The sequence below is a fragment of the Ornithodoros turicata genome, chromosome 4 (assembly GCF_037126465.1).
Source record: "Ornithodoros turicata isolate Travis chromosome 4, ASM3712646v1, whole genome shotgun sequence".
Taxonomy (NCBI): domain Eukaryota; kingdom Metazoa; phylum Arthropoda; class Arachnida; order Ixodida; family Argasidae; genus Ornithodoros; species Ornithodoros turicata.
The window spans coordinates 16,316,987-16,389,075 of NC_088204.1; the positions used below are offsets into that span (position 1 = coordinate 16,316,987).

Below are 72,089 nucleotides of genomic sequence, written 5' to 3' on the forward strand. Positions count from 1 at the left end.
ATGGTGGTGGTATTAACGTGGATTACATTGAGCGATGATATGCCGCAGTCGCACGAGTGTGTGTGTGTGTGTGTGTGTGTTTTGCTGTGTGTCTGAATACGAGGTTGGGGCGGCATTATGGATGACTTCAGCGAAAGATGGCGGTTACGTATCGTATATAGGACTTGCCTCGAGAGATGATTCAATGTCGGTATCTGTTTTTTTATTTGGTCACATTATAACAATTGTGAACCCTGTTGCTTTCACTAGGTGCCTGCTGAAAGGAAATATATACACGCCCTTCAGAAAAGAGAAATTGCGCCTGCGACTCAACGTCCCGTTCGCAGCAGCATTCCTTCAAAAGATAGGTGTCGTTGGATCGCCGAACTGTTCAATTCGCGGAACTGTGGAACACGGAGCACGTGCAAGTGACCTGCCCACGCTTCGACTCTATATATATAGTCGACGAACACTGAAGGACGCCCTTGCTAAACTTGACCTTTTATAGTGGTGAGAAGGTACTGAGGAGCTGGGCAAAGCAGCACGAACAACCTGAGCTGTGTGCCCTGGCGAACTATCTGAAGGACATACGTGCTGAAATAATCTTTTAAATCATACAACCTTTACACATCAAGCGTCATGGAACAGCTTGTCGCACCAGTGCGATGTACGTTCCATTTTTTTTTTCTTTCTATTTCTTATTCTAAGAGAAAGTGGCTGTTCCGTGTGTGCCTTAGTTGTGGATCGTATACAGCTTGTTAGGTGAGAAAGGCTTACGTTCCGGTGTTAAATTTACATCACAATTGAAACAGGCGGCTCTTATCCACGCTATCCATAGACATTGTAAAAGCTGGCCATGCTCGTGGTACCGTGCATTGCCCTGTTCACCGGATTGTAATGTAAAAATAATAGGGAGAAAGGTCAGCGATACGACGATTTACAAAAATAGCGAAACAAGGAGTAAGGTACCTGTGACGTGAAAGATCCCGGATACATTCCACATATTAGCGTGACATGACATAAAGTTCAGGGGTTACGTTGATTCAGATAATGCTGCCTGAGGCTGTAGAGAACGCTGTGCTAGCCCTATATCGCGTACGAGCGTGTATTTATTTATTTATTTCATAGTACCCCAAGGGCCCTAACGGACATTATATGGGGGTGGGGGTACAACTTATACATTAATTAAGAAAGGTTGCTACATAGATATTATACAGTATATTAAAGCACGTTTGAATAGTTTAATTATACAGTGTTTACAATAAACAATACAATAACACAATACGTACAGTAAAAATATATACCATAATAAACAAAGCCATAGACATACTCAGGGTTTACACACATACACATTCCATTTTACATTTACATGCATTACATGCATTTTTACATGGGACGATTAAAAACTTATTGTTTTGCCAGTTAAGAAAGCCCTGTATTGCGAAAACGTGCACTATATGTCGCTGGATGTTATTCCGACGAGTTAGCTAGATACCGAGCTCATTCACGCGATGTGCATGCATGTGCATGTGCGCACGTGCATGTGTGTCTGTGTGCTTGGTCGTGCTGTTCGTTGCCTTCGATAACGGCGCTCACAGAATGCAATACTTTATTTTCCATAATTTTTATCAAGCACAACTTGAATTCGCTGACTACACGTCGCGCATTCTGTTTTCAGAAGTTGGTTCTGCATGCTAGTAGTGCTTGCCGAATCCACTGATTACGCCGCACGATAGAGCCTAAAAGCATCGTTGTAGCTGTGTTGCTGGAACACGGGTTTTTGGCCGATGACGTCCTTTTTGAAATAACGTGAGCAGTGACAAAATAAAGGGCACGGCGACCGTTAAAGAAATTGTTCAAATTGCGTCGACATATGACGTAATGTGCAAATGGCGCAGAAATATGACGTTATATGCAACCGTCATATGATATGACGATCAGGAAGAAATATGCCAAATTATGAAATTATATGATACACGAAACATTGTAAAATTGTGTCGTTGTGATTGGTAATGTGTAGAGAAACGTCAGGATAGGCATCCATTAGAACACATTTAAAAGATACGCATTTCTCACGAACTCCCGGTGCTATACACATTTCAGTTGAGCGTGACGAGTCACAAGGGTGCCTACGCACAGAAACATCCCTTGTACACGCTGAAGGGCGTAAAAGAAACCACCGTATGCAGTGTGGCCACATTGAAATGAAGTAGTTATACGAGGGGCGTTCAAGTCAAACCGGGACTTTCTGTCTCCTGAGTGTACAAATGGCTCCCGCTACTTCTTTTTCATCATTTTCACACGCGACAGGCCTCCGCGTTCACCACGTAGTGGTCCAAAGTTTGTGCAAAACAGAAGACACGTGCTAGACAAGATGGCCGACAACGAGGTGAGCGCGCACATCGAACAGCGAATTCTCATGAAGTTTCTCGTGAATGAAGGCGTAAAGTCACCTGAAATTCACAGAAGACTTCAGGCTCAGTATGGCCACGATACACTTAGCCGCAGCAAAGTGTTTGAGTGGTGCAAACGGTTCCGAGACGGTCGTACATCAGTGCAGGACGATCCCGGCCGGGGCGGCTCAGAGCCCAGTGTCAGAGTTCCTGAGAACATCCAACTTGTGGAGCGCCTGATCCTCAAGGACCGACGGATAACATGTCTCGGACTGGCTCGAAAGACGGACCTTTCTATGGGAACGTTGAACACTATCATTCATGAACACCTCCAGTTTCGGAAAGCCGGGCTTCATCACCAAAGGAGTCCTCCTCCAACAGGACAATGCACGCCCGCATACCGCACATCTCACGACACGCACCTTACAGGAACTTGGCTTGGAGTTGCTGCCACATCCCCCTTACAGTCCAGACCTCGGCCCCAGCGATTTCCATCTCTTCGGGCCACTTCAGCCGCCATTTCAGCTGCGACGACGAGGTCACACGAATGCGGTCCGATCATGGCTGCTACGCCTCGGTAAGGATTTCTACGCTGCTGGCATCCAAGCCCTCGTGAAACGCTGGGACAGTGCATTAGTGCCAGCTGGAGATTACGTTGAAAAATAAAACTAATTTCTCGCCTGTAAGTTCATTTTACTTTTGCGAAAAATGAAAAGTCCCGGTTTGACTTGAACGCCCCTCGTACGTAGTTGCAAATTTTCGCAAGAGCCTCATACTTTATAATGCTCTTTCTTGGATTGGTACCTAGTACTTCGTTCCACACGCGTACACCGTTTTCGAGATACTGGCCTGACGCTGCGACGCCGGCGTTCCACGAAGAATTCCGCTCGCGTGTTCACCACACAGCCGATGCTATAAACACGCTTTTAAATCGTCAACCAAAGTTTCCGAACACACTGTTACGCGTGCCTTGCCTGTCATCCAGACACGCGCTGCACACAACGCAAACAAAATACTCTGACAGAGATTGGAATGTCGTCTCTCATGGTGCGTGACCAAGTAATTGCATTCTGGCGAGCGGACGAACACGCGCCCGACTGCAACGTCAAGATTAAGCGAACGGTGTCGTGACAAGAACACACTTCTTTCTATCTCCATGTGTGCGTCCATTTTGTCAACGGGACGCGATCACGCTTGTGCCATGCGAACGGTGTGTTTGCAATTCTGCGGCAGAAATGCGAGTCATCGCTCATGCGCCTGTGGTCAGTTATTCATGCTCTCTAAAGCTCCGCTCTTGAGAGCCTCGATGACAGCACGCAAGTGGTATGGTCGTGCATCGTTTAAAGATACCTTGTTTTGCGAGAGTTGTTCATGACGGAGAATCTAGTCGATATATGCAGATGACCAAAGGAGCAGGTCCTCCACCGCGTGCAGGGAGATAGGAATGAATGCGCGATCGGAAAGCTAGTTTGACGATGCTGAAGAAAGGAGGCAATTTCCCATGGCCTGTCGATGACTGGGTGGCCTTTTATGGTTTTGAAAGAGACGACGTTGTGACGAGACGAGAATGATCGAAGTAGGAGGATGTTACAACAGGGTGGTTTAATTTGGAGTTTAATTTAAAAAATTATCACCTCTTTGCTCGCTCAGAGGAGTGAAAAATTCTGGACCAGTGGTCGTGACGGAAACTAACTGTTCTGAGACTGCATGGAATACACAAACTGACAGGCACAACGCAAGTCTCATGGTATACATAGAAAGACATGAAAGCCGAACATGTTGCACCTGACCGGTACTCAAGAGGTGCGGGACAGTGCCATTGTCTGGCTTTTCCGATGCCATTTCCCGACACTTTCGGCCACGTATTCGGCAAGGAAGCGTTGGACAAGCAGAGTATCGCGCTGGCTGGCGAAATGCTATGATTAAACCTTGGTTAAACATTACAGTTGTAATGTTTACTTCTTTCTATGTCCTTGTCTGCTTGCTGCACCATCATGTTCTTGAAGCACTACAGTTTTTATTTTGTGTTAGCACCGGAGCGACTATGGATGTAAGGGGCGTTCAGACGTGGAAGGACTTTTAGAAAGCGGTAGGAGGCAGGAGGGTTAGTATGGACAAGTTCCAGGAAGAACTGTGTCGAAGTGTGTCCGTAAGGAAGCCCAGGAGAATCTGCTGGCATCTTCGACTGGCAGCCACCGATCGCTCTAGAGAGCTCTGACGCACCCGCTCGAGCTTCCGCTGGCCAAAACGGAACACTCTGACAACAGCTTCGGCAGTTGTTTCTTTCTTTCTTCCACCTTCTTTCTTCCTCCAGCTCGGAGAGCTCTGGCTGAGAGCATTCATTGGTACCGCCAGTCGAAGATACCATCAGTCGGCACAGCGGGATTCGATCCCACCACCTCCTAGTCTTTAACACCACTTTGAGACTTCTGGCGAGGATTTCAGAACATGCGGCTTGTTGAGTTCAGATTATGCCGCGCAGTGATGCTCACCTACGTTCAAATGTACATTATTAACCGCGCCTTTGTTTACATGTCAAGTAGAGAGAGAGAGAGGAAAGGAGGGACAAGAAAACCGATTGAGTAATCAAATGTCGGACTATAAGAGGTGACGGTTTCGTGAATAGTCCCATCCGTAACATCCCTCAGGAACCCCACGATAAATCTGGCTATATATCGGAGTGTACTTCTTTCTTTTCACGACGCATATTTACAAGCACAGCGGGAGTCTGCCGTTCCCGAGGCGAAATATCCAGGGCTCTTCGGCGACTTTTTATTTTCACAAACAGACATAAGACACATGCATGGCGTTATCGTCTCGATCTAGCCGCTGCGATATCTGAGAGCCCGACGGCGATATCGAGCGCGTCTGAAAAATCGTCCGAGTCACGCTGCGCTGTGAGTCGTGCGTTTCAGCTTATCTGCGTCGGATGCGTCGCCAGGTGTGGGACAAATAAAAGAAAAAGAAAAGAAACGAGAAGAAGAAGAATAAAAGGAAGAGTGAAAGGGTAATGTTGTGCTGCGGGCGCCGATTAGATGGTGCGGGCCTTCCATGAGGACGCGCACTTAAAGAGCAGGCGGTGTTAAGTAGCCAATTATCGGGTTTTGGTATCGGAAGACGACACCTTACCGGCAGTGCACAGACGTGCCAGATACGTGCACAGACTCGAGGCAGACGGTAAGACTGGGACGTTTTTGCAGCGCCATTTAAGAGTCTCGTCTAATTTTGATGCTCCCTGATGCGGGAACAGCATACACCTGGATCTCACGCGATCTGTAGCGTGCTTCGAGATCTGTGGTAGTGAGTAGGCGGCTGTGTCTCTAGCAGCAGTACGAATAATCGTACATTATTATTATTATTATTATTATTATTATTATTAATCGTACAGAACGGTGGTTACCTAAGCAGAACAATGTACTGAAAGTTCAGGTATATCGGGGGGGGGGGGGGGGGGGGGGGGTCAGGTCTCTTGCGCTTCTTTACTTCGCGAAGCTGCTGAAGAAGAAAACATAGCAACACCTAGATAGCATCAGGCCTGCGCCCCACGTGACACAGCGTCATACACGAAGGCCTGCTCTGGATGCTGCTATGACGTCAATGAGAGAGCGAACGAGAGAAAAGCTCGAAGCAGCTCGCAAAGCTCACGCAGGCCTCCCTCCGAGAGTTGGGCATTGCGCAGGATCTACTATCTAGGAGGTGTTGCTTCACTTCTATTAAACGCATAGGAAATACAGTATGCGAATCACATAGCTCCGGACCGCGGCGCCGCCACGAAAGACATTCGTTGAAAGGGTCGTTTAATTTACGATCTGCGCACCGACAAGATCGCCAATTGCTGCGTTCAAAAAGGGTGAAGAAACTGGCGTTAGACGACTTTTAGCTGCAGGCTATACGGAATGCAGGATCCCCACAGTGCCCACCACATCACCTTGTCCATGCTCGGCAGCGTAAGTGCTCGTATAGACAGAATGCACGTAGCGCGTTCGACTTCGCTGTGATTAAGAAGAAATATTAATCTTTGTGGCAGACTCAAAAACACCGACTTTCCTCGGACTGTAATTTTCGCGCGGCGGTCAGCGCCAAGTTATGTACCTTGTATATATGAAAAGATAAGGCTGCTCGTTCCGTCAGATCGGCGGTGAGGTTGTTAAGCTGAATATCGTTATTTGTGTAAGGGCTCGCATGCCTTTTTAATTATGCGTGATTATGCTGCGCATCTTTTGAGAGACAGATACATGTTTCATTCATTACGATGATATACATTAGTCCTTTGTAAATTACAGCTATAGATTGGTAGTTTTTTTTTATACGTGTATGCTGCCACATGCTGGGACTTAACAAAAACGAAAAAAAAAAAAAAAAGCGGCGGTGCACATTAATGACGCATTTTACTTCTATCTGATTTTAAAATCAAATGCAGTCCAGTCAATGTTATTTGTATCTTCAAGCTGTGAGAATGAAAACCTGGCTGAACCTGGCTGCATATATGGTCCACGAAAAGAAAAAGAAACGAAATAGGGAGCTAAATTGAACGAGACTGTAATACTTATTCGGTGCAGCCACTTCGCTTTGACCTACACGTTGCGAGCCAGCAAAGCCAAATAGCGACGGAAGGCCTCTGTCCCCTTAACAATATCTTTTCTTAACCGGCCGTTTCGCGATCGTCGGCGTCTATTCGATATTTCTTTCCCGCCCGCCCAAGTAAAACAATGGGACGCCATGATTTGTCAAGTCACGAGTTCACAGCCATTGTATGCGACACAGTCCAGGAATTTCACGCCGCCGTTGACGATAATAAACCTTGAGCAGCAGTCGCATGTATCGGAATCCTTGCACCACATTTCTTCTCGATCAGTAGTGAATTCGCAGTCAATGACAAACTCGCAATTTTCCGGGTAAGCCTAAAGAGTATTTTTCCGCATCACACGCGAATAGCACCAGGTAACGTGGAGCCAGCGCTGGCGACCGTCTCACACTTGCTATAGTGGATCGCTGTGAATCTGCAATTCAGATTACGAAAATACGCTGGCGGTGAAGTAGCGCAGGCATCAAGGCCGTCTCCAAGCGTGCCACATACTGTAACCGTATCATCCAGGTGTATTGAAAGAGTGGTTACAAAAAAAAAGAAAAAAAAGAAAGAAAAACGGAAAGGAAAGAAAAACGAAAGTTCGAAAATGGAGTGCACTTGTATTACTCCGCATGCCGTCCCCACGCCAAAATCTTGGCATCTTTTTCTCATTTCTGCGGTCGTTCCCCCATCCTCCCCTTCTGTTGGTGTTTTGTTGAACAAGTGCGATCCTGCCTATAGCTTTCCGGAGCTTCAGTAACGATTTGAGTACTTATCCGAAAGTAAGAAGCTCCAGATGAATTGTTTACGTCGTCTGCCCATCCATATTGATGTCGGTACTTCATTAAACGTTAACACTGTCAGAGTGTATGCACATGGTTGATAACGTGGCTTCCGAAGTACTATAGCAATCGCATCCATCAACGGAAAAGATTCCGGGTTACACAATAGAGAGTTTTAATGCATCGTACGCTATCGCGTTTGCGTACGTAAGGGATAGCGTGGTGGTTCTGCGCAATACGCGAAGTTCTCTTTATGTTTTGCGCGTGCGTAGAACGACCAACGACACCTCTTACGCACGCAAAGGCGATATCGTACGTAAGGGATAGCGTTGTCGTTCTGCGCACTGCGCGAAGCTCTCTTCGTGTTTTGCACGCAAGCAGAACCGCCAACACTATCCTTTACGTACGCAAAGTCGATAGCATAGATTGCACTAAAACTCTGTCTTGATTCGGTTAGGTGCGATACCTTTATTATTACTATTGCTACGTTCACTTCGTTAAACAGGCCCCAACAGAATTAACACAATCTCCTACGGATGTCCGAAATAGATTCCAACGTCCACGTCCGGAAATGGATGTCCGATGGACATCTTTGGGAACTACATGGATGGACGTCCCTAGCCATATATCCGTATGATGTCTCGTAATGGCCGTTTCAAGAATTCTCCGAATAGGGTCCCTGACGGGATGTTACATCGAATATTTATAGCGAGAGATAGAGAGAGAGAGAGAAACGCGGCATGGTATATCGGCAGCGTGAGTCCGACTTTCGATGAACCAACTGAATGCCCAAACCAAAAGCTGTAGAAACACAAACGTTATCCTCGTAGTGAGTTAATATGCCAACCAGTTCCTCAGGTCAGTGTTATTTGTATACACAATCGCATTAAACTTAAACACCTCATCCTTCATTTTGACTCACCGGCAAACAGGACTCTCGAACTTGTGGAAGCTTGCGAGATAAGCAATATATATAGTATCTGTTTTCTTTTCGGAAAAATATGCCACTTCCTTTCTAAGCGATCTTCACGGTCTTAATGGTCTTAAGAGGTTTTTTATACGTGTCTCTATTTGTGCTTTTTAGAACTTCGCGCTCACTGTCCGTAATGGAAATACCAGAAACAAACAAAGAGAAGCAACAGAAAAAGAAAGATGCAGTGGCCGAGTTTGAAACAAAATCGCAGGAAGAAATGCTTGCACGCCGAATAAGAATCTACACACTTAGCAGCAGCTCGACAATGAACACTGTCAATAATAACGAGGCAATACAGCTCTGAGCACGTACACAAGTAAGTTCGTGCAACATCCAAACATCTCCGTGTAACTCCCTGTGAGGACAAACAACGGATATTTGTGGGAAGTCCGAACCGTGGCCACTCGGAGATGTGGCGGACGTCCGTCGGAAAAATCTCTGTCTCCCAGTGATATCCGAATTTCCGTGCAAGGATAGCCCCAGGAACACCGCGGGAGGTTTCGTTCCGTTGGGGGGGGGGGGGGATGAAACAGCAACACCACATTACACGCATGATGACGATGAGCAGAGTTGAGCGAAGTGAACATTGACAGACTCCGTATGCGCACGGTACACGCGTCCGCAACCGCAGGACCCGCTACTTGAAATATAGTTATACCCAGAACCGCGCAGATCTAGCGTATCCGCATCCGCTGTAATTGCATTTGTAGGAACGAAAACGTTACGTGGCGGACGTTTTTACTTCTTTAAACAAAGTTATTGTTGTTGTTCTTACTTCTGAGCACTCAAACTATACTCAGCAGGAACTCTTCGTCAATCAAGGCCTCCAAGCAGGGCCTATCAGTGAGTTTTAGTACGTCGTACGTTGTCGCCTTTGCGAATACGTAAGGGTTAGCGCTGGTGGTCCTACGCACGCACAGACAAAGAGAGGTTTGCGCAGTGCGCAGATCCACCACGCTATTCTTTACGTGCGCAAAGGCGATAGCGTACGTGAGGGATAGCCTGATAGTTCTGCGCACTCCGCGAAGTTGTCTGTTTTGCGCGTGCGCAAAACAGCCAACGCCTATCCTTTACGTAGGCGAAGACTATAGCGTACGATGCACCAAAACTAACTATTGGGTCGCATCCGGTGACAAAACCCAGCATCCTGAAGAGAGATATTCCGTGGTATCCGGAAAGCGAGCGCTGGATCAACTTTTGCAATCATAAATGTGGATCGAATGTCAGTTGCACCACTGGCGCGAGGCACATGGTAGGGATGAAAGATGATTAATATAACGTCCCAATCTTTCATCGCTCATGTATTGAGTCGATTCCGTACATTTGGTTACGACAGCAGAGTGTAATGTAAACATATAGTAAACTTTCGGGAATGCGCATTTCGCATAGCGTGCTTTGGCCGTGGAACACTGATTAGTTAGCATCATCAGGACCGTGGATATTGTAGGGTGGAGGAGATAGAACGTATAGATTGAATGGGAGATGGTAAGGATGCGTCCTGGGATGGCTTCATAGGGGACGTGTTTGGGTTTACCTTTGAGCGTCAGTGGGAAAACCAACGAGAAACACTCAAGACAACCCAACGAATACCGAGGTTCGTACTCGAGGTCACCTCAGTGTGTCGACGCGGTGGGAGAGTGTCGTAACCACGAAGTAACAAGAACAGGTACATTCTAAGAAGAAAAGAGTAGGTTGGAGATAAATTATAGTTTCTAGTTCCCTATAGATCGCAGTTACTCCCCAGTTTAGTATTCAGACCCTGATACTTATTCTCCAGGACTGAGACTAGTCTCTAAACTTGGCGTAGACTTCATGCTTTTGTATTTAGTGTCAAAGGGGTCTGATGGCTGTGGCAATGCATCTGGTCCCCAAAGGGACTAAACTCACGCCTCCCCCTTTTAAGCGTGTCTGATCACGTCGTCAGTACCTCTATTCGAAATATGTTGATCCCTGCAGGACAAGTGAACTTTTGATTCAAAAGGACGCACACCATATCTCTTTCTTCTTTGTTACAAACACGAAAGACCATATATTCCCTCGTCAAACGCTGCGGCTTCTTTCGTTGGACGGGTTACACATGTCTCACGACTCTCAAATATGCTGTCGCAAGCAGAAGCCAAGAACTGAAACACGACGAACGCTCATATCGTGTCAAAGCACGCAGGCGGCTAAATGAAATTATAGACGCATTAGGCAGCATCAATAACAATTAACGCGAGTTCAAAATAGCCAATGTCACGCCGGTATTATTAATATCACTCGTGAAGCGTGGCGAATTGTCTCTGCTATTCCTTCTCTCCAATATTAAAGTGAGGGATACCGAAGGGTGTGTCCAAGGGTGTGAAGGACACCTCCCCTGCAGTAGTACATCGCGCCAGGGGCCTCGCGCTGGGTCCGACGTCTCATTATCGCTCAAGGGAGGTCCTCACTGCTGCCGGGGATGTCACATTAGGAAAGACCGCAAACCGCGTGACCGGCTCTTACAGACCGCTGCTGTCGACATTGCGGTTGTATAATTCGTGTCTACTAGAAAGCCTCAAGGGGGTGTATGGGGCGCTGTTCTGGGGTGGCATAAGAATGTGAACTGACGGGGTTGTGTGTGTGTGTGTGTGCATGGACAACATGCACATTCGCTGACATCGTACAGTAAGCGTCTCGCCGCATGTTAGTAGTGGAAAACGTCATCGAATAACCATGACCCTAGTTGAGGAAAAGTGGAGGACGTCCAGTCATATGCATGTAACGCAGAGGCATGTTTCCACGGATCCCTTGAAGCATTTGGTGTTGTATATCTCTGCCCAGGATCCACCTTCATTGGAAATTTATAGTCAAATAAGCGGAGTGGTGGGGTGGATTCTGGGAGAGGTTGGTGCGGTCTGTCACGACAGCCCTCAGAAAGGCGCTTGGAAGAAGCAGCTTGAAGCTTGACGGGCTGGTCACGGTGCTTACCGAAGTGGAGGCGACGCTGAACTCAAGGCCCACTACATTTGTCAATTCAGAGACAACAGAGCCCGAGCCTCTAACACCGTCGCATTTTTTAGTCGGAAAACGGCTGACGAGGTTGCCAACTTCCGTACCACCTACGAGTTTTCCTACGACAACCCAGCAGCAACTATATAGAAAGGGCAGTGTGGTACCGAGAACTATTACTGGAACTATTCTGATGGAGGTGGCAACATGGGTACTTACACGAACTGAGGAGTGAGGACCGCTCACTGGCAAAGTGTTTCGAGTTATTCGAGATTGCAGGTCGACGCATTGGCCCTCATGAAGGATAAAATGCCTGTAAGGATAAAATGCCCCTAAAGGGGACTGTGGAAGACGTGCCGTGTGGTTCAAACATTTCCTGGTAGAGACGGTCGAATCTCTTCTTCTGTTGTGAAACTTGGTAATGGTTCAACTTTGAGGAGTGCTGTTCAACATTTGTTCCCGTTAGAAGTTGTGTAAGAGAATGAGCTAGCGCATTGCGGGGGGAGTATGTTAACCCTATATCTGTTTCTTCGTCTTGATGGATCGTTATCATAGAGAACGGATTAGGCAGGTTGATAGCTGATAACTTCGGTTGCGTCAGAAGACTGACTTTTTCCTTGGATATCTTGGATCTTCCTTGGAAGCATGGATATCGGATGTGGTATCCCAACAAAAAGATAGTCAAACGAAATCACCGTTTACTACCAGGTTCATAACGCAAGTTAAATTTACTAAGTTTATGTAGTGAAAAAGAGGAAAGGGAAGCATCATCTCACAGAAGGCGTACCGTTAGGGTCACGAATTTCGTATACGCACTCGAAGGTGACTACCGCCGTCCGAAACCCTTGTCATCTTGTACGGCCGTAGATGATGATACAAGTTGCTCAGTGTCTCCTTTGGCTGTCAGGCTCTTCTTTGTTATTCGACCCCTTAGCAAAGGTCTTCAGGTACCAGGATCAGGTTCTGGTAATCCGCGGCTCCTCCAGCTCGCATTCCGTTACTTTTCGCATTCCGTTACAAAAAGTCTACTTCTTCTTCTTCTTCCACCACTAGGAACAGTGGCCTCCTATTCATTCTTCTTCTTCGTCCGTCGTCTTCCTTCTTGCGCCCGTTCTCTGCCTCCTCGTTTTTTCTTCCTCTCGCGAAGAATTCGCTTATGACGGCAGTGTATCGGCATTGTGCGCTAAGCATTGCTAAGCGCTATGAGAAACAACCATCGACAAAACTGGAGAAGCTGATAAGTTGATAAGTGAAAAAAAGAAAACGTAAAAGTACCACCTGACCAACCGGAGGAGGACGCACTGCATGCGCGGTATGTGGCCGGTGATTATCAGCTGCCGTGGTTGAGTGTCTACCTTGCCCATTACCACACTGAGGGGTGACCCGGGCTCGGTCATGTTGTATGGGTGTTTCTGACATATGGGTGTTTCAGACACTGTAAGGCCCAATTTCTTCTGAGGTTCCCCAGGACGCGCGACCCCTCCGACCCGAAGGAGCCCGGATCGGCAGGCAAAGAGCTCGGTGATCAGCGACAGTATACCACCACCGTTCCTTCAGAAGGATCGAGAAAGCAACCGCAATCCCCAGTGCGTTTAGGACTACATTGTGGTATGGCGGGCTAGAAGGACTGGTGTGCCAAGCGCCTAATCTAATGCATGGGGAGCGCGTGGTCACGACCGTGGATAAGATGGCGGCGAAATGCACGAGCTTTTGTGCTGTCGCTCGCAGCGCGCCACGCGGAAAGGCACATTTTTGTGGGGCTCACAAACGCTCTTCTGTTGCGAGCCCACCACGTGCTGTTCCTGCAGCACAGATTCGCGCCGGCTGAAAAGTTGAACAGCCCATCTGCGCCAAAAGTCGCGAGCGCTCGCGCAAGGTCTTCTCTCTGGTTGTTTATTTAGTTTTCATGTGCAAATATAGGTCGTCCGGGACGTTGAACGATTGCTGCGTAAGGCATTCTGTGAGTTGGCAATACAAAAAGGCATTCTGTGAGATGAGACGCACTAAAGCAAATATTCCCTTGCCGCAGTAACAACACTGTGAAACGTAAAATTTTTGGGAATGCCTAATATGGGTCGGCTAGCTACCAATGCATACACCCATAGACATTAACACGCCATAATTGTGGAAAACGTTAGTGATGATGATGATGATGATGGTGGTGGTGGTGGTAATGATGATTGGAAGAAGGAACGGATAAGGAGCATTGGTCGCAAGTATTTCGGGTTGGCAACACCTATATCTACAGTAGATTAGCCAAGAAAACGACCATATGAAATAATGAAACAAAAATACCATCATGAGAATGAAGCCAGTAAATCGTATTTAATAATGTTTTATTGTTCTACCTGTGAGCTTAGCGCTTGTAACTGGCTAGGAAGAGCACCGCACAATGAAGTTTGACCGTATCTGAGTTACACTCCAGCGCCTTATCATGATAGTTTCCATCTATGCTGTTCCATAGATGAGTGTTCGGTGACGAGCCAAACCAACGAAACAGGCTGCATGCGGCGTTAATTTGCTGCTACACTTCCTCCGAAATGTTTTAAACAGCACTCTTGAATAAAAATGATTGCCACCATTGCCATGGCAGAGTGAAACAAGGCCCGGAGGCTTTCAATGGGTTAGCAGCTGGCTGCAATGCAAAGTGTCAAACAGGGGTAATCATAGTCCGTGACTCTACGCCGCGACGCAATTATGATCACGGGGCGAGGCTACGGTGATTGCATTCCGGGTTAATTTTGCGCACCTGAGAGCTTCAAACGTAAAAAAAAAAAAAGGCAAGGCATGGAGATGTTGGATGGACGTTGGCTCGATCAACATGGGTGCTGAGGCTATACTACTTAGCATGGCACTTGGAACTGCAGGTAAGGTGAAGCAGTAAAATAGTAGTAAATATAATTTACGGGAGATAGGCATGCCAGGGCCTCTGACGTGTTGCACAGCTGTGTAAGTTACTCAAAAATACAATTAAGTTACAGTTACGGAGCTCTGGCTCTGGAACGGAGTCTGGAAATAATTAGGCTGCACGAATGTTACTGAAACCAAAAGGTAACCCTATTCCAGTTAGGCATCAAATGAACTTGAGTTGCTCCTGAATTACTTCCGGTTATCCGCGTTTAAAGTGTCACAGTATTAATTGTGACGTCACTATCCAGTGCCGCGAGTGAAGACTGAGGGCGTGTGTGCGACCGACAGACTGCCGCACACAGACATGAGATTTTGTTCAACAGTTGCGAGCACTCCAAACAGTTATGAGACATCGCATTAATTATCCTGTCGAGCAGCCGACCACGAAAAAAAAAAGGGGGGGAGATAAGTCGAAGCGCGGTGAATGACTGAATATTTTGCAGGTAACGAGAAGCGAAAAAGAATGTAGACGGTATAGGTTGTGTGATCAATCAGAAAGTACCTTCGTGATTCTTCACAAATCCTTCTCATGCGTCTTAACTTTATATAGATATGATGTACCTCACCGCGGACGAGACTCATTCTAAGATTCACCTTTCATTATCGATAGACGGCTTTTGATTCTTCTGCTTCCCTATCTCAGTCCTACGGAACCGCTTGGCAGCGTTATCAAACGCCGAATGAGAGACGATGTCGAATTTTAAATAGTGGATTAAGTGACCAAAGATGCCAGACGCTTCAACAGATTCGTCCACTTCACTTGAGCGTGATCCACTAAAAATCAAGTTGCTGTTGCTGTCATTCACTGATACATAGACGTCCTAAAGGTCCACTTGTACTAGAGTAGCACTAAAGGAAGGAAGATTATAGCTACGCTTACCGACGCTTACGCATAACCGACGGCATCTCTGAAGGCAGTGACAGTAAAGCTGACAAGACAACAAGATATCAGTTGCATGCCGAAGAGCAAATAATGTTTTCGTTTCTCTATTTTTCTTGTTTGTTTTTTTCACAGAACTTCCCAATATTGACATGCAGATATGCCATCTTTTGCGAGAATTTGAATTCGATGGACTAGCACGCAGCGAGAGCGCATTGCAGGGGTGCAGCGATGTTTTCTAGTCCCAAAGAGCAAGCTGGGACATAAAATCGTCATCAGTCTTTGTTGTTTCTATTAATTGATTGACTTACCCTCAAGGCTACACGTTACGGAGGGGTAGTGGGTAGTACATAAAAATCAAAACAGTCATGATCTATACATCCAGTTATGTACAAGACAGGTAGTCGTTTAGTACAACATTGATACGCCTCAAACTGATGAGTGAAATTGATTCCAACTTAGTGTTGTTCGGAAAACAAATACACCGGCGAATGTACTAGCCATTGCTGGAGGAAGAAAAACTTTAAGAACGTCGTGAAGGGTCTCACAGAAATTTGACGTGGAGAGGAGAGAAAGTCACGTTCTAGAGAATAATTTTGATAGCTTATCTTCTAAAACGTGGAATGCTTGCAATTTTACGTCGAGTTAGTAATACTTGTAGGGTCCCACTTCCAGCGTGGCACTAATGAGAGCTCATTAGATGGAAGTTCGTTGGTAATTACATGGCCGCATGGTTCTCCGTTCCAGTGTGTTAATCAGTATAGAATACCTAGGGTTCCGTATACCACAGATGCATATTCAAGGTGCTGTCTAACCACACATTAATTTGAGGTCACCGGGAGCACGGGGAAAGTTACGTTTCAAGTGTCCAAGGTCGAAGTTGTTGCCGATGCTGTTGTTGAGGCACGTCATTTGTTTACACTTCATAAACTATTATGTTTCCGGAAAAGCGCAAAGAGATTACGTGTGGGACACCACATTACTCCCAGTGAGCCCTATCTTTCTGTAAAAATATATATAAATATATATATATGCTACCTCGGTATCTTTCGGTGTCATCACCTCAAAGCCGCGCATATATAAACAGCATGCATATCGGCGCCGCCTAGCGTCGCAGAAAGCGCGTACGGAATATCAGATACTGGGCTCGCGTACATCCAGGAATAATGGGAACAACTTGCACCCCTTTGTTCTCGCATTCCGCCTTGTTTTCTTGGTGCCTCTTTTTTTTTTTTTTTTCGCGCGTTATATACCTAACGCGCGCTGAAGAAGCAGAGAATTGTTTCTGGGAAAGGATAAATGCGCACGCATGCATGTGAAATGGCGGACCACGTACATCTCGGGCGAGGGAGCGCATAAATTTGCGATTCTTCTGGTTCTCGAAGTATGTGGGTTCGTGAAGAAGGGAGATTACGTTCGAGAAAAAAAAAAGGATTGCGCCGGGGGTACGCATACGTAAATGTCTGTGTGTCTACCTCGCCGCTGGAATGATAGCAGAGCGAGCGATAATGGATAACAGGAAGTGCGGCAAAGTGGACTTCACCTTATGCAACAGTCTTTATAGTTTTACATTCGGGATTTTGTGCTCGGCTGACGCGGGTGATGTAATGTCGTATTGTTTGCTGCCCAGGCGGAAAAGTGACGCAGTTTGATGGTTGATACGTTATTTGTTTGGCAATCGGAGTGCGAGGTGTCGTCTTGTGTGGTACATTGTTGTCTTGTGATTGTCGGAGCAGAGCTATAAAACAGATGACGAAAAAAATTGTACCTGGGCCGTCGGTATTGATCAGGAGTTCACGCACGCAAGAAGAAGGAAGGTTCGCTTTCTTTGACATCGAAAGGTTTACATGCTGGAGACGCTTCATCACCATTGCTGGTTGTCCACGTGGCATCAAGGACGCTGAATGGTTTTTACTAAAGCAATGTCTACGCGCCTTTTGTCTTGCAACAACGGCAAGCTGTTACTATCACCACCAGCACCGACCCTTTTGGCTTGCTTCGCAACATAACAGTCTAACAATTACGCACTTTTAAAACAGAACTTCACCACATAACACGTCGAAGGGCAGCCATTGCACATAGCTATACAGCTATATCACTCTTAATTAGCGAAAAGCGCACGGTATGTCTTTTTGTGACAACCAACAAACTGCACAAGTGTCACAAAAAGGCGTAGCTCTCATTTTCAACAAGGCTAGGGGAGAGAGCCATGTCATCCACACCCTAAAAACAGAGCTTCACCGCATAGCACCCTCCTAGAAAGCCATCACCCCGAGTGACAACGTTCTCTCCTTTGATTTGATGAAAAGGGGGGGGGGGCGTACGCCATTTTTGGGGCATTATGTATAGTTCATAATTGCCACAAAAATAGCGTACGCCCCCGTCATTCGGAACGATGGTTGGCGAGCGTGCTACGCGGTGAAGTTCTGTTTTTAGAGTGTGGATGACATGGTTCTCTCCCCTGCATACGCCTTTTTGTGATGCTTGTGCAGTTTTGTTGATTGTCACAAAAAGGCGTACGCCTCGCGCTTTCCACAAATCAGGAGCGATAGCGGCGTAATTACGTGTACGCAAAATCAGTTCCATCATCACCACCACCACCTCTCTGTTTTAAGGAGTGCAATCCGCTCTGGTTCATTGCGACAACCTTGCTAATTTAAATATACGATCACAAAAATGACTTCATTGTAAATAGCGCGGCATAATCTTCCACTATTGTATTCAAGCAGAACGATCGATTACAAAAAAAAAATCGATTACAAATTTTCAACGCGTGTGTCCCAACAAAGGAATGAAGGCAGGAACGTAGCGGGGAAAGCCGCACAAATCCGAGGCGATTACGTAATCTGTCGACAAAAAAATCCTTGGCCCGTCCCAATGCGTAAGGTCAGTTTTGTCAGTCTTTTCTTCACAAAAGCTTCCATAAAAGACTCGATTCTCGCTTGCCCTTGGCTCTTGCCTGGCACTGGTAACGAGCCTTTCAAAGTGGGATCCAGACTGGACATTTCTATTGACTTCTCTCGATCCCTTCAATAGCAGGTACGTGCGCCATCTTTTCTTTTTCTCGTTTTTTTTTTTTTTTTTTGCGTTATCCTTTTATGCCGTTCGTCGACGCAAAGCCCAGAAAGAATGAAGGATTGCAGAATCAAAATACGCGTGCTACGGTACATGGCCATTTCGCTTAGAAATGGTCTGCGGTCTGCATTGAGCAATGGTAAGTTTACAAAAGGGATCTAACGAGACCTAACTGTCACGATTCGTTTTAAGTGAGTGATGGGAACGCGAGAGGCCTTATGTGCGAGCGAAGGAGGAGTCGTGGGCTGGAAATGAATTGATGGGGGAGTAGCGTTCGATTTTGTGACAAGGTCCTTTATGTGGTTCTTATTTATTCATTCTGCCGTGAAAGAATCCCGACTTGAGGCTTCTGTCATTTCAAAATAAAGTTCATAAGCGCTGAACGCGATGCGTTCCTCTCCTTGAGATCCCAAATGCGCAGCACTTTCACTCTGGAGAAATTTCTAGCAGGTCTCAATCTCACCATATCTACGCTTTCCTTTTCCCTTCCATTTCAACTGGCTATACAGCCATCTGGAGGAAGTATCGTGTGCAATGGATAGGGATGACTTCCGTGCTTTTCACTGTTGCACAGAATTTGACTGAATTGTTTGCTGAGTGAACTCTTCCAACTTTGGACAGAAACTGTCGCCCATATACGGGACGTTCAGGTGAAGCCTGTGCTTCTGTGTCTTTTGTCGTCAGAGGAGTGTCATTCCTTCTCTGCACTGCTATGGTACATAAAATGTATACGCACATCCGAAAGTTGTCATTGAAGCATCGGTGAAAGTTGCACCCCTATGGCGGTTCTCCATCATATCGGCTGGCAGTACTGCTGCAGCACTGAGATCGCAGAATTGCCTTTGGTGGTCCGTGGTACATATGAGGCGCCCGGGAAGACACGGACCTTATCGGAATGCAATTCACGCTTCATTACGATAATACCATATGTACTCAGGCGCTTTTATTAGCAGTGTCTTCACGCGATGTGTTTTCGTGGCATCGGGAAAGCGAGCGTTGGATCAAGTCGTGCAAGCAATAATTCTTCGTATGCGACCTCAATGTGGCATTTTATAGCTCAGTGGCGTTACCGCTTGCGGCATGTTAACTCCCAAAGACGCCGTCGCTGCGGTGACCTGGAAGATCTAGAGCACATAATTCTCCATATTCCACACCACCAACCTTTCAGGTTCACACTTTCAGTGTCTGTAAATCCATCTGGACTCTCGCCCACTCACTAATTATGTCAGAATTGCTTGGTCCATGCCCAGATCAAAGCCCACCAACGCTCGGCCCTAAAAGCACTCCTCAAGTTTTTGAACACCGTATAGGACTTCGGTCCTCTCCGTGAGGCTACTTATTGTTCCATTTCACCACAAGGCGGTAGGGTATAGCCCCAGGCGATGAAACACCCCAACAGTCATTATTCATTGAAGGTTCTTGTTTTTCAGCTTCGATGTGTTCAATGGACTACAGTGCATGTAGCCCTCATAAGACTCAGAGTCAGTCCTTTCCCCTTTCTTCTCTTTTTTTTTTATGCAAATAAATCCCCCCCCCCCCACTCTCAGAGTCGGTATAAGAGAACCAACGCTACCACAACACAATTCTTGTACGTGACATGACGACAGAGTATGTTTTTCAAGTTTGCACACTGCATTTTATCGAGACACAGATTACATGACCACAACATCGGCATGGCTATGCTCCAGACTCGAGCAATGTCGAGCACAAATACCGAGATCGCCGTTGCCAGACGAGCGATACGAGCGGTTCGATTCGACAGCAACTCATTATAAAATCATCTCCAGCCGGAGCCTTGAACCCATCATACGGCACGAAGTAAACAAGCGTTCCATTCGGAGTCACAAAGGAATTACACAATCCGCTATCAAAAGAACCACGTCCGCTTCATCTGACCCGACCTCGTCTCAAAGAACTCGCTCGTGGAATACAAACCGCGCATCACTGATGCAGTGGACGACGTTGAAATGCTCCACGTGGCAAGGAGATTTAAAAAGAAAATGTGCAAAAAAATCGCATTGCTGCCCTATTGACTGACAAGCGGATTGCACAGGTACGCGTGTACGAAAGGTGTCACTGCCTCTCTTGTGGAAGATCACGGGTTGGCAACAATGGGTTGATGCAGCGAAAGTTGCATAAGGATATGGAGTGACTAAGTCTTTTGTTCGTGGGCATGCAGCGCTTCGAAGGTTGATTATATGGCCCGGTTCTGAAACGCCCCATCAGAACAAATACGCGTCTTCTGCATGCTGGTCATGTGTTTGTATGTGTGTGTGGAATGCGTGGTTGCGGTGATCGAGGGATTAAGCACCCCTTTGAGAGGCCGCGGTAGAATAACCGAATGATAAAGGAAAGCACGGTGGAATATGAAGTAATGCCGCATTATTGGAGGCACTTTCGAGACGCAGTGATGATGAGATACGACAGAAGATATAAAAAAGTTATTGGAGAATTTTCTGAAGTGTGTAACCCTGTCTGAATGTATTGGTAATGAAAGTCAAAGTGGACTGCTCGACGATCGCTTGGGAATGAAGGAGAAAAATTGTAACGTGAAGAAAAAATAAGGTGCAAAGAAGTCCAAAGAAAGGATGAAATTGCTGTGGCACGTGTGTTCAAGACTACAAATCAATCACCAGCGGCATACCTTAGTGGATAAAACATCAGCTCTTTGATGAGAGCCAATGTCGCGCTGTTGACTGGGAGGTGATGGGTTCGAATCCTACCACCGGCCGTGCTGTCTGATGTTTTCCTTTGTTCTTCCGGCAGAAATTTCCAGACGAACGTCAGCACAGTTCCCCCTGAAGTCGGCCCAGGGCGCATACTAACCTCCCTGTCCCCCGCTCCTTCCTGCTGTCCTGTCTCCATCTGTCCGCGTCTACACGCTGCTCATAGCCTAAGTTACCTCGCGGCGCTTCACGCAATAATAATGATATTAATAAAACGACCACTTGGCTCTACATTCAACCGGACCTCGTATTCAAAACTTCTGTGCATAGAAACTCCACAGAATGTTAACGTTTTCTTCGTTTTTGTTTTGTTGTAGTGGCTCATTCAGAGAGGGGGCTTTTGTTAGTGACGAATACTGGCTCTCATTGGAACTCTGTCCTGACTTACGCTAGCGGAGTTATGGGTTTGATGCCCGCCCTGCAAGATGATTGGTTCCAACATGCCGTTCCCGTATGCTATGTTTAAATTTGAAGCAGAATCCTCAAGTCACGAGCCGCAGATATTTCGAGCAGAGACTGTTCTGCTGTTGAAATGTTGTGTCTCATGCATAGACTTCAGCATATTTTGAAGATATCTCCGAACGATATATATTTATATAGGAAGAAAATTAGCCGAGGCTCCTTGGCTGCACGTGGAATATGTGTTTATAAATGCTCAACGTCGCCATGTCAGCACTGGCCATGCCACTGCCAACACTGGCACGGCGACGTTGAGCACTTATGACCACATATTCCATGTGCAGTCAAAGAGCCTCGGCTAACAGTGCTCTTTCACCCTCTCACATTTGGGGTGAAGGAAATGGCTACGGTATATCAGGTGACCGAAGAGACCAGACGTTCTCACTGGGACAGCTTCGTAGCTTTCGTAATTAAAAAGTTAATTAACGATTTTTAGGTAATTAGTCATTCGACGCTTGAGCGACAGATGGCCAAGAACGTCCGCCGGCACAGAGATGATAGAAGTGAAAACAGGATAACTATAGCCCTTGTAGTATTTAATGAAAAACCTGTGTCGAAGAAAAATGACACCCTGTATATGTGCTTATATGTTGATCGTGCACTCCAGCCGAGGAAAGTTGTTTTGCTCTACTTTGAGTTCGTCAGCCCGGAGCAGGGAAGTGACACGATCTTGGGTTGACGCTAACAGCGTGACTCGGCGAGACATCAGTGTTCCACGGTGACGACGCCACCTGTGGAGGCCGCAGTGCAAGCCAGCAAATACATATACAAAGAAAAAAATAGCCGAAGCTCCGTGGCTGCACGTTGAGCTCAACGTGCAACCACAGGGCTTCGGAATAAGTAAGGAACAAGTAATGCAAGGAATAAGTAAGGAACTGGAGTGTTAGGCTCCACATGTTCCATCTTTGAAACTTAAATTTTGCGTCGTGTCGTTCGTCAGAGGACCAGGCGTTGCTTTGGGAAGTACAGGGTATGTAAAGATAGACTTTACATTCGATTTACAAGATTGCAGGAACGCAACACAACAACTGCAAAGTTTATCTTCTCGAGACCTTGTACAGCGTTAGACCTTGTACAGCGTTACTTGCTGTACGTTCTGAGTGTTGAAGAAGCACAGATGAGTAGAGGCCTGCGCAGGTGCGGGTGTACCCGCATATGTGCGGAACGACTTACAAAAACTCGCAACCTCGTACGTTTTCTTCAAGAAACGGGCCTCGCGGAAGGACCCATGCACTCTAGCGCACCTCTCATCTACAGTGCACCTCCGTCCCGTCAGTGTCGTTCATCCTGCATATGCCTCACTTTGACATCGTCAACTCTCTTTTCTGTTATGTCCTTTTATTTTTTATTTTTTGCTATAGTCGTGAGGATGCCCACTTGAGTGAGGCCAGCAACGGCAAGCCACTTCGACCCCCCCCCCCCCTTCGATGTGCGCGGGAACCCGTACACATCTCGGATTTGCGGGTATAAAAGGTGACTTGATGCGGGTCGCGGGTATATGCATTTTGTGTACCTAATGTAAAGTGCGTTTCCACGTCCGCAAATGCTTTCGTGTTTTTCTCCTTTGCGCTGCAGTACTCTAACTTGTGCAACTCGGCTGTACGCCCCTGTATAGTGATGGTCTGCGGGTGCGGGTAGCTCCACCAAAACTCGTGTGGCTGCGGGTGCGGATAGGGAGATCGTGTCTGCGGGTAGAGAATTACATACCCGCGCAGACCTGGCCGTACAAACAAGCTGAGCTTACTCATATTGTCCGACTGAACGACTGAACCAACTGGACAACTGATCCGATCTTTAGCCACGTCCATGTCAGATGTTGGGCTCAGCGCAGCTGAGAGGTTAAAGAACTCCTTGCTTCTGCCGTGCTCCGATGCACAAGCCGCTTACCGAAATCGCTTACATCAGTACAACACGTCATTCCAACTTATTGTCGTGTCACTTTTCCCACAGAAAGAAACAACAGCAGCAGCTAAGCTTCTTTCCTACCAACTGCTCGGTCTTTCCAAAGCAGAATTGACCCCAAAGCCCGCGTGCATTTTAAACAGCCGAGCGGCAGAACTGACTTGTAGGCATCCGCTACGCATTGACCTGATCTATGGTTGCTAGCCATTCTCCCTGTTCCAAACAACACATTTGCAGTGGCTGCTAAGTTGCTTGTTGCCAGTGTAGAGTCGTTGGCGCTGGGTGTGTGGGAACCCCAGAAGAGAGATGCAGCGTTGTCAGCACTTGTAAACTTTATAGTGGGCTGTGATATATCTAAACGGTCTTTTAAGACCGTGCGCAAGGCATGTGTCGTCGAGTTCCTTGTCTCAGTTTTAGTGTCTCGCGATTCCTTTCACTTATGGTGTATGCAGATATGCATGTGCATATGCAGTTTGGGGGGAGTGCGTTTCTTCTTCTTTTTTTTTCGTTTCTTGGGGTTCATTCATGGAGGGGTTCATGATGGGAGTAGCCGAATTCGTCGGGTGAAGAACTCAACTCCTTCCTTTTTTTGTAACATTCAAACTCCAGCTCAACTGGCTTCTTGAGTGGTATGGCTAGCGTGAGGCTGAGCTGCGCAAGAAAAATCGGTCCGGCCCTTGATGTTAAAGCGCCACAAGAAACTAAATTATTCATTTTTAAATTTAGTTTACTTTATATTTAATGTCTAATAGTAGATGACGTAACTGTGAGTTGGAAGTCCGTCGACCAGCAGCTGTGATGATGAGACGGAGAATCACCCTTCGGGAAGCAGTTTTGCCAAACGCATTGCTGATCGCGCGCGCATCCTCTAACGTGATACTTCGAAAAAGTAGGAATGAACTTTATGACAACAACAACAATTATATTTTGACGATGAAGTGGAGAATACAGTGCGCGTAGTGGCTGTTTAATCAATTCCCTGCTGCAGAAGGACCCTACTAACCGCGTGGTTTCAATCCTTGGCCCTGCAGCAATGGCGCGGGGACATCACGGCTCAATCTCTCATGTATTCGGTAGACCCAAATTTGTCGTTTTCTTTCCCTGCCCGTCTATTACGCCATTTTACCTCACTTGTGCGTAGACTCCGTCTCACTGTGGCTTTCACCCCGCAATTCGAGTACATGATCAGATGCTGTGACACAAAGCCTCTCTTCCACCTGGGTGTTGTGGCGACCACCCAGCACATTCTTATGGAATGTGCACTCTGCTGCCCGTAAGGGTGGACACTGTGTGATGAGTTTGACCGTATGAGCAAAATGCCGCTCAATTTAGCTGCACTCATTGGCGCCCATGAAGATCCTGTGCTGCATTGCCGGGTTCTTCACCTGTTCATGGACTTCCTGTCGTTTTGGTTTTCCAGTACTCTTTGGTTCTTTCTTGTATTTTCATCCTCCCATCATCATCTTCGCATAACGTTCCACGTGCAATGGGGTAGGGTACGCACCACCGCGGTGAAACACCCCATCTCATCGTCATCGTTTATTGTTGTTGTTGTTGTCCCGGCTGCAATGTAGATTGCGCAGTAGATTGACGTCAGTGACGGCATGCTCCGAGCAATGGATGCACTAAAAGCAAACAACAACAACAACAAAAAATAGATAATGACTATGGCCTGGGGTGACTCACCGCTGGAGAGCAGTACACTACCCCATTACGCGCGAAACATGAGATGTGAGATATGAACATGAAGTTATGTTCAAGTAGAACACTTGGAACTCTCCTCCACTGGCTGCGCAGCGCTACGTCGCACAAAGGAAGGTGAAGAAAGAAACACACGAAAGAAGCGCCAATGGTCCTTGAGATGCAGGGGAGGACCCTACAGCGTCTAAAAAAAAAGCAAAAAGGCGTTCGCATTCTGCTTTTTCCAGAAAAGAGAACTTCGCGTTTGCATTCAGAAACTTGCAGGGAAACATCCCACATCATCATCATCATCCATTTATTTATGTTGTTGTTGTTGTTGTTGTTGTTCAGAAACTCGAAGAGTGAACGGGATGTAGCACCTTCTGCGAGTGACAGTTCAAAGGCAAAACAACGCTCTTGGTATGATTTCTTCTTATTCTTACCGTCCCATTACAAAATATTCAATTAACGTTTGCGGATGAATATCAGTTAACGTTAATCCACCTCTTTACATGGCGAGAGAACTGTGATAATGAACGACGCTACGGGTGGTCGGTAGGTGAAATAATTGTACCTAATTAATTGGAACCTCGCATTTAACGTCTCGCGCAGAGGACGGTGTGTCTAAGCGACTTGTATGCCATGCAACCAAATCGTTGGCGTCATCGGTCAGGTTCGAACCCACGACCTCGGAAATAGGAACCGGACACATACCAACTGATACACCGAGGCCGGCACGTCGACAAGGTCACATTCAACTACTACGCCAACGCTATCGCAGCTCTGTTTACGCGGATATTAATGAATCGGATGCGAAAGCGCCAGGACTGGAATACTTAATGGCGTACGAAATATTACATATCATCGGCTTCCTCCTTCTCAAGTTAATATAGTCATGATATACCAGGCGCCGCTTTTGCATCCGTTGTGATAAAAATACTCCGCAAGTTTCTGTTATCGCGTCTGTGATGTTTCCACCAGTGAACTTCGTACGAAACAGGTTTATGCAAAGTTTCGATGCAAATGAAGCGGTGCTGTCTCATTCGGAAGCATTTGCAAATTCAGGATTAATTCGCGATCGTCTGATCTCTTCCGACCAGCGATTGGCTGAGCACGATGGAGAATGCTAGGCGCGCACAGATAGGACGGCTTCTGAAGGCGGCGTCTGTATACAACTGAGGTTCACGGCGCGTTTCCGAACACGTACTTTATGCATGGTACACAAGTGTTTAACGTTTTGATGTCATTCTTGCGATGCCACACGGGAAGTTTCAAATGGAATTTGCCTTAATGACGTTTTGTACTGAGTTCGGCCATGAATGCGGAGATGTGGTCTTCACAGCACTATACATCTCCGCTGGCCGACAGGATGAACTACTATCCCCATCAGTTACGACGCACCCGCGTGTGTGATATCTCACTTGCGTGTGTCACGCAGGGTGTCGGAGCGAACCGAAAACCAGAACCGAAAACCGAAAAAAACGCTATTTTTGTGCGAACCGGAACGGAATCGACACCGTATACGTTTTTTTTCGCTCAGGAGCGAAACCGAAAAAATTATTTAACGGTTTTCGGTCCTAGAAAAAACTTCGCCGGACTACGAATAGGAGAATGAAACTGATGTCGTGTGTTCTGAAGTCATGTCATGACGAGGGTTACGGTTACGGTGGAATGTATGTCGGTATACTGTGACCCTTAGGCTCCCTTTGTAACGTCTTATCATTCGCGCAAATAGACTTAGAGGTACATGTGACCGGTTGTGACTCTCTACCAATGTGCCGTAGTGTTCGTTTTAATTTCATCCGCCCAAACTCTCCTTAATTAAACAGCGACCCAAGGGGGCTGCGTAACGGCTTCTCTATCGATAATGTCGCGCAACGCGTCCCTTGTTTGAGAGCAGCGAAGTTGAATACATTTACGTATCCGCGAGGGCAAGTGCATGCGAACTGGAGCCTCTTTTGTGGACAGGACACGAAGAAAAGAAAACGGAGCCGTCGAGCGTATTTGTAAGTGAAGGTGTTCCTCGATTTGCGTTGTACACTTGCGGTGGTGCTTGCTGGCACGGAAGCAGCAACCGACATTCGGATGGGACGGGATCGCACCAATCCAGCAAGAAAGTACTTTACGTATGAGGTCAAGACAAACAAGTCCGTCTGTATCATGCGCTTCAAGAAAGCAGAGCGCCTATTTGGACAGTCACCGACAGGAACCAGGAGCTACCAATTTCACTGCTGCCTATTAATATTAAATACCATGTATGCGGAATACAGGGGATTACATTTTGCAGCATTTTTTTTTTCTGGGAATGAATATGCACACCAGAAGCGGAACCGGTTAAAACCGGGATGAACCGTTATTTTTTTGCTCCGGAACCGAACCGGTACCGGACCGTTTATAATAGGACCGGAACGAAAACCGTTTCGGTTCGACACCCTGGTGTCACGTGTGTGCGCGAGTGTGTATGCCTCATCTTTTTCATCGTCATCCCCACATGCACTGAGGTATGGTACCGCAATTGTTGCGGTGAATCACCTCATCCCATCGTCATTCATGTAGTTGTTGTTGTTGTTGAGTTCGCCACAACGCATTCGCCCATGAAATGGCCACTCTCACTCCTTTTGATTGATTTATTGATTGATTGAATAAAAAAATGCCCACGGTAACATCCTTAGTTTGCATATAAAACCGCTTTGTACGTTACAACAGAAGATGGTTTCCTAAATTTCCTCTTACACAAGTATCTTTTTTCGAAGGAATTTCCGGACTTCCTGCAAGACACCGGTCTCCTTTACGTCTTTTAGTGCACCTCTCCGCATTCTGTGCCTCTCGTATCATCCTTCATTTACGTGGGCCTTTACGGATACCCGAAGATGCTGATACAGCTTTACTATACCATCTGTCATCCATCTTCATGTCATTGTCATGTTATATCTCATACAGCCCCGTTGGTATTTGGGTATACTGTATAGTGGGCCACGACTCAGGTGGCGAATTCCCCCATTCATCATCATCATCATTATATTTGTTGTTGTTGTCGGAGGAAGCACTCAGTTGTTGGAATTTTTTATCGACAAGAGTTAGAGGTACTGTAAAGCAGCAGGCATACAATTTTATACTGCTAGCTCACCGCCTGCGCTCTAAAAACAGATCTTCACCGCATATATCTACCGCATAGAGAGGGGGGCGTACGCGTTTTTGTGGCAATTTGGATATATGGTAATTGCCACAAAAAGGCGTACGCCTCCCCCTCTCCTCGAATCAAAAGCGATAACCCTATCGTTCGCGACAATGATTGGCGCACGACGTGTTATGCGGTGAAGTTCTGCTTTTAGAGTGTGAGTGCTCAGTATGCAAACGCCACAAATTTCGTTCAAATCCACCTCGTAGGTTTTTAGAAAATTCAGATTTAATATTATGGGCAACCCTGTGTCTAAGACCCGGCACAACTCCACTCGCCATGTAGGGCATCGAACATAAATATACCAATAACAATGGGAGCGTACAGCGGCATCTGTGGACCGCTACCATCACCACGTCGGCTTGCCGGACGTGGTGCATTTTTGCGTAGGTGCCTCTCATGGTGGTTCTGCTGACAGTTTGTTACTCACTTCCGCGATGTACCAATGTGCTTGCATTTTGAGAGAATATATGTGAGGAACTTTCTCGTTTGAAAAAAAAAAAAACGCTTCAAAGAAAGTTCGTGAAGCCGGCTACTTAGCCCCTGCCTTAGCCGATAGAGGGTTGAGGACATGTAGCACTGTTGCTCGATGAATGTGCGATATTTTTTCTCACCAGGAGTCGCCCCGCGTCTTTTCACCGCAATTTCAGTCTCGATTAAAAAATATTTAGAGTTCTCTATCGCACATAAAATTTGCAGCATAAGTTTCTTTCGGAATAAGCTTTCAAATGCCGCTGCCAATATTAACAGCCTGCCTCCTGCTTTACAGCACCTTTAAGGAACGCAGGACAGCGCAAAACGCAGACGTAATTATTTTGCGAGTTGACAGCCTAAATGAAATTGAAGGAAAGTGAAAATTGGAAGGTGTAGAACACCGCATCTGGTGATGAAGCTCCCCACTCATCAAAGCTCCCCATGAAGCTCCCCATTCAAATAAAGTTGTTGTTGTTGTCATTCTTTTGGTGGCTCTTGGTGCATTGCGGTAGTTGACAGCACATGCTTTAACGTTAATCCGTACAAGAATGAACTTAACAGTATTACCACGGTCCCTAGATAGATAGGGACCGTGGTATTAGATTTCAGAATATTTCGTAAAGTAGTACCTCGTCCACTGTAAGGTAAAAAAAAGCGCTATAATTTTGTACGCTTGCGGGTAGAACTGCGCTACAACCACAGTTATTTCGCTAATGTGCAGCATAGCAGACACGGACAAAGTTAGCTAGGAACACAAAGGAGACGGTAGACCTTCATATTTGTGAACATGTGTGCGTATTGGGAACTGAACCTTTGCATCCCCATTTTTGCCTTTATCACATGACCGTCACCATCAGGTGAACCTTTATATCTGAGGCCGCACCGAATAGATAAAAATTTCGGTTCGACACTCTGTTTCCTGAATCCACACGCCCAGCTGTATCGACGTCAGACGTTCGTGAGAGTGCTCAGCCTACAAAGTTCCCACATTTTCCAAACTGATTCTTCTTACTCAATATCGGCTCATCAGTCAAGAGTGAACAGAGCACCTTGTCGCAGTTAAGCTCTCTGTATATCTACATCAGAACCAGACTTACTATGCACCAACTGGAATTCTTGCTCTTCCGAGACGTGCACCTTCGTGACGTTGCCGGTAACCTTTCGCGATCATCTATCATTTTTACTGCTAAACGGACCATTACCTAGCACCTCGTTCCCCCTTGTGTTTTTATGTATCGTGCGTGCACGTGAAAGTTGTGATGGACGCGAGTAGCTCCTTGACGGCTTCGTGAAGATCCATCAAAGCCTCGACGCTTCTTTCGATCTAACGCGTCTCAGAAGAAGGTCGCCGAATATTAGTGCATGGGAGCTTTATGTTCGTGACTTCAGCTTACAACATCTACCAAGATGATGATTAAATTCGTGGAGGAGGATGGAAGGTTTCGCGAAGGCATGGAAGGGGGGTGACAAGGGCTGCTGGGTGCATCGCTTCCGTTTGTGCTCAAGGTGTGCTCGTCTCGTGCAGGAACATTTTTCTTCATTCAGGATTGTTTTTGTGCGTTGTGGACTTTGTTGTGGTTTGCGTATTTTACTCCTGCGACTGCTGCATTGTGGGGGCTGTTACCGTGCAAGACATACGCAGTGTCTGACGAGTTGGTACCTTATGAGGGGAAGAGCAGTTTGAAAGGCTGTAAAGGCATACGGGAACAGTTCGCCGGAAACCACATTTAAAATATTATGTATTCCTACAAGAGTTATCATGTTCTGTAGGAATATGCCGAATGCAAGTTGTGAGCGTGACATTTACGTAATTATCTTATCTGAACCTCCTTCTCAACGCCCTTGGAGAAGTATTCCTCAAGAAATAGGTACATCACTATAAACCTTGAGCCTATTTGAGAGAAGACGTAATTGGATCTTGTTAGGTTCATTACGGAAATAACGTGCGTAATGACTAGAGAGCCGATTTTTAGGCATTAACAGGGGGTGCCCTTTACCGCATAGCACGCACAGTATGCCAATCATCATCGCGGATGATATCGCTCTGTCTCCCGATAAGCTGAGAAAGGGGGTGCACACCCTTTTATGTATCAACTTTCCTTCCAATCGGAAGATAAAACGATACGATTCTGTAGGTTGGTTGCCCTACACTCTTAAAAATGAACTTCACCGCATTTTCCATCCCTCGGCGTCTTATGGAAAATGGTGAGCTAGGTCGCACCCTGGCTTCAAATCCCGCCATCAACTCTGCTGTACGGGTGTCTCCCTCGCCGAGCCACAGCTGCTACAATTATGCTAGACAGACAATGCCCTTCAATATTTGTAGTCACTGACACGGTCTGCTTTCTTTAATTCGAACGCAGTGCAGACACAACAGCTTACCGTTTCTGAACAAATTCTTAAGCAGACGGTGACGAATTCAATTTCTTCCTCTTTTTTTTTTTACATTCAAACTCAAACTCCACTCTTAAAGGAGGTAAGAACTCCTATCTGCATGTATTTAGTTACGGGTTTAATAGATGTAATATTGTTCTTCTACGCTTCGTAATTCTATTTACAATCTATTGTTCAATTCTTCTCCTTCATAACTAGTGCAGCGTTAATACAAAAACGCACTCTCTTTCGTATTCGGGCGAGTACACGCACCGCCGTCCAGATACCTGTATCCATCGTTACGTCATCTGAAGAATTGTAGAACTCAATCAGACGCCAACGCGGAGGTACACATAACGTTCTGCTTTATCCTCTTCAAGATGAACTTCACTACATGGCACGCTTCTACCAACCATCATCCCGCACTCTAAAAAACGAACTTCACCGCATAGCTCGCTTCTAGCCAACCATCATCTCGAACGGTAACGTCATCTTCCGTGATTTGTCGAAAACGGGAGGCGTACGCCTTTTTTGTGACATTATGAATAGCATAAGTGTCACAAAAAAGGCGTACGCCTCCTGTTTTCGACAAATCAGGAAGCTAACGATATCATTTGAGATCATGATTGGTTAGGAGCGAGCTATGCGGTGAAGTTCATTTTTAAGAGTGCGAATGACAACGTTTTCGTCTCTGACTTGTTGAAAACGGGAGGCGTAGCCCATTTTGTAGCCGCGCATAATAGATACATAATAGGCTTCGCCTCTCGTTATCAACAAATCATGGGCGAGAACGTTGTCATTCGGGAAGATGGTTGGCTAGGAGCATGCTATGTGCTGAAGATACGCACCTATCAAATTTACCTATACAAAAGGTTTCACAGACAACACGTTGAAATCGCCGTTTGGAGCCGACACAATCGGCGGGCTCGCTTGGTACAGTTCATAGCTCCTTTAATCAGACGACAGAATTTCTGTGTGCTTCGTTGTTGTCTGCAGAGAGCTTGCTTTGCAGTGCACTTAAGGGTATATGGTACATGAGAAAAGTTCATTCTTAGACGTGCTACAGTCTACGGTGTTAGCCGAAAAGGTGTTCTAAGAGAGTGAAAAAGGTACATCTTCCTCCTGTACTCCTTCCGCGTTGGATTTGCTCCTCGCAAACAATTTTGAAGCAGCCGACACAATTTCCTTCTGGTTTGTTGTATTCTATTCCAGAACGTAATCTACTCTTGCATACTTCTGCAGTTAAAACTATAACGTTTGTCATCCGACTTCATTCCTGGACCTGCTACGCTCTATGCTCATCACCCTCAAGAAGTCGAAGTTATCAAAAAATAATCAAAATGTGCTTGCATTCTGATAATTATGGAGCGAATCCTTAAGATGCCGCCTGATCGCTCGGACCATGCAAAAAATGTTAATCAGCGCAACTTTAATGTCTTCATCAAACAAGATCACATAGAGAAGGCGAATCAACACCATGCATTATCGCCAATCGCGGAGGATGAACCCGGTGGGACCCCGCCAGTTTCTCCACTCTTATGTGAAGCCGAGGGAGGCATGCCGGTGACGGCGTACTCTTGCGTAGAAAATTATTTTCCGGACTATATAATGAACGTTCGCGTAGGGCCATTATTAATTGCGTGGATCCTCCGATGTTACGCCCCAGCTTGGCAACGAGCGCTCTAAAGAATTGTTCGATCATCGCGCTTGACACTGGTCGCTAGGTACCCAGGATGCGCTCTCAACATTAAAAACAACAACAACAGTGTTGGTCTTTTGTTCTTTTTCATCGAAGTGTTTTTCTCTTTTTTTTTATGAAGTTTTATTGGTCCCTTACAGAGGTATTTTTTTCACGATAACCCCGACATGCTCCGAAATATTTTACTGCTCCCTCTCCAAGTCTTTGCATGGATATATCTTCTAATAGGAAAATTAATTTCACGCTACAAAACATCAGTTTCCCCTGTATATCTTTAGGCTGTTGGGTGTCACACATATAGAACACCAACAACAACAACAAACAAATCGTGACTACGGAGTGGCGGCGATTCACCGCTGGCGAGCAGTACACTACCCCATTGCACGCGAAAGGTTAGATGTGAGATATGGGAATGAAGTTAAAGTTATGTACGAGCACAACAACTGCCGCTGTCCTCCACTGGCATACAGGTCCCGCAAGAAATATGAACTTTGACTGCTCTCGATACATTCGTCACTCCATGCATCACGGCTGTGTTGAAAGTTCAGCTTCGTTCGTTGTCAGCTCTTCAAGTGAAATCCCCGTCTTGCACGTCATCCAGGTGTCGATCAATCTTTCCTACGGCGTTTAAGCTTCGTCGTCTGCGCGCGGTCTGGTGATAGTTACCGTTGAACACTCCGCCTATTATAGTCGTGGTGGGTTGCTGAAAGCTCCAAGGTTTGCTTTATTTTGCTAGTTTACCAACTAACTAACAGACTAGTCGTGGACGCTTATTACTGCAATTGTTATAAGGTATACATGAAGCCGAAATGCCGGTGCTTGGAACCAAATTCTTCGAATTGTACCTTGACCCGACAGAAGTTCACATGGCAAACTCCTTTTTGAAGTCCTTTTCTTTCTTTTGCACCTAAATTAAAAGGCTGCCAACGCACTTATCACCAAGATTTGTTTCCCTGCTTGAATACTTTTGCGTACGCGCACTTCAGTGACTATGCTGTCACTGTTTTTGTGGGACTTTCATTTATATCGAACTGCCGCTTATATCGATCTTTTCCCGGTCCCACTCGCTTCGTTATAACAAGACTTTACTGTATAATCATCATTGTCAGCCATCGGCCTCCGCTACAGCTTAGTAACGGGAGATCATCACTTTTTTTTTTTTGTTCTCGTATCCTAGATGTCGCCGCACGAGGTCACGCGAGCTTAGTAGATATTTCGACACTAATTGCGAGTGTATGCCTCTGTATTTCTCCTCTACATGCGATTCGCAGAATGGCAGATCGTTTCTCTCGGATGGCTTAAAAATCGGTTGTCATTTAGCGATCTGTGCAACGTACATTCAATGCTTCACCCTGATGGTAACCGCTCAGAGCAAGGTTATTCGGTACAACAGCCCAGGAGATTCAAAGGCAGCTCTGACAAGAGCTTCTTTCAATTCAAGCAGCCAACCTCTCCGTAATTGCTTCTCGCTGTCGAGGCAGTGAAGGACGAATGCTCCGGGCTCGCTACCAGTTGCGTACAATGAAATTTCTCCAAGCTACCTTTAGCCATCAGTTTGACATTTGAGGAATAATGTGGATTGCGTTACAATGAAAACGGTCTGATGCGTTCCTCGAAGCGATAGCACGCCTGTTTGTATAAATACGTTACTGATACCAAGGTCGCGGGTTCGTATCCTGCTACGGACGCCAGCAACTTGGTTGCAGGGCATAAGTTGCTTAGACTAGAGATGCAAAATTTCCAGAAATTTTGAATCGCTCGAGAAAAACCGGTTTCTTTCGGGTTTTTTTCCCCCCGAAAAATTGGAAAAAAATGGAAACAAATGCGGTTACTGCTGAGTCGAAGAATTGCCGGCCAAACCACAGCATACAATGAGCTAGAAGCTTTAGTTGTGTTCATCCTCTAGGCATAAATGCAGAGCAGAGCATCCCATGAGACTGCTGTCTATTCAGCGATAGGTAATTACAACAACCCGTCCACTCCGACCAGAACTCCGACATGGATGGACATTATGTGAATGCGATGGCGATCGCTTGGAGCTGCCAGACGGAGCACTAAGTTGGTGGTTGGTGGCGAATTAGAGGCACCTAAGGCACTGTTGGCGGGTTGGAACGCATAAAAGGCACGAAAATTAACATTTTTGAATTTTGTCGCCTGGAAATTTTGGGCTATTTTTCCGGAGACGACGAAAAAAACAAAAAAAACTTTTTTTTCCAAAAAAATTTCCGGTTTCTTTCCGAGGCTTCGCATCTCTAGCTTAGACACGCCGTCTTACGCAAGGGACGTTAAATGCGCTGTATACAGTGTACCGAGACAGGAACAGTAGGATGACGCAATCGAGCTGTGGTGTGACAAGGGGCGCGTTGCTGTCATCGCCTGAAGATCGCAGCATCGTAACGTCGCTCATTGCACGAGCACGGACGGCGTTATACGATGCTGCGACCTTCAGGCGATGCCAGCAACGCGCCCCCGGTGAGAGACCTCGGCGCACGTTGAAGAACACTCAGAAAAGGAGGGGGGGGGCGCAAATTCTCATTCTAAAAACAGAACTTAACCTGATAGTACGCACTGCGCCAAGCAGTGTACGAATGATTGGGTTGTCGCTCCTGATTCGAAGACGACGGGCGCACGTGAGGACAACTCAGCAGAAACAAAGGGTCACAACATCATCATCCAGTGGATCCCAGGCCACTGCGGTATCAGTGGAAATGAGAAGGCGGACCAGGCTACTCGAATTGCTCACCCTAACAGAACTACTCATAAAATCTACCTCACGTAATCACGTAACCAAACCAAACCAGGGGCGAGAACGTTGTCATTCGGGATTATGGTTGGCTAGGGGCGTGCTATGTGGTGAAACTCATTTTTAAGAGTGCACAATCTTCGCCATTTGTGTGCTTCTCCTGCACTCTAAAAGCAGAACTTGTGTTCTGGTGTGGTTCTGCCTTAAAGGGACTATGAAATTTCCCGAACCCCCATACTTTTTTTCGATGGAAACTGTTCTTCCCGCAGAGAAACTAATATGCCACAAATTTTTCCGGACGAAATCGCTCCACTCTGCGAGGAGCGCGCGCTGGAAATGTCTCTTCCGCGTTCCTCCTCTCTCGCGCATATTTCCCTGCCGATGGTGTAACTGTACGGACCGCACTTCGGTTCCCCGTTACGTCACCGGTGTTGCACAATGGCAAGTAATGCCGCCACTGCCGAAATCTGCCGATCGCGCGAAAGCTGCTGTCATGGAGATTTCCACTCCCGATGAACGCATACGCGGGATCCTACGGCGCATGCTCCTGGCGGGATTCCTTGGCTCGGCAACACGTCACGATGACGTGTTGCTGAGCCGGCCGTGGTCGCGTCAAGTTACCCGTTGTGTCTCCGCTCGGCAGCTCGCCACGGCGTGGCGCAAGCTGTCCTCCCTTCGCCGCTCCGTTTAAATTCGCTCCCGAGAAATCCGCTCGCGCGACGAAAGTAAAATTTCGGTTCTAGACTCAGAAAAATGTCTTCTTTCGAACGAAACGAAGAAAAAAATCGTTTCATAGTCCCTTTAAGACTGGGAGGTGCCCGGGTTGGGGTTTCGAATCCCGATGGAGTTGAAGTTGGAATAAAAAGAAAAATATGGAGATGGTGGCTCCTACAAAACACAGGAGCCGGCTACTCCAAAACACTTGAAAAAAAAAAAAAGAAATAGGAAGACTAAAAAGTTAGAGGCACTGCAATGTCCACAAGGAATGTCATTAAAGCATCTGTCGCACGCTCTCTAAGATCCCTCGGCCATTCTCCGAGGAGCTTCACTAAGTCTAGAGGACGGCGGTCCAGTCTTTTCAAGGCAGCTCTGAGGTCATTGCGTTCAACATTGTATCTGGAGCAGTTAATTAATATATGTTCAGTGTTCTCCACTTCACCACACGCGAGGCAGTTCCGCAAGTTTACCTTCCCCATCTTGAACAGCGAATCCCGATGCCGGCTATACTGTCTGGGGTTTGTCCTGTGTTTTTCTCAGACACAGTGAGACATATGTTGGCGCAATTCCCTTAGAAGTCGGCCCAGGACGCACATTCCCCCAGAGCGTTGTGCTCAGCTCTGTGAGGCCGACAACGGCGTGCTCTTTCATTAGCACCACCACCACCACCTGCCGAATTTTGAGTACATCGGAAGATATTCACGATAACGGTTCTGGAAACACGATAACGCAAACGCACAGTTTCTTTGAAGCGGCTGGCATCACAATCGTCTCCTAGGATTCGACAGCGTCCGTTATCGTATTGTTTGCGTCACAGTGTTTCCGTTTGTACTAAAACTTGCTATTAACGCCACGAATTCATTACGAGCTCGTCAGGTTCATGCACACGTTCTTGCATCCCCTAGTCGTTATACCGAAAACAAGACAAATGCCAATACACAAGACGGATGACTGCACGATGCGGAAGAACCATTTAGTCATTTACATTTACAAGTCATTTACGAGAGAGATTTACGTACGGAGAAATTATATGAAGCAGCACGTGTGTCTACTCTGCATTCGAATGAAGGGATAGAAAGAAAAAAAATACATGAAGTATGATTACCGGCGGCGCAAAAACGGTTGATAAGCGAACACGATTCCCACGTTTGAGTGGCGCGTCTTTCCAGCGGAGAGTTTAAACGCCCTGCGGATGGGTCACAGAGTTCTCGATTAAAGGTGGTCGCCTTCATGCGAATGAATGCGGCCCCGCAAAGGGAAATCAGAGCCGACTTTTACCTCCCCACTGATTGCCAGAGATCGCGCGTGTGTTACAATTTTGTGTGTTTCCTTTTTAATACGTGTATATTTTTATGTACGTCTCAAGTTGTTGTGCCATTTGCTGAATTTAGTCTGGCAATGCGTGCATTCGATAATTCCACGTGAAATGGAGCTGAGGAGCACGAATGATTTAATTTTAGCGTCATTGTACCATCGAACGCGCCAGTTGCCTTAACAGTGTGTTGCGAACTGGCGGGGTAGGCCGTGCCTATCACGAAATGCAATCAACTTAATTGATTGCAATGCGTCAATTACTGGATGGCTGTAAAGAAAGAAAGAAAAACAGATTGAAGTTAGACTTGGGGGGGGGGGGGGGCTGTGTCATGACTCCTCACGCATTAAATCTTGGAGGATATTAAAGTGATCGGGGGGGGGGGGGGTCTTCGTCCTGGTTTTGTGCGTCCGTTTGTTCCCCATGAGGCCTCACGGCTATTATATACGTAACATGTAAGCCGTGAAAGCCGTCGCTAACGTACTGATGTATTTTGTTTCTTTCAGGAGACTGATCTCACGCAATTATGCCTGCCTTGCTGGACACAATAATAAGGTGAGAAAAGGTTATCTTCGCAGATGTCCGTTACTTACCTGTTTCACAGTAAAAAAGAAGAAGAAGAAAGAGAAACAGCACTTCACCACATTGCACACTCTTGAAAAAAGGGTGTACTTTAACTCCTTTTTTTACCACATATATAACACCCTTTTGGAGAGTACAATTACGCTCAAAAGGGTGTATCCTCACTCCCTCAAGGGAGTAGCATAGCTCCTTTCTCCCTACTGGAGAGTAATACTAGTCCCCGGCAGGGAGAAGGTGTTATGCTACTCCCTCGAGGGAGTGAGGAGACACCCTTTTGAGCGTAATTGTACTCTCCAAAAGGGTGTTATATATGTGGCAAGGAAAGGACTTAAAGTACACCCTTTTTTTTAATAGTGCATGTTCAATGCAAATCACTCCACGACTCTCTGCGTTATTAACATAAGTGTAAAGTGTCACAACAACAACAATCGATCAATGAAGGAGAAGTGATCATGACAGGGGATGTTTCCCCGTGGTAGCCACAGGACCCTACCCCACTTCACAGCGGTTAATATGAGAGGATGAATTATGATGAACGCGAAGCGACGACAGTTCTGTTTAGAGCTCTTCGAGGAGTCCAGTGGCTTGCATGAAAGCAAAAAGGGAGCGAAGAGCTCGGCACTGATGCGCAGGAGAGCTCCATGGGCCAAGTACTTTGGACAAGCTGAATGGTCTATAGTCAAGGAGCTCAAGTTGGCGTCGAAACACCCGGCGTTCACTCGTGTCGTTTACCGGTCGCGGTCCTCGGTGATATGGAGGATCGCAGCTGGGGTGTGGCAAGCTGGGCACAGCGCCGTGTTACTGGTAACCCAGTTAGCACGGAACACAGGGGTGAAGGCGACGTTGAGTCATAGACGCCGCAGAAGTGACTTAAAGCTGCGGGGGAAGCCACCTGGCATCCTGAATGATAATGACGCAATAAAACGTATATACTACGGTTTTTAACATGATAGAGATGAAAGTGACAGACAAGATAGACAGATGCTAGGAGATGAAAGCCATTAAACAGAATCTTACCACAAAAATGCGCTGCTATAGCTAAGTGATGTCGTTTTCTTCGTGATTTGCTGAAAATAAGATGGTCCACCTTTTTTTTTGGATTGTTTGCATCTTGCGTAACGTCTCCAAAAGAGGCGTACACTCTCTTCTTTTATTAGATAGCACTTTATATGACGGTTGGGTCCGGGCCGTGTTATATGGTAAAGTACTTGTATTCGAGTGTGTGGTACACCTGTTTTTGGAAACTAATGTGATTGCATAAGTGTCACAAAAAAGCGTACACGGGAAATTAGACAGAAGCAGAGGGAGGCAAAGAAAAGAAAAAAAGAAGACGGAACGAGTTGAGCTTGAGTTTGAATGTAAAAAAGGGAAGAAATTGTATTCGTCACCTGACCAATTCTGCTACTCCCATAAAGAACTCCTAATTAGATGAACCACACAGACAGGAGAAAGGAAAATGAAATCATGAAAATATAAAAAGAGAAAAACATCACCTCTCCCGGTCACCGAACTGTACGCGTATGTGCGCATGCGTAGCTGCATCGCCTAGAAGCGAAAGGACGAATTGCGAGAAACTATAACAGGAACGAGGAACTCGACGACACATGCGTAGAACGCGGTCCTACAATACAGATTCGATATCACTGCTCACTGTGAAGTTGACAAGTGCTGATAAAGATGGAACGGTTATGTACAAGAGCCGATGAATTTTAATTTGTTGGAAGTTATATTAAAATAGCAAAACCAAAGCCATCCAGTGTCAACAAGATCAGCTTGCTGTTTCTCTCAGATTTCCTGTTACATTTTCCAAGCTGAAACTGTAGGCAGAGAAAACAATAGAGTGCGTAAGTGTAGGAGATAATTCCACTGCTCCTGAACATTGTCATAATCGTTTGTGAAGAACTACGTGTTTTTCTCGAATCGTTTTTCATCAGTACCCCATTTCGAAACGCAGCCTATTGATTGTTTTCTATGTGTCGAAGGACTTTTCAGAGATTGTACACACAACGTCCGGCTACCCAAGAGTTACATCGCTCCTGTTCTTTCTGTGGTATCTTATCTTACGGTATCTTATGATAACTACGGTCATTTCTTTTCTGTGCGGCCCTCCATGATGTGGTCTAAGGTCAATGCGGCCTGCGACTCGATTTGTGTTTGGGGCTCCTGCTATAGAGTGTATTGCATTGTGCAATCATCTAGCATTACCCCCTAGTTCCAGCAATCGCCTCTGCGTGTCTTGCTCCGAATTACTGGCGATGTTTTTTTTTTTTTTTCAGATTTCTCTGTCCCGAGATAACCCTTCAATAATCGACGAAGATTCATCCAGGCCGATCGCTCATCGGTTCGGCTGAGGCCATCACCTGAATAAACGGTGTGGGTGAAATTGCTGAGGTTGCTCCGTGCGGAAGAAGAGATAACAGCCGCTGATAAGGGTCGACCCTCAACGTTTTTTTTTAGCAATCTACCAATCGGGATAGCGGTTGCAGCTGTGTGATAAATGTCTCATGTGGGAAGAGGTTGCGATAGTGAACGCTCGCAACTGCGCTCTGCAGCGAAGAAGTTCATCACGCCAGGAGGAACCGAACATAAATACATGTACTTATGGCTCTGCTGGTGCGTTTGAGTAATGAGTGTCCGTGTTTATAATCACGGCTGAAGAACGCGGAATACTGCACGAGCATGTGACCGTATATGGAAGTCCGGAAACGGGGTTTGGGGTCGAGGCTACCTCACCAGAAACTGATGGCGAGTCTTCAACCACACCCTTTGGTTTGGGTGCTGCTCCAATACGAATATTCTGAACAGACTTGTCACATCGATTACTTTACTGTTTATAGAATAGTGTAACATTCGAAGAAGCACTTTTAATATTCCTATAGGTTAGAATTAAATTTGAGCTGCACGGACGCGCATAAGCACTCCACACTTCAGCTGGGTATCAGCGAATGGAACAGGTTGCCAGCTGATGTCGTCGCACTGCCGGACCTTAGCAGTTTTCAAGGTGTCTGCGAAGAAATGTTTCTTTAGAATACAATTATAAACTGTGTAAATACTTTGATGTGTTCCTCTTGTTCCCCCCTTATGTAACACCCTTGTGTAAAGGGTCCTTAAGGTAATAAAATGAAATGAAATGAAATATATGTGTGTATACACCCTTAAAAAAAGAGTGTACTTTAACTCCTTCTTTCGCCACATATATAACACCCTTTTGGAGAATACAATTACGCTCAAAAGGGTGTCTCCTCACTCCCTCAAGGGGGTAGCATAACACCTTTCTCCTTACTGGAGACAATATTACTCCCCGGTAGGAAGTATGCTACTACCTTGAGGGAGTGAGGAGATACCCTTTTGAGCGTAATTGTACTCTCCAAAAGGGTGTTATATATGTGGCAAGGAAAGGAGTTAAAGTACACCCTTTTTTTAAGAGTGTGCGGGATAGACTATTTATGGAAAATTCACAAAAATGATGCGACACAATATTTTGAAAGCATATATAACCATACACACATATTCTGAACGTAGTTAGCTAGTTGGTTAGTAAACTAGTAAAATAAAATATACCTTGGAGCATTCAGCAACCCACCATGGATGCTACGTGCTCCATTGCAAAAGCTGTATAGCTATTATACACTCTTAATCAAAACTACGTATTTCATTCATAAAGCATCTGCTTCTAGTCATAATAATAATAATAATAATAATAATAATAATAATAATAACTTTAATTTTGTTTTGTCATGTACTTTATGTGACGTAAACTTAGTAAACCTAGCCTTAAACTAGGAAATGTTGCTAAAGGGAAATTATAGTTGTTGCTTTCGACTCTACACGACTTGGTGTGGCTACAATATACACTAACTCGACTTTTACAAACCTTCGCGGAAAAGGAAAAGAAAATGGAGCCGTGATATACGTATACCTCCACATCCGGCATCGCTTGATGTGTCGCTCGATTTTTTTCAATGCAACGTGTTGACATAGCTTTCTACAACAATCATTTAGTGGGAATTCGACCGTCTATTGTTTGCACAGCCCTACGCGTTTCTTTGAACGACTTTTATATCTGAGTACATAGTGACTATAGCTATTGACCAACATTTCCTGGTACACTTGCGCGGTGATCGGATAAATACGTTCCTCGAATTGACGCAATTCCCCCGCTATACACAACGGGAGTTATCATTAGAAATAATTACACATCCTGTGCCGTTAAACGTTGCAGATTCGTCCGCTATTCGGCCCTTGGCACGTATGCATACCACGGCTTCATGAGTCGCGACTGCGAAAAATATCCCGCGGCAAATATTGTAACATCCCAACAGGGTTATACGCTCAGACATTCACGGGGGAAAAAAAAAAAAAAAAAAAACTTCGTCCTTGAATATCGAGCAACGTCTCGTAGAGCAATGTGTTTCTTCTCTTTACATTTCTACATGATAAATGCCTGTCCGTTACCGCGCGTGAAATATTTAAAGTGCCCCCAGAGGGTTGCCATAATAGCACTTCATGCGGCGGTAAGGTCCCGTCTTGGCGCGGGACCCAATACGCCTAAAGCAACGCACGTGGACATTGGCAGCGCGAACGTGGACATCGTATTATCTCTTTTCTGACAGCGAGAGTTTCTGTAGCAGGCATGAATAGCAGAGAATGGAGCAGAGGGAGCGTCGGGGGTTCGTAATGGCAAAAGCACCTCGAAACATAAGAACACTGAAGCATGTCTACTTCTGTTTTTCCTAGGTGCAAGCTTTCTTGTGGTGGACCACGCTTCGTCAGGTACCTTGGCCATGTCCACCACGAGAAAAGGTGTACCAAATAAATGTGGAACGCTTCAGTGTCCTTACATTTCGAGTCTGATATGAATATAATTGATTAGCTGTATCACACACGCTTGAAACAGAGCATCAGATAACACTCCGAAGGCCACCCATTGCGCCGAATGACACCGTTGCCACTCCTGCTTTGTGGGAAGCGCAGGAAGTACGCCTCTTTGTGACAACTCGGCAAGCAGCATTCTGCCTCGGTTTCTGCACTTTCGGCACCGGGACCGTACCGTGAAGGATGTTACGCACAACTGTGTTGTTACACAAACTGTTGGCCTTTGCGTTCCGGGCCAATACACGCCGTCATCGCACCGTATGTCCTTTCATCAGCATCATATTTAGATTTTGGGAATAAAAGAGCCAGGTAAACCTTTTCCGTTGATCTCGTTCCGGTGTCAGACGACAACGAAGACAGATGCTTGTCTAATTCTTCTCGCGGCTGTTCTGAAGTCCGGTTATTCCGACTATAGTCCCTGCACAAACTGCCTCGACAACGTTTCTCATGAGCAAATGCATTGCCCAAGCAAGCACGTAATACTAAGCTTCGTCGGGTGACGAGTCAATTTATCCTCTTCGTTTATTTTTCAATCCAATCCAATCCAATATAATCTTAAGTTAGCGTTAAGTAGCGTTAAGTATAAGGATATTTATTACACGAGACACACATCGAGCGAAGGGTAATATGCAGTGAAACGCAAGGGTTGAGGTAATTATTTATTATCACTTTAAGTATTATCGCGATCATAATGCAAGCGGGAAAGCCCTTGATTACAGCCTGATGCATATTACTCGTATTATTATGTTTTCTCTTTGCATAATTTATACAAGCTTCTGGCGATAAACTGAGCCAGTAATTACGCTGTTCGATAGACGATTTTATGAGCAAGCTGGCGCAAACAACGGTTCACTGGGTACCTTCCTCGAGAACTTTTTTTTTTTTCTTCTTCTTTTTGCCCCACAAAAAATAAACGCCGCAAGGTTCTTGGGAAAACCGCCGGGAAAGTGATTTGTTCCGAGACTGGCGTGATTTAATGGCCCGCTCTTGTTCCTTCGTTCCGCCGGTGCTGCGTCCCAAAAATTTCCTTTGATGCCGGCGATGTCTTTTATGCGCTCCGCTTTCAGCAAGCATGGAAGGTCGGCTTCCTTCCTTCAATGTGGAACATCAGATACATAAGTAAACTCATTTTTAGTCGTTGATTCTAGCACGAAGTCACGAATACAAAGGAATCCCAGGAAACGAACGGTTGTTCGTAAGCACCAAGGCTGTGTTCTGTGTATAGTCATTCATTGTAGTTCTGTGTAGTGCTGTCCTCTCTCCATCTGTCCACACCTGTACGCCGCTCATAGCCACACTTGTTTCGAGGCGTTAACACGGAATTAAAGAGAATGTGTACTCATTTAATCCTTGTGCTATTCACAGTAAGGCCCACAGTAATGCCTCAACGTCTTGCGAGCTCATTAAAACTCATTTTCGGCCCATGTTCTGGAGAATGCGTTTTAGTAACGGGTTCATTCGCTGCAATCTTACATACCAGAGTGATTTTATCTCCGAGTCCAGCAGCAAGTCATTTGGAGTGCAGTCACAAAGAGAAGGAGAGCCCGCAAGAGCAACAGTGTCTGTTAGAAAAATCTCAGAAGCTCCCAATGAGAGGCTTTTGCTTTGGTAAAGAGACATAGTCGGTAACGAAGGAAAAGTGGTGATGTCGTGGGATGCTTCCCACGATGGAGGCAACCTCCAAAGTGTGCATTGTACAAGTCATTCCTCGTTTGTTCTACACCTGACCACCATGAAACATGTGTGTGACACATGACAGGCTGAATACATGGTAATAAATAGCCGCCGAATAGCCTTTAGTTATGAGGAAGAGACGGAAAGAAGAAAAATCATAATAATGAAGCCGAATTAATGTAGCAGGGGTAGCAAGAGTGTGCAGAGTAAAAGTCGACGACAGAACACACGACGACAACACGACGAACAGGCGACAGTTTGTCGTCTGCTAAGTTCCCGAACGCGCGCTGCTCTGTAGCGCGATGGGTGCGGAGTGTTATGTAGAGTTATAAACAGTCCCTGTAAAACATGATACTAAAAACAGTATGCATAACAGTACTGGTATGAGATACAGTTCCTGTATGCTACATGGTAAAAAACAACAACTAAAACAACAACAACAACAACTACATCCATGACGATGGAGTGAGGTATTATAGGCCGCATGAAGTACGATATCATTCCTCGGGGCATGTGGGTTATAGGGCATGAGTGGAATGGGAATAAAGGAGACGATACATACGCATAGTCAGGCACGCATGACATAACACATTGCAAGGTACATGCACGCAGAGAAGCTGAGCGGCTTGCTATTGACGCGAGTCAGTTGGGCCCGGAATATTGCTGAATTATATAGGTGGCAGTCGGTGAGGACGTGTCGAACGTCTAACACCACCCCGCAGTTGGAACAGAACTTCTTCCGGAATCATTTATTATCGGCACTATAAATCATTGGGGGAATTCACCTGGTTTGAAATTCCCGCGCAGAGAGACGCATGCACGACGTCAGTGTGACGACACGAGGGCGTTCCCTTCGCGCCACGCTTCATCCGCTTCTGCTTCTCAAGATTCTGTTACGGAAAAATTTATTTTAAAAATTATTATATTTATCTGTTATGAAAACATTATTAATTCAGCACGCGCAAAACAACCGATCAAAAATCCTTTGCGTTCCGCTGCAGAGAATATGTGAGGAGGTGTGGTCGAGACTGCTGACACGTGATTATCCTGAAGAGGACGTCACGGAAACGTCATGCGAGCTGATGAGGAGGTTCCCATGCTTGCTTATCCCTATGGGTGCTAAGGCCGCTGCCGACAATCACGACGAAATACGTCAATTTCGAGGTAAAGGGCTCGCGGGAGAGTTCGTTGAATTGTCTTACAGACGTTTATTTCAGTTGTGTTAGGGACCGAAAGCACAACCACCGTCGCTTCCTTGTTTAGTTATTGTGATTGCGGGATTCGTATTAATAGTTATGACAAGGAGGGAAGGAACGAGATATTGAACACACCGCTGGTGGGAAGGAACGAAGAAACCGAAGTTTGGCATAATAGCTACTATAGCTACCAAGAAACACTTCGCACACCGGATGGGTATATAGCGATCCGATATCTCAGATACTGGAAGCACGTGAGCCAATTGCGCAATAGAAATACGAAACGGAGGCAAGTGTTTTACGTCGGTATCGAAGTTTAGCGCGTACGGTTTACAACCCTTTTATCTGATTATTGTTCTAAGCCGGGCGTTCGGCGCCCGCCGAAGAAATACCGTCTGGAAGATGGCGACGTTTCGGACGTGCTCTGCAGTTCTATAAGGTTCCCTCCACGACGTTATATCCGCATGGTGTCGCAGGAGACAACCATACATTCTGAATTCTCAGCGAGGAATGTTGCGTAAAATTGCGTTGCGTTGTGTTACTTATTGAGTTATCCGTGACTTGAAAACCCGAGACGAGGTAGGGACGATAACAGACAAACACAAACACGGTCTTGAGACCGTGTATGTGTTTGTCTGTTATCGTCCCTACCCCTTCTCAAGTTTTCAAATGATGGAACGTCACCACCGGCTCGCTTGCTACCTAACTTTCCTTTCGTTATTGAGTTATGTTTCCTGGCAATGTGTTAAACTTTGCTAGTGTTGATTATACAACAATACGCATGTGTGTTGCACACTCAGTAATTTACAGGTTATATGCATTTGTCTATCGCATGTCTCACGCTCTTAACAAAAGAAGGCGGAAAAGAAAATATTTAGATCACTCTCTTTGTGGAAGAACGAATAGCATCGCTAACCAATTCTGCTCCGGGACCCACCACATCATCATCCCATTTATGTGTGTGTGTGTCCGCTCCGGTGTATGTTAACATTATTTTCGTTTGTTTCTCAGAAGGTGGCACTGGCGAAATGAACAACACAACAGTCAGTCAGTAACAGTCTTTCCAATCTTACTACGGTGTAGGTTTGATGAAACTATGGGTTTTCCCATACTCCCACGATACCGTGAGCACTATAAATACAGAACTTGAATGCATAATATGCTCAAAGCTTGCCAGCGTCCATAATGATTTCGTTGAGGTCTGAGTCTGTCAACGTTTCACGCGGCCCAGTATAGTGTATGGCTTATCGATGACCCCGGCTACACACGGATGAGATATAGAAAAACATGGAATGGTGCTTGCGTTGAAAGACCCTGATTAGCTATAAATTGCTGTACGACATGACCAAATACGATTTCAATCGACATCAATCTCCTACGTGGACACGAAACAAAGCGAACGTGATCCAGAGAAATAAAGCTGTGTTGTGATCATATACTGTTTACGAGAAGATAACCAGAAGATAACGTAAGATAACGATAGGAACCCTCACTTCGATACGCCTTGTCTCCCTTTTGTGTATAAAGTAAACCATCGTTCTAACGGAAGAGCTTTATTCGAAATACCGCTTATTCGAAGTTTCAGGCTGTTTTATGCCTGTTCCCCATCCATCATCATTTATTTATATGTTGTTGTATCTGTCCAGCTCACGCTTTTTTTTTTGAGAACCCGCGGTGTTTCTGCACGCCTGCGATGGTACTGTCACATCTTTGTGGGACTTCCGCTTGTATCGAACTGCCGCTGATATCGAATTTTCCCCATGCCATTCACCTCGTTATAACGACGCTTTACTGTATGCCTATAAAATTGCTTTGAAGACACGTAATTTCCTGTCACTTGCATCTACACGCACTACATTGTTAGGGCATACACGTTCGCGTGACGTGACGTCATCCTTAACGTGGGCTTACCCACATACCTCTCCCAAGGATTTCACGCACTGCTGGCGACGACGGAGGCCCAGTGATTGTTGATACAACGAACAAGCGAAATCGGACGGGAAAAGAATAATAATAATAAAAAATCATTTCCAGGAACACGAAAGAAATACTGCTGTTCCCTCGCTAGTCGACAAAGCGTGACGGACTCCTGTTAAGATTCGCCCTTTATTGTTTCTTTTATGCCTCGTACGTTTTCTGGAGAAAGTGGGCCGAAAAATAAACACTTCCTCGTGGAAACTGCCGAATCCCTTTGTCTAGCGGAAAGAGTACTCGTGAGGAAGGGGGGCTTCTGCCGTTGGGAATGACAGGGAAAGAGAAGAGGCGCGTTTGTTGGTGGCCGTCCGCCTTCGGAAATGAGCACCCGCGGCCCCACGTAGGCTATGCCTGCTTGAACGGCTGTTGTTGTTGTTTACGCTTTACGTTGAACCTCATCGTATGCCGATAAAATTCTACGGATTCTTACAGGCTTTTGTCCATCATTCTCGGCGATTTGTCCGTATCTTGACTTTATGGGACTGCCTTTATTGTACAATTCTGTTATCACCTTGATGAGGGCTGCCGTCGATGAAATTCCCGAAAGGAAGCTTGCAGCCGTTAAGCATATCTGTTTGAATAAGACTCTCATTCGCACGTTTGTAGATATTAACCTCAGGGTACTGTTGTCTCTCTGATAGCATCCACACATTTCGACCACATTTTTGTGGCAGGGAGCAATGGTTGCTAGTTAATATTTAATTGGGAGTATGTCTTAAAGTGAAGCGTTAAAATACGTGCAGGACAATAAAACTTTAATCTTAAAGAAGGTAGAACGCTTTGCTCGTTTTGAAGTAAACATACCAGGACATAGTGCAGTTGTGCTTCGGCATTTGCAACACATGGGGCCCAATGTCCGTAGCAGTGAAAGATTGTGGAAGAAATGGGTGAGTCCTAGAGAGGACGTTGAGCGACATTATGCGTGTATTCACCCGAGCGACATTCTCACCGGAAGATTCTAGTGGAAGAAAAAGCAAAGACTGCTCACGGAACAAAAGTTCCGTCCCGTGTTATGTTGAGCATTCACGCGTTGCCGGAATATAGGGAGTGGTGTACTGCGCACTTATCAGACGACACTTTGCAGGCGACACCGTCCGCGTCTTTTTCTGTCGTCCGCTACGGAATATCTTGTGTGAATGTCGCAGGATATTCCTCAAGGTTAGCAGTGCACGTGAGGACACGACGGTGAGCGCTCGCGTTCACGCGAGCTCTCAAGCAGAAAGCTATGACGTACTTCGCATCTTCCGCTGAAGTATTCTGGGAAATGTGTAACCACCTAATGCTTGGAACTGCGAACTTCGTGGAAAGGCTGTAGTGTATTGGACGCCCCGGAGTGTCTTCAAGGTGTCGCGTGGGAACCCTTTCTTGCCAGTCGATCATGCAGGCACTCTGAACATCTCATTCTCGGGATTGATTCTCCCGGATGATCTGATCCCGGACTGACCTTATGCACACATCCTGGAACGTGCTTTAATAACGACTTTCAAAGGCACAAACCATGACGGGACCCTTGACCTTCGCAGCACCTCTCCAACCTGTGTGCTACCAATCGCGCTGCAGAGCGCCCTTACCTACCGCCGCGTCTTCTCCATAATGAGGCTCATAAACTGCCTAATGATGCCCCACTAACAATATCCCTATATCACCGCGCAGCAGACACCATCTGTAATTATTTTAATTGCCCGTGTATCTGACTGGCCCCGAAATACCGACACCGATCCCCGTGTGTTAATGCGTTGTGGACACGGGACAAACGTTGTTCACTGTTTACACAAGACGCGGATGACATTTACACATGAGTATAACGTAATATGCTCTCGAGCAGGATCTTCCTTTGCTTTATATTCGTTTTTTTTTCTCTCTCTGGAGGTGGCTGCTTGGGTACAGGGTGTAATCACCTATGGTAAAAAGGTGGCGCATTCCGTAATGTAAACCAAGAGTATATACGTACAAATAAATATTCGGAATCGCGTGTACCATTGACATTAGCGTGTCAGGCAGGGTGAGGCGTAGCGTGGAAAGGAGGTGACCTCTGCACCGCTGTCATGTGTTGGTGATTGCAGCATTGCGTGTCGTGGACTTGCGGCGTTAATTTCCACCCATGCCGGTTGATACTTCCGCACGACGTGCTCTGCAAAGGCCCGGGGATGAGTACCTTCGCTGCTGAAATTTTCGATGATAACAATGATGATGGTGATAGGAGAAAAGATATGGAGATGTGGGGCCGCTCACCGCATACCTTCCATGATAAGAAGAAGAAGAAGAAAAAAAAACGAATCCTTGGACTTCACATGTCGCTGAGGCCATTTATCTAAACGAATGTGTATGTACTGAGTGTTCCACGTTCCTCTTTTTTAAATCGCATCGCGAATGTATGTGAAGGTGTGCCGCCGCTCTTTGCGTCCCTTGAACGGTGGCAAACGTTACAGTGGCAAACGTTTGACCTTTGCTGCCGGTTTATCATTTGTCGGTGCTCGTTTTTAATAAGCATCTGCGATGTACGGTGGCGGTTTTGACAGTTTAATTTCTGATATGCTCCGTGCGCTCGCCTGGTAGCGAAGTCATCAGGAAGCAAAGCGTTGTTCGAGAATGCAGAAGCATGTGGGGGTCGACGACTGTGGGTTGAATGCCTGCGTGGCATGTGGTTGGTAGTAACCACAGAGTTGAGTGTCTTTGTCAGTATACGTCTAACAGAGCGTAGTATACTGGCAGTGTACCGACAAGTATACTGACAGTGCACAGTGAAGGAAGGTTGTCCCCACCCCCCGGAAAAAAAAATTGCAGTTTACACTGATTTTCAATTCTGTCCGGCATGAACTGTATGGTGGCGAGCTATTGTTTCGTTCAGAAACGTGCTCAGAGGGGTCGACACTCGTCTTATGTATCGACCATTTGTAGAAAGCTTACGAATCGGGTGGCGGATGTCGCAATCTCGATTTTCCCCCTCAAACAGTATGCTTTTACCAGACAAGATACTATAAAGATGTATTTAAAACATGATACTGAAGGGAGAACGTACTTAAGATACAGTACAAATAAAATAATTGGAAAATGCAAGTAACTGGTAAATCGCGTAGAGACATGTGTTCGTGTTGTCTGTGCTTTTGCGAGCCTCAAGCTTTTATTCTTTGTTGATTCATTGTTAGCGCCACGAAGCAACTATGACTATCAGCTCCGTACAGATGTTGACATATGGAGACAGGACGGAGTGGAGGACAGAGGGGTTTGGTATGCGATCCTGGGCCGACTTCACGGGGAACTCTGCCGACATTCGTCTGAAAAGTCTTTGGAAAACCCAGGGAAAACCTCTGACAGGACGGCCTTGGCTAGGATCCGAACCCACCACCTCCCAGTCTTCAGCACGAACTTGGCTACCACGCGAGCGGAACCCGTTGTCCCGCTCGGCCATGCTGCTGGTCCAGGCTTTTTCGCCATGGAAAATAAAGTAATTACAGTAGAGTAGTGAATACTTCAAAAAGTATTTAACATACATGTAAGACTCTGAAGAATTGGTCGTGAAAACCATTGCCGTTTTAAAGCATATACATTATTAGCTCGTTGTATAAGAGAGGCATTCCACACAGCTCATCAACCGCCCTCAATAGAATAACAACGGAATGAATACCTTCCGGAAATCGCTACCTAGTGAAATACTAAAATATCAACAAAATTATTGAAAACACAGTATTTTCAGAACTGTATTCAAGATACCTGCAAGTCTGGTAGCGCATCGTACGCTAATCGCCTTTGCGTACGTAATGGATAGCGTGGTGGTTCTGCGCAATGCGCGAAGCCTTCTTCTTCAACAATACAAAAGCCTTCTTTACGTTTTGGCGATAGCGTACGATAGTTTCTATATGTGCTGTATCTTCTTTTACGATTTGATCACCGCCTAAAAACAGCTGAAGTCACATTGTAGCAGTTGCATCAAAGTACCCCGTTGCTACGCTGCCCACGAGTGAAGAAGCCGTCAGACTCGTGTAAGGCAGTTAACGTTCTTACAATGTTGCTTCGTTCCCTAAAGAGCCTGCTAAAGCGTTTCAACGTTTCTCAGCGGAAGGAAAGTTTCTTTTGAACCATGTCATGGTGTATGTTCCTTAAGATGAGTAGGCAGATAACGACTCTGTCGTGACTACGGGGACATTCATTAGGTGAAGCGGTCTACTTTACTGTAGAATTGATGGGGACGACCACGATCACGTTTCTCGTATTTGGAACTGGATTACGCATAGGAAGTGTATTCAACTGACGTTTAGATGACTTTTAATTATGCCACTGATAGGATTGCTGGTGATCGTTCACGTAGTGCGTGATGCTGCCTGATAGTGAGATCGTGCTTATCATTATGGCGCTAATATAAATGTGAGAGCTACTGGATGTCGTTGATGCGTGCGAGCAGTGAGCAGTCCTCGTGATTTTCGAAATCGAGTTGCTCAAACTGAGCGACGAAGCACTGCGAGAGTAGAAATTTTCACGTAATGAAAGTGTTGATAGGCTGTCCTGCTTCCTATCGGCAAAATTGCGCCGCGCTCGGTCACACAAGGACACGGGAAAGGAGACTTCGTATTAAAAGCCAGCTGGTTGGTTGGTGTTAGTTAATGTCTTTGGAAGATCGGTCCAAAGCTGTCAGAGGGGGTGTTCACCTCTATATATACAGTAAACCCTCGTTATAACGAAATCCTCTTTATTCGAAGTTTCATGCAGACCTGACCGAAATGCATGCGTGTCGAACCAGATTATTCGAATTGTACTGCGAGCAGACTCCGTTTGGTGCGAACGATGAACCGACAGAAGCCTGCATGACAAATCCATCTATATCGAACTGCCGATATATCGAATTTTCTCAGATTTCGTTTACTTCGTTATAACGAGGATGTACTGTATTTTCTTCTGTTGGAGCAACACAAGCAATGCCCCTGTAAACAATGACGCCGTGCTGAAGCAAAAGGGAAGCGTCATCGTTCACACTGTACACTGCTAAACTGAACTTCGCCACATAACACGCTGCGAGTAAAATTTTTCTGAATGATCGTTCTCATGATTCCACGAGGGCGGGATGGATGCACCAATTTTTAACGCTTTTCATTTAGCGTAATGTGTCCGAAACAGGCGTACACTTTTTATTTTCAACAAATCAGGGCTGACAGGCAGTTTGACTACGAGAAGTGTTATGTGGTGAAGTTCTGTTTTAGCAATGTATGCGATAGGTGTTTTCTACACGAAAGGCATAAGCGGGAAAAATAATGAAAATGGAATCTTTCAGCAAATATTTATGGTGCTCGCAAAATATATGACGGCACGCTGAAAAGAAGCCTTACCTGAATTCGATACCCGGTACTTTATTACCTCACTGTTCTTTCGCAACGTGAATGAGATGTAGCAAAAGCAGCTTGTATGCTCGCTCGAGTACATGATGGCAGTGTGGAGCTGTCGACTATGCACCTTAGCACTACAGCCCTATTCCCTAGTCTTGTAAATGGCTGTGATAACGGGGTTAGCTATAGCCGTATGGAACGCACCTTGACCCTCTTTATTCTTTAATAGCTTTATTAGAAATATCTTTATTCGAATTATCGCTGCATTCGATGTCTCAAAATATCCCGACCGAAATGCAAGCGTTTGAGGGAGGTTATTCGGAAGTGTCCTGCCGACCGCTTAGTGCGAAGGGCGAACCGGCGGCAGCTCGTACGGCGAACCCAGCTTACGCCTTTCTCTGTCTTGAATGGCTGCCAATCTGCTCACCACCGAGGTCTTTATTGTTTGCGTGCTTGAATACTTTTTGTAAGGCTCCCGTGGTGTTTTCGAGGCTATTCTCGTTGTATTCGTGGCACTTCCTCTTATATCAAATTCACGCATATATCGAATTTTTCCGGACTTCGTGATGACGAAGACCTACCGTATATTCAATTCTGTTTTACGTTAGTCATTAACGCTCGTCCAGCGACATGGCTCCTTTCCCACGCGAATATGCTGAGAGCTCTATTTGTTTTTGCGACCTTCTCTTACCATCGGTGGTTCCTAATTAGTCTCCAAGGACACGTGTGCATATACATGCAAATAGACTCGTTAGCTCCAATATATAGCTTATAGTGCATATATATATCATGACATTGTTCTGATCTTGATGTAAAGGTGCTCGAGGAATGCCCCGCCAATATAGCACGTGTGTGTATTGCACGAAGAAATTAACCGGAACACATTGCCTTTCATTAACACTTGCCAAGGACACGCAATGTGGGGGAGTACGACGCTCCCGTGGCTGAAATAATGAATTGCTTCATTTGCGTTGCAGGTCATTTAGTCTGCGTGCACTTAATGTCTCAATAGATTACCGTATAGCGTCTTTGTATGATCTCGTGGGAAAGTTGGAGTCATTTCCGGCATATACAGTGCGTTGGGAGTTTTCGTGGTTTCTTATTAACAGGCGATAGGGTATTGTGGCCAACGTCCTCGTAGTATAGACTCTCTCCGATGCTGTCGCTCCCTCCGCTGCAGACGAAATTGGAAAGATAAGAGCACCCACATTATCACACTCCGATAACAGTTCCACAGAATAATATAACGTTAACACTCCTGATAAGAGAACCCAGCACAGGGCCTTTCTGTGACATGAACGGAAGTAAATGCAAAGTATCATAAAAAGGGTAATGGTTTTCACAATCTTGAAAGAGAATTTCAGTCCTGCTCGTTGGCGGTAGCCGAGGTCGCGCTGAAGGCTCGGAGGTGGTGGGTTCGAATCCTATCAGGGGCTGTAATGTCTGAGGTTTTCCCTGGGTTTTCCGGAGTCTTTCCAGGCGACTGTCTTCACAGTTCCCCCTGAAGCCGACCTAGGACGCAGACTAACGCCCCTGTCGCCCACTCCTTCCTTGCTGTCCTCTCTCCATCTGTCCGCATCTGTACGCCGCTTATAGCCACAGTTGCTTAGCGGCACTAACGCGGAATCAAAAAAATAATAACAACACACGCTGAAGGCTAACCAATGCATGGAATCGTATCGTTATCACTGCTGTTTTGAGGAAAATGCGACACGTACGCCATTTTGCGACAACTAGCTTAACTGCGGAAGTGCCACAAAAAGGCATATACCTTCTGTTTCTGTAAACGATATCATTCGGAACACTCTTAATTAAGAGCGACTTTTAGCGCAATGTACACGCTCCTGCACTCTGAAAACAGAGCTTCACCGCATAGCGCGCTCTTAGTCACTATCATCCCGAATAACTAACAACGTTCTCCCCTTTGATTTAATGAAAACCGGGGGGGGGGCGTACGCCCTTTTTGTGACAATTATGCACCACAAAAATGGCGTACGCCCCCATTTACAGCAAATCGGGGGAAAGAACGATGTCACTCGGGATGATGGATTGGCCAGAAGTGTGCCATGTGGTGAAGGCCATTTCATCCACGACCAAGCCGGTTTTCGTCACCACCACCATTTCGTCCACCCTTCATCCTCTATCCTCCATCCGTCTCTGTTTTCTTTCCTTTTCTTTTTTTTTATAGCTAGAGTCGTGACGACGCCCACTTCTCTGTGGCCAACAACGGCGAGCCGATACTGCTATCACTCCCCCCCATTTAAGAGTGTCGCCAACCATCACCCCGAGGAACATCGTTCTCTCCCGTGATTTGTTGAAAACTGGAGGTGCTCGCCTTTTCCTTTTTCCAAAACTTAAAAGGTAATAATGCTAACTGTCACAAGGCGGTGGTGCTGGTGACGATGGAACTGCTTAGTCAGACGCGTTTAGGCGGGCAACGTCATGACTATCGTGGCGGGGGGGGGGGGGGGGAGACCGTGCGTCCTGCGCCGATTTCACAGGGAGCTGTGCCGGCATTCATCTTAAAGCTTCGTCTAATTGTCACAAATTGGGAGGGGGGTTAATGACAGTATCGGCTCGCATTTGTTGGCCATACAGCAGCGGGCATCGTCACGACTATAGCAAAATAAGAAGAAAAAAACGGCTGCAGGATGAAGGGTGGTGATACGTAGAGGGTGCGTGAGTATGTCAGGAGTGCAAAGGGCAAGCGGGGTCGTAGGGCAAGACCCGACACCTGCAGGAAGAGAACAAGGATTCTTGGTGTAGCGGAACGTTCGCCATAAGAACCACCGGGGTAGAGGATGTCCGCTAGCGTGCCAGAGCCGCAGTGGGGAGCTGGGCTTCTCGCGCAGAGTGGTATCTCCGCATTCTCGCACAATGTGCTCGATTGTTTCAGGTTGTTGACAGTGGCCACAACCGGCGTCACCTCTAGAGCCTATCTTGAATTGTTGAGAGTTGGTCAACGCAGATTCTGTGCGTAGCGTATGGAGCATGGTCGCTATGCCTCGATGGAGGTTTTTCATGGGAAGAAGGGGCTGATGATAGTGCATGATGTCCTGTATCCCAGGCCCAGTTCAACAAGCTGCTGAACGGCCATTTGCCTGTCGGTGTCGTCCGGAGTTGCTAAACAAGGGCTGCAGCTCAGGTGTGCCGGGGATCTAGCTGATCAGCCCTTTCGTTGCCGCCGATACCGACGTGGGACGGAATCCATTTGAAGGCGATAACTCCCCCGGTTTGTTTATGCTTAGCGCACGATCTGCTGATGCTACCCGCTAAGATCCTGTCACACATGGGGTTCCTCACGTCCCGTAGGGCGCTCCTCGAGTCTGTGTGTAGAACGCACATGTAGCACTTCTGGTACGGTCGTCAATAGAGCCCTCTGTGAATACTAGAGTACGTGAGTGATACACATCGCTTATCGCTAATTATCACAAGTTGGTAGTGGTGACGAAAACCGGCTTGCTGTTGTTGGCCTCACGAGTGTGGGCTGCGTCACGACTGTAGCCAGGATGAGAAGAGATTGTCACAAGGGGGTGGGGGTAATGGCAGGATCGGCTCACCGTTGTTGGCCACGCAGAAGTGGGCGTTGTCACGACTGTAGCAAAAAAAAAAAAAAAGGACGGATGGAGGATAGAGGACGAAGGACGGAGATGCATAGAGGGTACATGAGCTGTCACAAACAGACGCATGCCTCGCTCTTTCCACGAATCGGAGAGGAACGATGTCATTCGGGATGACGTTGAGGAAAAGGCCTCAGGATGAGAGCCGCCGATGCTTCGAACGGAGCCTGTTCTCCTGTGCACCGTCCTCAGACACCGTACCTCAGACCTCATAGGTCAACAGCATGCGTGTACGCGTGGTTGGTTTGGAGCATGCTATGCGGTGAAGTTCTGTTTTAAGTGCAAATGCCACGCTTGATTTATCGCATGAACAGTTTATGTCACTGTACCATAGCTCCAGACGTGTAGCAGACACGTGAAATCTCCAGTGCTTGTTACTCTCTCACGCTGCTCGGGGTTGTCCTGTGTCTTGGCCTTGTGTGACTTCACAGGGAGCGAGTGTTATTTGCCTTGAAGCGCCCGAATGTCTCTGTAGTTGAGAAGTAATGATTCATTGATTGAAAAAAGAAAAACGTGACGATGTGAGCCCTGACAATGTCGGGACAGTCTACTCCATAGTACACAGAAATAGAAGAGAAAATAAAAATCAGCAAAACAAATGCAACCCAAGATGTACAAGGAACACAACAGAACACCACAGCTAATGAGTGAGCCATAGTTCAAACCTAAGTAGACCAAATACAACAATGGCCTCAATGCACAGTGGACACCGCCCTGAAATATGCAGCTGCATACTACGTACACAAAAACACATGTGTACATCACAACCCGTCATTTTCAGGCGCTAGGCGTGTGATTTGTTGTTCTCCGCCGCAGGGCGGCTGTGAGCTGCCCTGCGTCCGCTTTTGCCAGTGCTGTCGCTCCCTTACGAACTATCTTCCATCCTCGACATCTGGCAGCAATGTAGACCTTTGAACGGCCTCGCATTCACGCTACTATCCCGCACCTTCCCCGAAAACAGGCAATCAGCCTCTTGGTGGCAAAAGAACTCGCTCGACAGCGGAGCTGGTAGCCGTACAGCTAGCCATGACTTACCTTGCCACGCTCGAGCTGCCTGCGCAATGGATAGTGCACTGCGACTCCAAAACCGGCCTTGAAGCTATCTCATCGTTCTTGAAAAAAGGCCGTACGCGTCAACAGTACGAGAGCTCCTGTTAATGTATCGCAAGTGCACAGACATCGGTCACGATGTCATTCTTCCGGGGACATCGTGATACCAGGCCATATTGGCATAAGTGGTAACGAGAAGGCGGACGAAATGGCGAACATCGCACACCTGTCATCGACAGAACATCTAGTCACGTTTTCTAAGTAGGACATCAAATATCTCCTAAAATCTATGACTAATGACATCCGCAGGACAAAATGGCACCAAGCCGACAGTGGTCCGTCACTGCTGCGCACGCTAGACCCGGAGCTGAATTTTACCATACCTTCAAGAACGCCCAGACACATAGAAACTGTCTTGCATCGTCTACGCCTGAATGCGCCCTATGGTCGCCAGTTTTTTCATAAAGTGGGCAAGGTGGAATCACCCAACTGTTTACTGTGCGGGGCAGCGGAAAACACTGAACATATCATCATGCATTGTCCAAACCATGCTGCACAAAGAGGCATCTTCAGGCAGACCCTTGGCCATCTCGACAGCAGGGACTTCAGCATAAAGAAAGTCTTAGGCGTATGGGACGCTAAGCACAGGGACGCGGCCTTCAAAGCTCTTGTCAATTTCATTGTGAAATCTGGACTAGAAACCCTCTACTAGACGGTGCGTGGACATTACTATGATCGTGCGTGGTCGCGGTCGTGATGCTCGCACCGGTGAACTTTTGCGGTGCGCTCGCACCTTCTGTGGTGCGATCGTACCGTTTCTTTTCTTTTTTTTTTGGGGGGGGGGAGGGTAGCAGAATTCGCTTTCGCGAATTCAACCTCCCCTTGTTATTAACCAACCAACAACTCCCTTTGACCCACCTCACATCTCTACTCATCCCCACTGCCGACAAATCTTCATCGATGCCTCTGTAACGCCTGACGCATCCTGCGCAGCCTTTTACGTCACCGATACAGACCATGAACAGGCCTACAAACTGCCCTACTCCATGTCGTCCATCGAGGCCGAACTCTTCGGCATCCTGACCGCCCTGGAATACATTGCTGACTTGCCACCTGGGAAATGGGTCGTCCTCACCGTCAGCAAGGCGTCCCTCCTCCTCTTGATCTTGGTCCCGCCCCAGCCTCATACAGGATCTACCTGGACTGATCGTACAGACGTACAACAGGCTCCACGGCAATGGTCATGTTCTGTCCCTCCAATGGGTGCCCGGTCATGTGGGCCTGACCGGTAACACAGACGCCGACGCAGCTGCAAGACGTGCTGCCGCAGCTGCCACTCCTGCCACTGCACGTCTGCCCCTTACAGTTTCGGCTTGCCGTTTATCTATTCGTCGCCGGTGTGCTGCCCGGGCCCAAGGGTTCCGACCTGAGGCTGCCTGATACAACAGTCACATGAAGTCCATCGACCCCTCGGTTGCCCTTCTTCATTGCGTGTGAGTGCAGTCGCCGCGAAGAATCACTTCTGCACCGCCTCCGTCTCAACGTTGCCCGCACTCCGTTGCTGCTATACAAACTGGGCCAATCCAGCTTCCCCTTATGTTCCAGGTGTGGCGAGGTGGCCGATATTCCACATTATCTTCTGCACTGCCAGCAACACTTCCACGACGGCAAGCCCTGCTCCGCTTCCTGCAAGTTCGGGCCTTGCGTCCGCCCTCTGACCGGGCCTTCTCGCGCCATGTCATGTGTGTGCTGCACTGACTGTTTTTCTTTCTTTCTGTTTTCTTATTTTTTCAATGTTTATCTTGGGTTTCTTTTCTTTTAATTCTCCTGTGGAATAGCAAGCCGGCATTAGCGTGGCTCACATATCCTCTTTGCTTTCTCTTAAACATATACCCCCACCCCCGTCATTTTCGTCTTCTACATGCCAATTTGATTATTTCCACGCTTTCCGCATGCCACGAAACAGCTTTCGTCAAGCCCCATTGTGCCTTGGGGTAGTGGGCCGCACCTCAAGTGGCGAATTTCCCCATTCATTGTCATTAACTTATTTGTTGTTGTTGTTGTTTCGTCAAGCTGCTGCATTAATTCACCGAATGCGACTCGATGTGGCTTCTACACCTCAATGGCGTTACCGCTTGAGACAAGTTGACTCTCCCAGATGCTGTCACTGCGGCGCTCTAGAGGATCTGGAGCACATTTTTCATTGCCCACACCACTCACCTTCCCCAACCGCACTCTCCGGGTCTCTTAGCCATCTGGACTCTCGCCCTCTCTCCTGATCAAAATTGCTTGGTCCCACGGGCGAATCTAGGATTTTCCCGGGAAGGGGGGGGGGGGGTCGGCTGTGGACAAGTGCCACGTGCATGCTGGGATTGGCCCATTGAACCCTATGTTAAAGTCTGGAATTGAGGTGGTCCCCCCCCCTCCCTAGATCCGTGCCTGCTTGGTCTCCTGCGGAGACCAAGACACCAGACCGGAGACACCAACGCTCTGCGCTCAAATCTCGTTCCTTTCTGGACACTATCGGACTTCAATCCTCAATGTGAATGGGCTCATTATTTCATTCCCCTCATCGCCACTAGCAATGGGGTAGAGTATCGCCTCTGGCGAAGAAGCTCCCCATTCGTCATCTTAAAATAAAGTTGTTGTTCTTGTTGTTTCCACGTTCCTTCCCCGTCGAACGTTAGCCTCTTGAAGACGGCTCTCTGTTTTGCACGGACTGTCAATCACGTTATGCAGCAAGGTCCTCTCGTCGGCAGGGACGCAAAAAAGTGATACTCAAGCGATTCAGCAGACGCGCTTCTCGCAACCCGGTTACAACGACGACAACGAGGTGGCGCCACCATTGCCTCCTCATTTTGAAGCGGCATCTTCCGCCAGCAAGTTTCTCTACCCATCGCGCCACTATACCACGCCGTTTCGAGTGTCGCTTCATTCGCACAATGTTTCAGTGGCGTGGTTAAACCGCTGATATTTTTTATTTACTTTTGTTTACTTGTACGACTTTTGTTTACTTACTTTCACTCTCTTATATGCAAGAGCGAAGTGAAGAGAGATGCTTCGCTCGTGATCGTGTTGGAATCTTGCTCGTGCCTTGTACGTTCTTTTATTATTATTACTATTATTATTATTATTATTCCGTGTTAGCGCCGCGAAACAACTGTGGCTATGAGCAGGATGAAGGCGGAGGGGACAGATGTCAGAGCAGGAACGAGTGGAGGCAGGGCAGTTAGTATGAGTCCTGGGCGGACTTCACGGGGAACTGTGCCGGCATTCGTCTGGAAAGTCTGTCGCAAAGTCCAGTGAAAACCTCAGATTAGGAGGAGGAGGAGGAGGAGTGTCGTTGGGAGGAACCCGAGAGGTCTGCCTGCCTGATTAGGCGGCATGTTTCTCGGGAAGGGAAAGGTGGTGGAGAGGAGGAGAGGAAAGGGTGAAGTGGAAGACCGAGCGGAATCCGCTCGGGGGGAGGATAGCTGCGTCCATGGGCCGACTTCAGGGGAACTGTGCCGGCATACGCCTATTACATATCTGAGGGAAACCCAGGAAAAACTCTAGACAGCACAGCCGGCCCCCGGATTCGAACCGCGGACCTCCCAGTCTCCAAGCGCACGCGTTACCGCTGCGCCACCGGAGCTGGTAAAACCTGAGATATCACCGTCGATAGCGGAATTCGAACCCACCACCTCCCAACTCTGGGTCCAAGGTAACGACACCGGAGCAAGCACCTATGACCGGATGCCTTTATCCTCCCGGCCATACAGCTACTCTTTGCGCATTCTAAAAGCAGAACTTCACGGCATAACATCGTCAAGGTCATCTTAAGATAAAATTGTTGTTGTTGTTATCCTCAAGGTCAGCAAGCAATCAGAATGATGATGTTCTGTCTCCTGTTTCGTTTAGGACGGCCGGTAGAAGGTTTTCAACAACCAAGAGATGGAAAGATATCGTGCTGAATGTTCGTTGGCTTCGAGCGCGTCATGCGGTGAAGAGCGGTTTTCAGAGTACACAATTCCATTATGTTCACATTGCGTACCGGATCGCTCCAGCTGCACACTCTTGAAACAGAGCTTCACCGCACAACAGGCTCGTATGGCCAACTGTTAATCCCGAAATACATCGTTCTCTCCCCTGGTCTGTCGACAACGAGAGGCGTACGCCTTTTTGTGGCACTTATCGAGTTACGTTAATTGTCACAAAAAGGCGTACGGCCTGCGTCTTTCACAAATAAGGAGTGATGCCGGTATCATTCAGTGTCATGGTTGGCCTTCACCGTGCTATGTGGTGAAGTTCTACGAGGCCGACAGCGGCGAACCCTTTCACCAACACCACCACCACCACCAACCACCACCTCTGTTTTAAGAGTGTAGGGTATCGAAGCAACTCGCTCGCCCTCCAGCACAATGAACTGGGCTAATGGACATTCTATAACTTGCTAAGTGTGTGCTTTGTGTGCTCCACAAGTGATTCTTCTTCTTGTTTCACCTTTTACACTTACTCGTTTGAAACTTTTGAAGTACATGTTGCACTCGATCACTTTAACCCGTTCACTGTACGTATACCTATTTGTATGCACCGTGTTTAGGCGTCCTGGGTTAGCCAGTTCGATTTTGTCGCGACTCACATCCACATTTCTTTTTCTTCATCACATCACCATCACGCACCGCCAGCGCAATGGATTTCCGGCGCATTATGGAAGCTACACTCTTGAAACAGATGGTAAAATAGGTAATAGGTAATTGGTAACTTCACCACATAACACGCTGAGGGCTAACCGTTGCAGAGAATGATGCCGTTATCACCCCTGACTTGCTGAAAGCTGTGGGCGTACACCCTTTCGTGACAATTACCTTAACTGCATAAGTGTCGCAAGGAGGCACATGCCTCTCATTTTCAACAAACCAGAGGAGAGAACGATATATTATTCGGGATCATGGTTGACAATCAGCATGTTATGCGGTGAAGTCCTGTCTTAGCAGTGAGAATTGACGTTTGTGAATACTGTTTGTGAATAGACGTGGTTAGTCATACAACTTTGACACATTATCGTTAACACGGGAGCGTTTTGTAATTCGAAATAGCCGTGAGATTTCTTCTAAATTCCGTGTTGGCACCGCCAAGTACCCTTGAGCAACGTACAGTCTTAAAGATGAACTTCACTGCATATAGCAGGCTCCTAGCCAACCTTCACCCCGAATGACATCGTTGTCGCCCCTGATTTGTTGAAAATGGGAGGGTACACCTTTTTGTACCACTTATGCAGTGCATAATTGGTATAAAAATGGCGACGACACCTCCCTTCTTCAGCAAATCAGGAGCGAGAACGATATCATTCGGGATGGTGGTTGGGTAGGAGTGTGCTATGCGGTGAAGTTCTATTTTAAGAGTGCTTATATATAGAAGATTGCAGGACAGCGTGGGAAATACTAATGAGGTTGGAATGCATCCGGGACTAATTTCCAGCGAATTCTGTTGATATCTGTTTGGAAAATCTGCCAGGAAACCAGCGAGGACCTCAGATAACACAGCTGTTATGGGTTTCGAATCCACCACCTTCATGTCTTGAGCATAACCTCGAAGTAGCCATCAGACGCGAAAGACGCAACAGTTTTAAGGAGTTGATTGCAATATCATCTTAAATCATACTACAGGTTTTCCCGGCGATTTTAATCCAAGTGCCAGCTAGATTGATCCCAGTGCCAAACGAATTAATCCAGGTGCCATTTAAATTAATCCAAGTGCCATACAAAATAATCCAGGTGCCGCTCAAATTAATCCTATATAAATGTGAGGGATAGTAGACACTTTGCGCCATAGGTGCTGCGGTCTACTACGTGGAACCCAACTTTTTGTGACTCACGTATGTCAGAGTTGCATGACATGACATATACTCACTGTTGTGGGTTATGGCAACTGTTTGTGACAGTTTTCGTCATAGCGTGACCTTCTCGGGCCTCACCCTGTCGCAGCTGTATGGAACGGTGATTTACGACCATTATTGACTACAAAACCTTTTTGCCACAATTTTGGCGAAACCGCTTATGGCGTGACTTTTTGGGACTTCTTCATGTCAGAGCTGTATGATATGGTTGTTTAGCCAGCATTACGAAAATTGTCCCAAAAAGGTTGAGTAGTCAATAATAGTCGTAGACCAGCCTGTCATACGGCTCTAACATGAGGAAGTCCCAAAAAGTCACGACATTGCCTGCTCCGGAACATTGTCCCGAAAATGTGTAGTTGTGAATAATGATTATAAGGCACTACACCATACGGCTCCGACATGAAGAAGTGGCAAAAAGTCACGCCGCACTCGGGATCACCAAAGTTGCCCCAAATCGGCGTAGTAGTAGTCGATAATGGTCCTAAACAACCATGTCATGAGCTCTGACATGAGGAAGTTCCAAAAAGTCACGCCATAACCGCCTTCATCAAAATGGTGGCAAAACGGTTTTGTAGCCAATAATGGTCGTAAGTCACCATTCCATACAGCAGCGACATGGGAAGTCCTAAAAGGTCAGGCCATGCTCGGCATGACGAAAGTGTTCGCAAACAGTTGCCACAATGGTGGGTATGTGTCATGTCATGCAACTCTGACATACGTGAGTCGCAAAAAGTCCGCGTAGTTGACCCTACCACCTTTGTCGCAAAGTGTCGACCATCCCAAGCATTTATATAGAATTAATTTGAGTGGCACCTGGATTATTTTGTATGGCACTCGGATTAATTTAAATGTCACCTGGATTAATTAGTTTGGCACTTGCATTAAAATCGCCGGGAAAACCTGTAGTAGCATGTGACAAGACATATTTTTATTTTAATCGAAGTAAAATTCTAATAAGTAGGTCGTATTAACTCGCGCAAAGAATTTCGTGTGTTTGTGTGTGTGTGTGTAAAATTCGTGTCTTTTAACTAAATTGGCCATCAGAACATACAAAGCGTCGATTACGCAGAAGGTCGGTTCTCCGCTTAGACATAATGGACTTGAGACATGCGATGTAAGAATGTGTGAATGTACAAGGGTCTTTCAAGGTTGACCGAGACTAGCTCGAGAAAAATCAGTGAGTAAATGTAATTGAACAAAACTTTCGGCGGACCAAGTGCAATCCTTGTCGGGTCGGCGGCACGTGTAGCAACGGCAGCTACCGTGGCGGCGAGCAGCGTGTCAGTAGCTGTGGAGCAGCCATGCATAAATCAGGTTCCTTGTGAAGGAGAACATGAAACCAGCTGAGATTTTGCAAAGGTTACAGGCACACTATGGGGAACAAACGGTGCCAAGGGGAAGAGTGTACAAATGGTGCAGAGAGTTTTGCGAAGGACGGGATATGGTGACGAATGAACCACGCATGAACACGATGCTCCGACTGCAGTCATGCCAACGAACATCGCAGGAGTTGAGCAAGCCATCCTCGAGAACCGGCGTGTAGCACTTCGGAACATTGCAACCCAGCGTAATAGTGTCGGCAGTGTGGAGCCAATCATTCACGAGGACTTACTGTTTCGCAAAGTCTGTGCAAGATGGGTTCTCCGACAGCTCACGTGTGACCAGGAGGGAGCGCGCATGGCAGTTTCTGAGCAGCTGCCGAACCGGTTTAAATCCAATTGATCATCACATGTGACGAAATCTGGACGCATCATTTCACCCCAGAGACGGAAAAAAGAAAAAGAAAAGCAGCATAGAATGGCGGCGTAAGGCTTCCCCGCGACAAAGAAAAGCAAGACGCAGACGTTTGCTGAGATTTCCATGGGAACTGTCTTCTGGGACACGCGGGGTGTCATCCATGTGGACTTCTTGGAGCAAGGGGTCACGATTAATGTCCAGTACTACTCCACGTTGATAAAGGGTGTCGTGCGATACGCAATTCGCAAGAAAAGGTCCGAGATGTTGTCCGGAAGGGTCATTCTTCTGCATGACAATGCCCAGCCTCACACGGCGAATTTGACGGTAGCAATCCTGGCCTTAATGTGCTGGGAGGTTTTGCCCCATGCCCCTTACAGCCCAGATTTAGGCATAAGCGATCACTGTTTGTTTGGGCCCCTTAAAGAGCACCTTGGAGGAAAGACGTTCCACACAGATGAAGCCCGCCTGAAAGATGTCCCGTAGTGGGTACAACAGCGGCCCACTTCTTTCGATGCCAAAAGCATCAAGGATCTAGATCTAGATGTGCACGGCGAATACTTTGGAAAAATTGACGTAGGGCGTCCGGAATTCTCCATTGTATTTAAAGAAATAAAAGTATCGGTCAACCTTTGACGACCCTTGTACATTGTTTCTCTACATACACACACGTAAATGGCTTCGTTCATAAAGAATGTCACATATACTCAACTCTACGCCATCCTCCAACCAGGAGTCGACCACGATGTGCTGCTTTCCCTTTCTTCTACTTGTTTGTGAATGGTACAGTTCCCGACAAAAGCTTACAGAACATGCGAGCGGCGTACTTTTTCTTGAGCGTGACACGCGACACCGTATGCGGCGGGCGGACGCCGGCTCGTTCACTCGTCCACAGGGGTGGGCGAGCGCGCTGGCTGCGAGTTGCGACACACCGCGATAGTTTCGGTATCGCTTGAATGTGCTCCACCTGAACGAGTGAACGAGCCCTCCGCTTCCGCCCACCGCTAGGGTGTGGCGCCGAAGAAAATACTATACAACCAGATGCTGGTGGTGGTACTGATGGAACTTCACCCCCATGACAAGCTCCTATAACTAATAATCACCTTGAACGACATCGTTCTTCCCCCTGATTTGTTGAAAACAGAAGTCGTACGCCCTTTTGTGACATTTATGCAATTATGCTGATTCTCGTAATTACACGAGAGGTCGTACGCCCCGCGCTTTTCACAAACCAAGAATGACATTTTGTACAATGTAGGAAGGGAGTTGCCTCAGGACAGAAGCCGCCGATATTTCGAACAGAGACTGTTCTTAACAGCCTCTGTTCGAAATATCGGCGGCTTCTGTCCTGAGGCAACTCCCTTCCTACATCTCTACCGGTTCGCTGGATTTCTACCCATCTATTTTGTACAATGGTTGGTCTTTTGCATCTTGTGTGGTGGGTTTTTAGAGTGGCCTCACTGTTGTGTGTGGGGGGATATATTTATTAGACCAAAGGAAAAAAAGGGGAGAAAGGTCAGCCAAACGGGACGTCGGCTTGCTATTCCGCAAAGAAAAAGAACTGAAAGAAAAATAAAATAAATAAAAAGAAAAGAATTAGGAAATAAAGGATAAACTAACAAACAGTGAAAGAAGGATGAGATGGATTACAGAAGAAGATGACTTCATGAAAGAAAGAAAGAAAAGCACCAGGTTAATGCGTTGAGGGTGAGAGTGGGGCACTGAAGAATGAGATTGCACGATTGTTGGATTTCCTGCATATCATTACTGTTCTGGACGCTGGCTGTTTTCTTCACTTCCCTCTGCTGTTTATAGCCATGCCAGAAAGTAATCACGCTCAACGAATATTTTTTTCTTTTTCTATCATTAAACTTTCGCCGACTTTTAGTACATATCGCCGTGCACGTAACGAAATCTCTCCCTCCATATTGGCTGAATAATGCGATGCCTCGCGTAACGCGATGGACCATAAAACGGTGTATTTTACGACCAAGTGTGTACGTAGGTTCGGCGAGCTTCAAAAGAGAATGGCTCAGTTATGGGTGTTACGTCTGTGAGACAATGGGTTCGTCGGACCTAAACAACGAGACCTACTTGTGTATTTCTCGGATTAGCGAGAGACGCGACAGTGCTCGGAGTCGAGGTTTTCCGTGAGCAACAACCGCCGCGGTACCCAATGCTCATACATACAAATATTGGTTACTGAATCTTGTCGACGCTCCCGTTAGTACCAGGTGTCCTCGGACTGGTCGCATTCAACGAGTATTCTTCTTCTTTTTTTCAACTGGTCCAGCGTCTGAAGCGGAGCAGTCGACTGGTCACTTTGCCTGTTGTCGTGGGGTAGCAGGCAATTCTCGGCAGTCACTGTGGAAGAGCTATATTGATCAAGTGACGGACCCGGGGGATGGAATCATTAGGGTAACCGTTAGTTTTCCCCTCTCCCCCGTCCCCTTTCCCCAAAGTGAGTGTTCGGACTCGCCCCGTGGGTTGATCTGAGGCTGCAGCGTGCCAGGAGGAACTGGGATGAGATATCGTCGCCGCTGCGCCCACGCTTCTAAACGAATTTTGTCTGCAAATACGCGCTTCCCAACGGCAATATTTTGTGTGACAGATCCTGATGAAAAGAAAAAAAAAAGAAAAACAGATATGTTCATGGTGCCCTTTAAGTGAAAGCAGTTCCCTCCCTCTTCCGCTCACGTCTGGCTTCCTACCTATAGGGTGTCTCAGTTAAATCCCCGGGCTAAATAATTCGCGAACGGGTGCACCAATCGGCGAACTTTCTTTTTTACAAGTATCTGTCCGATACCACCTACAACCTGCGCACCGTGTGAATGCGTGGGAGGCGCTCATTATTTAAATACAAATTCAAATGAGTTTCGTAAAAAAAGCATAACTTCTAAAACAGGGCGCTGTCAGCATTAAAATGGGTACTACCCTTTTTGGGACCTTCAGTGGACACCTTTTAGAGAAAAATCTCCCACCGAAGCGGGCCATTTGTTGTTGTAATTTATTGGTTTCGGTTTACATATTTTTGTCGCGACTGGACGCGGTGAAGCGCAAAAGGACGCGCTTCCACTCCCTTATCCACCAATGAATTAGTATGTCCGTATACCAATGAAATACACCAATGAATTACGTCCTTTGTTCTTCACCGCGACCAGCGGCGATAAAATATGCAAACCGAAGCCAATTAATTACTGCAACAAATGACCCGCTTCGGTGGCAGACCTTTCTCTAAAAGGTGTTCACTGAACGTCCCAAAAGGGGTAGTACCCATTTTAATGCCGACAGCGCCCTGCTTTAGAAGTTACGTTTTTTTAGGAAACTCATTTGAATTTTTATATAAATAATAACCGCCTCCCACTCATTCACATGGTGCGCCGCTTGTAAGTGGTATCGGACAGGTAGTTGTAAAAAAGAAAGTTCGTCGATTGGTGCACCCGTTCGCGAATTATTTAGCCCCGGGATTTAACTGAGACACCCGGTATACCTTACATGAGATTTGCCTGCTTCGCGGAACCCCGAGGTCACGTCTGGGTTAGCCAGAAGTTTTTCTGTCGGATTAGCCGAATGTATACGATGCATCGCTGCTAGAGCCTCGTTAGTTTGATCACCTAAATTATCAGTTTGTTTCTTTTCGAAATAATCTGAGAACGACGTCGCATTTCCGAACCGGTTTTCTGACGGATGAAATGGACGATACGGTTCGCTGTTTTTTGTTTTTTTTTCCTTTAAGTTTCCAGGAATTTGTCATATTTTCTGTTGATGACTTTAGAATATGGAAGAAATGTATAAGAGTGACTGTTGAGCCTTGTGCCTTTCTTTCTTTGTCTATCGAATCTAATGTTGCGTTGAAGGCATCCCAAGAGTCAATCCAATGTGCATGCGCAGTAATTCGGATGTAAATATGTCGTCTTGTGGCACACACCTTTTCTAAACTGTGTAATCTACAAACAGCACGATTTCAGGGACCATATTGTACAGAAAACACCATTTAAAACATCATTTCAGGGGGTACATCCTTTTCCGAACACGACGGGTGTTTTGCAACCACCATTTTCAACACTATTCCTGCACTTTTCAACTTGCGGAATAAAGACGGGTTTTATTTACAAAAGAAGAAGAAAAAAATCTTTTACACTATGTCGTTGGTTGGTTTGGTTTTAAGGAAAAAATAAAATGTCATAAAATACCATGGCGTGTTCAACCCAAGAACGATACCTTTGGTGCCGTAGGAGCACTTTATAATGTCTTCTGGCACCATAAACTATTTGCCAGGTGTACGTGTGAGTCCCTAGGGCGAATACGACTGGTTAAACCAGGAGCTCCGGTACTTAACGTTACATTATCCAGCAGCTTTGGCATTGGTAATGGGGTAGTGCACTGTTCTCCTTCTTCTTCACTAACTGAGCGGGAGTTGGCACTTGGTACTGCTCTCCAGTGGTGAATCACCCAAGGTCATAGCCACAATTTATTTGTTGCTGTTGTTGTTGTTTTGCAGTGCTTTACGCGCGAGCAGCTTTGAGGTCTGCGGCGCGTGCATGAAGCACGACCAAAGCTACTGAGGAACCTCCTCAACCTTGGCTATCATCTCCTTGGCTAACATCTCTTATTACCCATATTAAACAAACAAACAACGCTCGTGGAAGCGGGCCCTGCTGCAGAACGCAGCAAGGCGACATTTCAAAATACTGCCCGCAGTTCACAACTGGAAGCGCACGTGCAAGAGCAGTCACACAAGTGTGTCTTGCCCACCAGTAGAAATCAAAGAGCGATTAACTCGCTAGGTCCACACAATTATGTTGGTCCGACATCACTGTTGACATTTGAGGGCGCTCGCGGGTACCATGCAGGAGTGCCTTATATTTTTAACGTCCCCCGCGGGAAGACGAACGACGTTTCGGATCCTGACAACAGGCGCCCCGGGCCTTCAAGACATCGAGAAGTAAACGCGGCCCTCATACTGATGAAGCAGACAGTGGCTCTGTAGCCCGTCCTGGTTTGAACGAAAGAGGGTTTATGGGGCCGCCCAGCATTAACAATGAGATAAGCTCGCCGTTATTAGGAAGTTTATTATTACGTCACAAATCATGTCATTGCTAGCTTGGTCCTGTTATTAAAACCTAGGGGAATTGGCGGGAACATCTATCTTTTCGTGATGGGACGGCTGCTCGAGTCGTGTAGCAAAGGTCTGAATGTATGGCGCTACAAATGTTGGGATATGTCGGTGACGTTTGCGTAATCAGCAGTGAGTAATCAGCACTAATCACTAGTAATTAGCGAGGCAGTATTACACGGTACCGTAGGTGCCGACGCATTGAAGCAGGTCGAGGTTTGATTTTCCAAGTAGGGGAGAAGGTGGGAAACTGTGGTATAGCTATCTTTAGAAGCTTCTGGAACGCCCATTGTTGCTTGGCCACCACAGATTTGCTGATGTTACCCGCTATCACTCAACAGCTGTTTACCTTAGGATAAATAAATGCTTCCACTACAGAGCAAAATATTCAATTCACGTTTGCGAAAGTCAATTAGTGGTACGAACACGATTCATGAAAAAAAAAAAAATACATTGAATCGTCTCTAAATATAGGACAGCTATTGTGGTGAACATATCGTGGACACTCGTAGCAAGAACATTTTAACTCCTGATACGACTGCCGACAAAATCGGGGCGGCAATCGGAAGTGTCTGAAACTCTATGTAATCCACAATCACGCCCGACTGGAACAGTTTTTGAACACTCCATGATAGGTACTGAATTAAAGAATACTCAATAGCGAACTTAGTAGAGCACATGAGAAGTATTTCTTTTTGGGGTGAGGGCTGGAGGTGAGAATTTATGTTAGGAGTAGCAGAACAAGTCGGGAGACGACTTCAATTTCCTCTTCTTCTTTTTTTCTTCTTCTTCTTTACAAACAAACAAACAATATTGGTGGAGCTCGTGGTCAGGGCTGGAGTTGGAGCTGGAGTAGCCGGCTTCATGGGCCATCGTACTGTGGTACTGGCGACGTGGAAACACCGTAACAGTGTAGCCGCAAGCAAGAATGAATGGCGTGCCGAAAGGAAATCATATTATTGGCTCATTGGACATTCCTGTGTCTCTGGATACAGCTTGCATGTATATAGGAGTTCCACTATCTAAACGAAACGCACGGAGATGGGACCTTCCGGGCGAATTGTTACCTGATGGTTTGTCTTGCGAATGTCCGCTGTCAGGAAAACCGGATAACACCGGAAACATTCCAGTTCTGTGAGAAGTTCGGCGTAGGTGGAGTCCTTCGCGGAGTTGGGTCCCTGGTCCAACGACAGTTTTCCGTGGACGTTTTGAGAAGCATCGAGGACGGTACGATCTATCAAGCAGTCACGGCTTCTGTAGGACGGCATGATGCAGATGGTATA

At 46.5% G+C, this 72,089-nt stretch overlaps 2 long non-coding RNA genes across 2 annotated transcripts; one reads left to right on the forward strand and one right to left on the reverse strand.

The window, feature by feature from the left end:
- The first annotated feature begins 6,236 nt into the window (after positions 1-6,236).
- LOC135392753 (uncharacterized) lies at positions 6,237-41,430 on the forward strand. The gene is made up of 3 exons (XR_010422208.1): positions 6,237-6,319; positions 38,299-38,347; positions 40,651-41,430. It is a non-coding gene; the product is annotated as an uncharacterized LOC135392753 (long non-coding RNA).
- A 2,543-nt stretch (positions 41,431-43,973) lies between these two features.
- LOC135392754 (uncharacterized) lies at positions 43,974-50,267 on the reverse strand. The gene is made up of 3 exons (XR_010422209.1): positions 50,071-50,267; positions 45,709-45,813; positions 43,974-44,341 (listed from the first exon to the last, which is right to left on the reverse strand). It is a non-coding gene; the product is annotated as an uncharacterized LOC135392754 (long non-coding RNA).
- Positions 50,268-72,089: the final 21,822 nt, after the last annotated feature.